Source organism: Bufo gargarizans, chromosome 7, assembly GCF_014858855.1.
Source record: "Bufo gargarizans isolate SCDJY-AF-19 chromosome 7, ASM1485885v1, whole genome shotgun sequence".
Taxonomy (NCBI): Eukaryota; Metazoa; Chordata; class Amphibia; order Anura; family Bufonidae; genus Bufo; species Bufo gargarizans.
Window position 1 is genome coordinate 174,180,728 of NC_058086.1, and position 72,089 is coordinate 174,252,816.

General features: G+C 44.8%; 1 protein-coding gene across 3 annotated transcripts; it reads left to right on the forward strand.

Moving 5' to 3' along the window:
• Positions 1–5,328: 5,328 nt before the first annotated feature.
• On the forward strand, positions 5,329–60,275 carry SOAT1 (sterol O-acyltransferase 1). 3 transcript variants are annotated; one of them, XM_044300716.1, is made up of 16 exons: positions 5,329–5,551; positions 23,792–23,933; positions 36,456–36,514; positions 38,053–38,201; positions 41,708–41,767; positions 43,398–43,505; positions 45,775–46,057; positions 46,155–46,233; positions 48,778–48,859; positions 49,485–49,530; positions 51,482–51,611; positions 52,522–52,619; positions 52,809–52,907; positions 53,756–53,891; positions 54,257–54,402; positions 55,746–60,275. In XM_044300716.1, the coding sequence occupies exons 2-16, from the start codon at positions 23,807–23,809 to the stop codon at positions 55,809–55,811; spliced, it is 1,668 nt and encodes a 555-aa protein (XP_044156651.1). In that variant the 5' UTR covers positions 5,329–5,551; positions 23,792–23,806; the 3' UTR covers positions 55,812–60,275. The 3 variants fall into 3 exon arrangements, with proteins under 3 accessions (XP_044156651.1, XP_044156649.1, XP_044156650.1); XM_044300714.1 differs by having other exon boundaries at positions 5,329–5,486; XM_044300715.1 differs by having other exon boundaries at positions 5,329–5,486; positions 48,781–48,859.
• The last annotated feature ends 11,814 nt before the right edge of the window (positions 60,276–72,089 follow it).

Sequence of the window (72,089 nt, forward strand, 5' to 3'; positions counted from 1 at the left end):
ATATATCTCATGAGTCTCAAAGAACTCTCAGTCTGTATCTCATCCCAGCCCTTGACATATTCCAAATCTTCGGTATGGATGTTTGGTCTCAAGGTGTTTCTCAGACCCCTATATACAATTTTTTGGGATAAATATGTTTCAAGACTGGCTATTTCCCACCAGGATCGGTAATACTGTTTGTATGTTCTGCTGAGGTTTTTGAAGCCCGTCAGTATGTCCGTACTGTTTAGGGGAATCGCCTGCTGCGAAAAAACCTGATTAGCTTCCAGATTAAATGTATCTTTACTTATGCCCTGTGCCAGAAAGCCTGCCATAGCACATATAATGTATATATGGAATATAATTTTCCACGTAGGGCTCACAAGTTGGGGGGTAACCCCTCTCGTATAAATGATTCTCGTGTGATTGGTCTAGACTCCTGCCCAGCAACAACAATTCTATGCTTTCTGTTGTTTCTGCTGTGTCATTGAGCTTACCTCACATCCATATAATGAATCTTTAAGACATATTATCTTTTCTGCTCCTGTGAACACAATATATAACAGTTATATGACATCCAAACATGAAGTCACTGTAAATAACTCTGCTTTTGTCTTTAACACACAAACATAGGAACTGTATTAAGGTTATTGGCAGGTCTAGCTGTATAAACACAGACCGGGGACAGGTTTTAGCTGGCCAGCTACGCTTGAGGTTTACAAACATTGTAATTGACTGACTGCCGGAGAAAGGATCTGAACTATGATGTTTACTTGTGGCATCTATTACGTATTGCACCTCTCATTACTAAAACAGACTATTACTAGTTATGTTTATGAGGTTTTTTTTTACGATCAGCGCAATAAAAAAGGATTCATCACAATCTTGTTTGGCCTCTTCTGACAGATTTACAAGTACACATGTCTGCACGCTTTTGTGGTGCAGTTCTTTATGCAAAAAGAAATGGAAAGGAAAGATTTTACACGATGATGAACAAGGCCTTCCATTCAGATGATAATACTGTAGTTTTTGTGTTCTACATACTCTATCCCTAGTGTTTCTACAGTTGTTCCTCAAGGTTTATCCATGTATACGTGGGATAGAAAAGAGACAAAAAGATAGAGAAACAGAAAAACAGATCATGCTACTGCAACACCATTTTCTTTCTTATTTTTTTTTAAAGTACCTTTGTATGATTTTTAATACTTTTTTACTTAAAGGGGTTTTTCAATACTTTTATACTGATGACCTATTGATTTACAACTTAGAGTTGCTATGGGCACCTGATGACCTATCATCTGGATAGGTCAACAGCATCTAATCAGTGGGGGTCCGACAGCCAGCTGTTTGAGAAGGTACAAGTGCTTTCTCTCAGCTCTCCAAGCACCGTACATTTTATAGCGGCTATGCTTGGTATCATGCTCAGCCCCTTTTCACTTTAATGGGGCTGAGCTGCGCCTAGGCCATAAGACTGATGAACGCTGCGAGAAGTCTGCGGCGCCGCTGTCTTCTCAAACAGCTGATCGGCGGAGGTCCCAGGTGTCGGACACCCACCGATCATAAACTGATGACCTATCCAAAATAAAAGTCTCGGAAAAAACTTGAGACTGGGAACATTTCCTTTTCATATGGTCAGGCAGGGTGCAAGGGGTAAAAAAATAATAATATAGACTCTCCTGTCCATGACATTCCAGCTCCAAGCTCTACTCTCCTGCGCTTCCAGGGACCTAAAACAACCCTTACGCTGGGTTCAGACCTGAGCGTTCTGAAACGAGCGCTCTGTATGCGCGATTGTACGGGCGTTTACAATCGCGCATACAGAGATAGGGGTGCACACATTGTCGCGCGTTCCCGAATATCTATGTGCGGGAACGCGCGACAAACGCCCAAAAAAAAGCTCAAGCACTTGTTTGAGCGTCGGGCGTTTTACAGCGCGATCGTACGTGCTGTAAAACGCCCAGGTGAGAACCATTCCCATAGGGAATCATTGGTTCTTGCCTGTTGTGCGTTTTACAGCGCGTAGGAACGCGCTGTAAAACGCTCAGGTGTGAACCCAGCGTAATGTGAATCTGGCTCGGGCGTTCAGACGCAGCGGATTGGTTGTGACAAATTTTAGAACAGTTCATGTAATCCCAATACAAGGGTGTATAACTGGGACACGGCGGTTCTGCGTTATAGTATAGTGCGGCTGGAAGGGCCCCGGCGGACTCTATTGAATTCAGTCTGTATTGTTAATGGCTGCGCGGTATTGAAGGTGCAAAATGAGAACAAAAGGATTAGGCACTGAAATTCAACACGGCCCATTCTTTTTTCCATTTATATCATCTGTCAGAGGAGAGCGAGGCGGTCTCCATACACATTAGGCTAGCTTCACATTGGCATTGTAAGTTGACGGATCTGGAGCACTACATTATAGTGAATGGTCCCTCGGCGGTGTCCAGCGTCTGCCAGGTGACTATGCTGAAACAGAATACAGGAATTTAAAACGGCAATGTGAATCTCGCATTAGATTGTCCGCCGGTCCTGCTGAAGACAGCAGCTGTGGCCGACGATACTCTAAGCCAGGGGTCAGCACCCTCCATTACTCCAGCTGTTGTGAAACTACAATACCCAGCATGCTCCATTCATTTCTATGCGAGTTCGGAGAATAGCAGACCAATAATGCATGCTGGGAGTTGTAGTTTCACAACAGCTGTAGTGCCGGTGGTCACCTACCCCTGCTCTAAGCTGCGATGGCTAACCTCCGGCACTCCAGCTGTTGTAAAACTACGACTGCCAAGATGTACACTTGCTTGGCTGTTCTCAAAACTTCATAGAAATGAATGGAGCATGCTGGGAGTCGTAATTTTACCACAGCTAGAATGCCGGAGGTTAGCCATCACGATGTGTATGGGGCCATTGTGTTCCCCCTGTGATGTCCAAATAAGGTGACCACATTTCCTAACTGCCATTCAGGGACACTTACTTTCACAAGTGCATTTTGTCAAACTTCTAGGTGAAATGGGGCCCTGGGGCGAAAAAGCCCCCCCCCCATGACACTTGATGACTTTTACAGAAGAAACTGTATATTGTGTGACACAGTGTAGCGGTATAATGTATATTGTGTGGCACAGTGTAGCGGTATACTGTATATTGTGTGGCACAGTGTAGAGGTATAATGTATATTGTGTGGCACAGTGTAGAGGTATACTGTATATTGTGTGGCACAGTGTAGCGGTATACTGTATATTGTGTGGCACAGTGTAGAGGTATACTGTATATTGTGTGGCACAGTGTAGAGGTATACTGTATATGGTGTGGCACAGTGTAGCGGTATACTGTATATTGTGTGGCACAGTGTAGAGGTATACTGTATATTGTGTGGCACAGTGTAGAGGTATACTGTATATTGTGTGGCACAGTGTAGAGGTATACTGTATATTGTGTGGCACAGTGTAGAGGTATACTGTATATTGTGGGGCACAGTGTAGAGGTATACTGTATATTGTGTAGCACAGTGTAGAGGTATACTGTATATTGTGTGGCACAGCGTAGAGGTATACTGTATATGGTGTGGCACAGTGTAGAGGTATACTGTATATTGTGTGGCACAGTGTAGAGGTATACTGTATATGGTGGGGCACAGTGTAGAGGTATACTGTATATTGTGTGGCACAGTGTAGAGGTATACTGTATATTGTGTGGCACAGTGTAGCGGTATACTGTATATTGTGTGGCACAGTGTAGAGGTATACTGTATATTGTGTGGCACAGTGTAGAGGTATACTGTATATTGTGTGGCACAGTGTAGAGGTATAATGTATATTGTGGGGCACAGTGTAGCGGTATACTGTACATTGTGGGGCACAGTGTAGAGGTATACTGTATATTGTGGGGCACAGTGTAGAGGTATACTGTATATTGTGTGGTACAGTGTAACGGTATACTGTATATTGTGTGGCACAGTGTAGAGGTATACTGTATATGGTGTGGCACAGTGTAGCGGTATACTGTATATTGTGGGGCACAGTGTAGAGGTATACTGTATATTGTGTGGCACAGTGTAGAGGTATACTGTATATTGTGTGGCACAGTGTAGAGGTATACTGTATATTGTGTGGCACAGTGTAGAGGTATACTATACATTGTGGGGCACAGTGTAGCGGTATACTGTACATTGTGGGGCACAGTGTAGAGGTATACTGTATATTGTGGGGCACAGTGTAGCGGTATACTGTACATTGTGGGGCACAGTGTAGGCTATATGTGTATAACATAAACATATTTCACATGAACACTTACAGTTACTTGGCTTGGCCCTTGGGGGTCTCGGACACCTCCACACTTTGGCCGGGGGCTCGGCAGAGCTGATGTGTTTTATCCTAATGAGAAAGATTTCATAATAAGGATTTGGAGAAGGGGCAGAGGGATAGCAGAGCAGGGAGAGGCCAGTGCTGCTACTAGGGGGTCATACCATGGGGGAGTAATAAAGCCCACCATAATGCCCCCCCAATAGTAATAATTCTCCTTATAATGTGACAGTGCAAAAAATACCCCCTTGTAATGCCCCCAGTTGAGCCAATGTCTCCATAGTGCCCCCATAATATGCCAGTATAAAATACCCCTATATAGTGCCCCCAGTAAATGCCCCCATAGTGCTCCTCTCCCCCTCCTAGTGCCCCCCATATTGTACCAGTATAAAATGCCCCATATATAGTGCCCCAGTAGATGCCCTCAGTGTCCCCCATAATTTGTAAGTAAAAAATACCCCTTCTCAGTGCCCCCGTAGATGACCCCATAGTACCCCTCTCCCCCCTTCCCCATAGTACCCACCATAACTTGTCCCAGTATAAAATGCCCCTATACAGAGCCCCCATATAAAATAACCGTTCTTTGCGGCCTCAGTAGATGGGAAAATGCTCCAATAGGGGACTTGGATGGGGCTGACTTCTGATAAGTTTCAATTAGAGGGTCAGAAGTAATAACGAGGGGCATTTGGATGAAAATGAGTTACAGTCCCTTTCAGAGATGCATATTGTGAGGTATGTTTGTACAATCACTACAGGGCTCCTGTCACGACATGACGTCATTAAAGGTGCTGAAACTTTATTTCTTTAGAAATCCTTTTTATTTTACTTCACTGCTCCTTGTTTCCATCGCGACCCCTCTGTTATATGATCACGTTTCTTGTCTCTATACTACTACAACCCCCAAACTCCCATACTAAGGTAGAGGGCAAATGAGGTGACTGCGCATGCGCACACGCTCGACACAGTAGACCGCACCTGCGCACTAGACCAACCTGCGCTGCATCTCACAACTCCCATTCCCCAGCTTTTACCATAGAGCGGGTACCCGGTGTGCAGAGCGCCGCTCTGACTCACCACTGCTGCTTTAATAGAGAGGAGCAGGAAGAGATGGATCACAAGTGAGCGGAGAGCTCGTCTCAACTGGTGGGAGCCGGCAGACCCGCAGAATCCTCCCTCCCCGCTTCTCTCTCTCTGGATAACGCAGCGTGAATGAGCCAGGTACCCCTCCGAGTAACGCGTGTGCGGTGCGTGTGTCCTGTGTGAGCAGCCGCCGGCTTGTGTTGGTGCGTTTTTATGAATGAATGAGTGGGCGCTGTGTGTACTGTGTTCTACTCCAGCAGCCATTGTTGTGGGCAGCACATGGCAGGGGCTTCAGTCTCCAGGATTTTAGTGACTGGTCTTTGAATAGGTTTACTTCAGCTCCTCCTCTGTGGATCTGACTGGGTCTGGGTTGGAGCTGATGGTTTTGTCGCCATGGACTGGTTTTTGGTTATACGAGCCGAGTACTCGCCACATCGGCGCCTCCAAAGAAATCCAGCCGTGAAGTTCGGGCTAGATCTCCAGTATTTTTTATTTTTTTTGTTTTGCCAGTGATAATCTGTGAGGGGAAACCAATGGCGGTCACGTAAGAGCTATAACTTCTTTTTAAAGGGGTTGTCTTGTGTCAGCAAATGGCATTCATCATGTAGAGATGTTGTCTCATCTCAGTCAATGGGGGTAGAACGCTAGGATATGCCCCCATTTTCTGGTAGGTGCGGGTTTTCCCCCTATCTCCTAAAAGGAGCCCTGAAAGTGGTGGAGGGGCGCACTGCGCGTGCACAGCCGCCCTCCATTAATTTCTATGGGATCGCCGAAAATAGGGACCATAGACGTGAATGGGAGCGGTGGCCGGTCATGCGCTGTGCGCTCCTATTCACTTCTATGGGGTGAGCGCTTGGTGGTGGCCGGACAGGAGTCCTCCAGCCACCACTCAGTTCTCGATATAGGTGCGGGACCCAGCAGTATCATCCTAGCGATATGCCCCCCCCCCCCCATTGTTTCAGATAAGACAACCCCTTTAAAGAGGACTTTTCATTGGGTTGAGTATTATAAACTCGTATGCCTACCAGATAGGTGAATGCCCCCACATGTAAATGGGTTTTATGTTATTATTTATTTTATTTTTTCCCGTGGGGATGCTGTGCCCCCTTGCTATTTTTGGGGCCGGTACAGAGCGGAGGAGACGCCCGCGTTTCTAAGGGGGGCATCATCTTCTCCCTGCCTGTGACGCCAATCACATAGGAGCGCCTCACAATCAGGGAGTAAAAACGGCTCGCCTTCTCCCCGGCTGTGACGCTCTCCGGTGTGATTGGACGGAATCGCAGGCAGGGAGAAGAAGATGCCCCCTTAGAAACGCTGGCGTCTCCTCCTCCCTGTACCGATGGTGGAAATTAACATAGCGAGAGGCACAGCGTCCCTACAGAGTGGCATTTTTTTGAAGAAAAAAAAAATATATTCATTTGCATGTGCGGGCGTTCACCTATCGGGTAGGCATACCAGTTTATAGTACTGAGACCAATGAAAGGTCCTCTTTAATACAAGGCACACAAGGTGGTCACACATGCTCAGTGACATCGTTCAACTGCCATCAGCCATATCTGTAAAAGGGAATCTGTCACCTAGTTTTAGCCTATAGAGATGCGGACATGCACGGATAGATCTCCGCTAGCATGTCCGCAATATACCTGTCCCATAGGGCTGTGTGGTTTTATTTCGCTTAAAAAAAAATATAAATTAAAGTTTTATTTATATGTAAGGTGCCCAAGGCATGGTTACTTATGGTTAAAGGGAACCTGTCACCGGTATTTTGTGTATAGAGCTGAGGACATGGGGGGCTAGATGGCCGCTAGCACAACTGAAATACCCAGTCCCCATAGCTCTGTGTGCTTTTATTGTGTAAAAAAAAAAAGATTTGATTCATATGCAAATTAACCTGAGATGAGTCCTGCCCCTGACTCATCTCAGGTTAATTTGCATATGTATCAAATTGGTTTTTTTTTACACAATAAAATCACACAGAGCTATGGGGACTGGGTATTGTGGATGTGCTAGCGGCCATCTAGCAACCCACGTCCTCGGCTCTATACACAGGTTCCCTTTTAAAAGCTGGGATAGTTTCGGAGAGAGAGCTGCAGCAGCAAGGGCATGCCCCTGAAATGAATCTAACAAAGCACTTGGAGCAATGAATGGAAAAATCTTTGGATCCATGTCAGGCACAGGGCTGGTTCTAGCTTTGTTAGAAAGAGACTGTCATGTACCAGATGATGTCAGATTTTATTTTTTATTGTTGCATTAATCATGGGATAACCCCTTTAATAAATATCCCCTTTGGGACGCAGTCACACAACCATATTTTGCATCAGTGCCTGATCCATGTCTCTTGCAGGTTGCACCCATTCGGTTTCATGGATTTGCAAAATTACGGACAGCACATGGACGTCCATTCCACGAATGGATGGAACATGTCCTATTCTTGTCTGTATTGCGGATAAGGATATTCATTCCTAGCCATGGGCCTGAGAAAAAAACGCGATGCACGCAGTACGTGTCCGTATTTTGTGGATCCATGGTTTGCGGATTATAGTAAGGATACGGTTGTGTGCGTGAGGCCTAGGACTGAGCAGTACATACAGGTTCCCGTGCCTTTGAGCCATGGGTGGTGGGTACCCAGACCCTAAGGGATCGTAACTTCCGACATATTACAAGTTTTCTGAATCGGTAGGTGCACTTTGAGAAAAGTCAGAACTGCTTAGTTCTTGGCTGTAACTTTTTATATTTAACGTGGACGACTTTAAGCACATTTGTGGTCACTTATAAAACTGGTGTACAGTAGGACTGGCTTAGGTGCCCATAGCAACCAATCAGATTCCACCTTTCATTTTTCACAGCTCGTTTGGAAAATGATCCTAATTTGGTTTTAAAATACTCCCTACTTATTAGTGTCCAGTCGCCTCGAGAGAAACCAACCAATTTGTCTCAGCAGCAGGGCTTCTTTACCTGTGGGGGGCTGTCCCTGCAGGTGATGAAGCACCCACCTCTTGCAAGATTGACAGGGCGGCCCTGCTACACTGATACTAGGACACGTAACATGTATCGCGCCCAGAATCGCCATGTAGCCGTACTGATGGCATATTCTGCTCTGAAGCCGAGCCTCTGCTCTTGCTCTGCCAATCGGAGCAGCGGCGCAGGCAGGAAACTGTCGGGGCAATATGTCTGATCCTGTGAATGGGAGCTTCTTCACTGCAGGGACAACCCCCCCCCAGTTGAAGCCCTGCTGATTAGACAAATTGATTCTCTCATCTCTACGCAATATAAGAGTGTTTTTAACCAATTCCTATCTAGCAGATAGCTTCCACATGGATTTTAGGGCAATTTTCACATATTACACGTGTTTACTGTGTGTGGGATAAGCAAGTTTATTGTGCTGTGGATTCCCCCCCCCCCCTTAGATATGATGTTACAGGGGTTGTCAAGTCTTACTGGCTTTCCCCTGTTGACACGAAGGGTTGATGTGCCGTCCGTGTAATAAATGGATTAGCTTGACCCCTCCAGAGGAACAGACTATCTTCCCCCTTTAAATTTATTTTTAAGTTAATGATGAGAATGGAAATGAAGGACGGCCGTGCGATCTGGATGAGTGGAACCTGTTCAGTAACAGCCCGATTCTATGGTCGATCCGCACTTGTTCTTCCAATTTATCGTCCCGGGTGCCCACCTCTACCCTCCCCTGTGCCGTTTTCTCTGGGACCAAATTGCAGATAAACGTACGGTAATCTCCCACTCGTCGTTGCTCAGGATGTGACTCATAAATGCCGTTACCCAGTTCCTGATTCGGGTGCCCCCCCCCCCCCCTCTCCGCCAGGCTGGAGGCTTCTGCCACATTGTTCCCGCTTCCTCCTTGGATCACATGTCTCCTGTGCAGACGGGGTTATTATACAGAGAGAATTTATTTTTGTGTTTTTATTTATTTTTATTATGGGAAAAACAACCTACAAAGATTCACATTACAGCAGGTGTCCACATTGGGAATCCTCTAATTGACTTGCTAAGATTACTGGCAGGGTTCTGGCTAATTGTGGTGGGTTGTCCCGGTCGGGGACTACCCCTCTGTCTAATATAAAATTCCCTTTTTATAGTTCATATAAAGTGCTTGTCTATCTCAGTGCAACCCGTCCTCTTCTCTACCGGGACAGCCTGCCCGCCGGACCCCTTTTGACTATAATGGTGTCAGGCAGAGATCCGGCCGCTACCCGGCAAATATGCCAGGAATAGGGCGAACAAAAGCTGCCAGAACAGCCGGCTGCAGATGTGATGGCAGCCTAAGCAAACGGGCAGTAACTATAGCCACCAAACCAAATTGGATGGGCTTCCATCTTTTAAAAAGGAGCAGTCCCCTCCCCTGACGTGTCATTCACACCACTGTTTTGCAGCCTGCAAATAGCGGATCTGCTAAACAGAAATATCGGCCGTGTGCGTTCGGAATTTAGCGGAACATAAACAGCCCTGCGATAGAAATGCCTATTGTCTATGATTGCAGACAAGAATAGGACATGCGTTATCTTTTTTTGCAGGGCTGCAGAACGGAACTTCAGCAGCGAACCGCACACAGTGTGCTGTCCACATCTTTTGCGGCCCCATTCCACAGAATTGTGGAATGAAGGCGGATCTGGAAATACGGTCGTGTGAATGAGACTTTAGTAACTACTTGCATTCCCCATGTAATATCTATTCTTATGATGTGCCGTTCCTCTATTATTCTTTCTTGAACTTTAGAAATCAGTTGCCAGCAGTCTGCCGTAAAGGTCCAGATGGGTGTAACCAGTCGAGGGTATGTCCCTGCACCATCTACCACTATCCAGTCAGTGCTGCCAGTATCACTGTTCAGGAACGCGCGCACCCAGCTGGCTAACACCCAATAGGACTTTACTGTGGACTGTTGGTAGTTTGTTCATAACTTCTAGCAGGAATTGCACAGCATTGTGTCACATGAACAGATGCCCCAGAATTGTAAGCACTTGGAAATGCATGAAGTTACTAGAACCGACGTGCCAGGAGAGGTGACAGATTCTTTTTGATATTGGTGCCTTACGGGGTTAAAATAGTGGTCAGTTAAACATGGCTGCTTTGTTCCAGAAACAGCGCCACCCTTAGGTTGGACTAGAATATTGCAGCTCTCCCATATTGAAATGAATGGAGCTGACCTTCAATGCTGCACGCAGCCTGCAGACCATTCCGCTGCTGTTTTTTGGAAGGGGTTTTCCGTTATTTTTTTTATTTTTTTTTATGACTGATCTATCCTCCGTAGTATAGCGGCTGTGCTTGGTATAACGGCTCGCCTCCATTCACTTCAGTGGGGCTGAGCTGCTCCTAGGCCATGTGACTGAAAGCGCCTTCTCAAACAGCTGGTCGGACCCCCGCCAATCTGATACTGATGACCTATCTGGTGGATAAGATGGAGGATAGGTTATTCATTAAAAAATCCTGGAAACCCCCTTTAACTGGCCCTTATTTTAACCATCCTATGACCTGAGGTGTAATAAATAAATAAAAAAAAAAAAAAAAATTTTTTTATATATATATATATATTAATTATTCCTAGTGCACCTTCTGTTAGCTCTGTGCTGCGGCTCACTCTTCTGTTCGGTACAGCGCTGCCGATTGGTCGTGTTGAGCTTTTTACCGCCGTTAATCACTGCCCAGTCACACCACTTTTTATCCGCTGGGTGTTTATGATTTTGTTGTAAACCTTGGGAAGCGATGAAGCGATAGCTCGTCCTCGAGATAAACCCGTTTTACTGGGCTGTCGATAATGTCCTCATCGGATCCTTGTCGTTGGCGCTGACAGTCGAGGTGACCACTCAGCAGCTTGCGGCCTATCTCTACTTTCCTATCACGTAGATATGGTATCCTGTGATTGTGATGTAACCTCCTCCTCCGTCCAGATAGTGATGTCAGCGCGGGATTGATCCAGAAGCATAAGGTGACAGTCTTCCTTATCTCTTACACATGCTGGTTATCAGCCGGGGATGGTGAGCTCTTACATTTCCTCCTTGTGCGACGCGCGCCCGCTGCTCCTAGTTACATGACACTAAAGGCACCTTCCTATACAGCCGGTTTCTGCTATTTTGCAGGTATTGTTTGATTTACTCCACGGGGGTCATTTGATGTTGTGACAAAAATGATGTCCTTATTTCCCCCCACATTTGCCAGAAGATCAAAGATGGCTAAATCCCCTGAATTAATAATAATAATACCTATATATATATATATATATATATATATATATATATATATATATATATATATATATAATTTTTTTTTTTTTTTTTTTTTTTTGGTGGGTTAACGGTCCATTCACATGTCCGCAAGTGTTTTGCAGTCAGCAGAACACGTACACTGGCCATGTGCATTCTGCATTTTGCGGACGTGGCTGTGGATAAGAATAGTAAAGAAATCCCAGCGGGTGTAAATCTTCAATTGATGTATCCTTTATTTCATCATAGCAGAAATGTAACAATGGACGCGTTTCGGTCTGTCCAGCCTTCGTCAGCTCAAATTAATACAATGTTTCACCATCTTAAATAGCAAAGGAATCAATCACCTGTGGTGACGTCAGACGCCCACAAATGTGGCCAGTACCCAAATCAATCCAGTTCTCTTATACAAAACTACTATAATCAAATAAAATAACAAATCATAAATGCTGATTCAAGTTGCAGCGACTCGTCTCTGATTTGCTGTCTGTAAGGGAACGCAAAATTGTTAAAGATTTGATTTAACGGCAACACAATTCACATCTGCATAATCTCCTATTCCCTATTTAATCCTCTGGGTTGTAATGTACCCGGAGTGTGGCTCCAATAGGCCTCTCTTCGTAATAATTGTTTCTTAATGTCACCCCCCCCCCCCACTCCTGTGTCGTTTCACTTGCTCCAGCACCTGGAATCTGAAGTGCTGACCGTTTTACTACACGTGGATAAGAATGGGACACGCTCTATATTTTTTGCAGGGCCGCTGGGCGGAACTACGGCGTGCTGTCCGCATCTTTTGCGGCCATGTTGAAATGAATGGGTCCACACCTGTTCAGCAAGATTGCGGAACACATACGGACGTGTGACTGGACCCTTAAAGGGACACTTTCATCAGAAAGGGGTTACATTTTTTTTAAATTTTAATAATGCTACTTTCACACTTGCGTTTTGGGCTGCTCCGTCATGGATCTGCACAGACTGATCCGTTCAGATAATACAACCGTCATGAACGGAACCGTTTGTATTATCTGTAACATGGCCAAGACGGGTCCGTCTTGAACACCATTGAAAGTCAATGGGAGACAGATCCGTTTTCTATTGTCATAGAAAACGGATCCGTCCCTATTGACTGACTTGCATTGTGTGCCAGGACGGATACGTTTGGCTCAGTTTTGTCTTGCAGACAGAAAAACGCTGCAGGCAGTCTCCAGAGCGGAATGGAGACTGATCGGAGGCAAACGGATGCATTCTGAGCGGATCCTTATCCATTCAGAATGCAAACTGATCCATTTTGGACCGCTTGTGAGAGCCCTGAACGGATCTCAGAAACGGAAAGCCAAAATGCCAGTATGAAAGTAACCTTAGGCCTCTTTCACACAGGCGAGTTTTCCCGCGCGGGTGCAATGCGTGAGGTGAATGCTTTGCACCCGCACTGAATCCGGGCCCATTCATTTCTATGGGGCTGTGCACATGAGCGGTGATTTTCACGCATCACTTCTGCGTTGCGTGAAAATCACAGCATGCTCTATTTAGTGCGTTTTTTTTCACGCAACGCAGGCCCCATAGAAGTGAATGGGGCTGCGTGAAAATCGCAAGCATCCGCAAGTAAGTGCGGATGCGGTGCGACTTTTCACGTACGGTTGCTAGGGAAGGGGACCCGATCTTTATTATTTTCCCTTATAACGTGGTTATAAGGGAAAATAATAGTATTCTGAATACAGAATGCATAGTACAATAGCGCTGGAGGGGTTAAAAAAAAATAACGTGACTCGCCTTAATCCACTTGCTCGTGCAGCCGGCATCTCTTCTGTCTTCTTTTGTGAGGAATTGGACCTTTGTAACTGATCCATGGTGATGGATCATGTGACGGACCATGTGATGAATGTAGTGACGTCATCAAAGGTCCTTTTCCCTCACAGAACAAGACAGAAGAGAAGCCGGGCTGTGCGAACAGTGGATTAAGATGAGTTAAGTTATTATTATAATTTTTGTTTAAACCCCTCCAGTGCTATTGTACTATGCATTCTGTATTCAGAATGCAATTATTTTCCCTTATAACCATGTTATAAGGGAAAATAATTACATCTACACAACCTTGAACCCAAACCTGAACTTCTGTGAAGAAGTTCGGGGCTGGGTACCACATTCCGTTTTTTATCACGCGCGCGCAAAACACATTGCACCTGTGCGATAAAAACGGAACGCAATCGCAGTCCAAACTGACTACAATTGGGTACCTACCCGCACGGGTTTCCCGCAACGCATCCGGACACGCTCGTGTGAAAGAGGCCTTAGACTTGATAGGGGAGATCTAGCATCTCCCTTGCACCAGAAAAGTAGCTTTTAAAAAGTCACAAGTTGTGTATTTGACTTTTTAGAAAAAATTTGCAAAATGGAACAAAGTTATGTTAATTTTTAGGCTACTTTCACACTGGCGTTTTGGCTTTCCGTTTCTGAGATCCGTTCAGGGCTCTCACAAGCGGTCCAAAACGGATCAGTTTTTCCCTAAAGCATGCTGAATGAAAAAAGATCCGCTCAGAATGCCTCAGTTTGCCTCCGTTCCGTCTCCATTCCGCTCTTGAGTCAGACACCAAAACGCTGCCTGACGAAGCAGAGCCAAACGGATCCATTCTGACACACAATGTAAGTCAATGAGGACGGATCCGTTTTCTATGACACAATGTGGCACAATAGAAAACGGATCCGTCCTCATTGACTTTCAATTGTGTTCATGACGGATCCGTCATGGCTATGTTAAAGATAATACAAACGGATCTGTTCTGAACGGATCTGTCATGGCTATAGAAGACCTAATACAACCGGATCCGTTCATGCAGTTGTAATATTTTTAAAGGAAGTGTTTTTTGCAGATCTATGACGGATCCGCAAAAAACGCTGGTGTGAAAGTAGCCATAACGGTTTTCTGGTGCAAGTGGAGCCAGAAATCTATGGCAGTACACAGACTGCACAGAGGGTGCGCCTAATTTATGACAAAGCGAGGTCAGGGGACATCAAGATCAGCGTAGAAAGCACAATTTCCCCCCCATAATTCTTAGAAATATCCGTCTACAATTTTTGGCTGTTTTTGATTTTCGCGTTACTGTAGAGATAAAGCTCCCGTAGAGAGAAGGAATCCATTCTTGGTTATCTGCTAGTAAAATATTAGGTTAGTAAAATTTGAAATTACAGTATGACGGCTATAGTGTTCTCATTAGGCCTCATGCACACAGTTTTTGCGGCTCGGGTGCGGACCCATTTACTACAATGGGGCCGCAAAAGATGTGGACAGCACTCAGTGTGCTGTCCGCATCCGTTGCACCGTTCGGAGGCCTTCAAAAAAAATATAGCATGTCCTATTCTTGTGCGTTTTGTGGACAAGAATAGGCATGTCTACAATGGGCCGCCCTTACGTTCCGCAAACTGTGGAAGGAACACGGATGGTTTGTAATTTTTATTATTTTTTTTTTGGGCGGACCGCAAAAAAAAACCGCACGGTCGTGTGCATGTAGCCTTATAGGCCTAGATAAGTATCCACAGAAGAGCATTGATCATATCGGCCTAATGTGTGATGCTCTAAATGAGTCACTTTTTCCCCTTCTCTCTGTGGTCAGAGTGCATGATCTGACTGAGAAAGTTAGAGACTTTCTGCTGTGTTAAAAGTCCAAGCAAAGAAGGAAGTTAAAGGGACAAGAAGCGGAATGCACAAGAGCGGCTTCAAAAAAGTATATCCTGAAAAACAGACACTTTGTTTATTTTTATTTTTTTGCAAAAGTAAAAAAATAAAAAATATTCACATATAGGCTGTTAATATGTGATTTAAAAAAATAGATAAAATAATGGGTTTCCCTTTAAGCAGCTGTCCCTCATGTGCAGAGGTCATGGGAGAGGAGGTTCAGATATGTTGGATTTTGACATCTGTTAGGTGGCTGAGATTGACCTCCATTGTAATAATGTTTATGGCTGGGTCGGAAAAGATACCGGATTATCAGATCTGGATAATAGGACAGTTGTATCGGGGAGTCCTTAAAGGGGTTCTCCGGGCATTTAGTCTAATTAGCGAGCGGTACTAACCTGTAGAGGGAAGACCTTTTACATAATACTTACTCTTCCTCAATGCCGCTGTCTCTGCTGCACTGGCGCACGCTGCGGGCTCTTCTTCCCGGTTCCTGACCGGATGTGGCCGCTTCTTTTCCTGTTCCCTGTATCCATCCCACATCCCTCATGGAATAGCCAGCAGCGGGGACGGCTGCATAGGAGGGCAAGTCCTATGTAAAAGGGGCTTCCTCCACAGGTTAGCAGCATACGATCATCCCCAGAGTACCTCATTATTCAGACTGTGAGGACTAGGCTACATGCACACAAATGTATGTATTTTGCGGTTTTCAAAATGCGGATCTGCAAAAAATACGGATGACGTCCGTGTTGTATGTTTTTTATTTATTTTTTTATTTTTATTTGCGGATCCATTGTAACAGTGCCTATCCAAAACGGAGAAGAATAGGATATGTTTTATATATTGGGGGTCTATGGAACGGACAAACGGATGCAGACATTTTTTGCAGACCCATTGAAATGAATGCAACCGCATCCTATCCGCCAAAAAATTGAACATTCACATGACTGTATTAATTTTTTTGGAATGCGTGCAGACCTATTCATTTCAATGGGGCTGCAAAAGATGCGGACAGTACACGGTGTGCTGTTCCGTTCCGCGGCCCCGCAAAAAAGATGGAGCATGTCCTATTCTTGGCCGCAATTGCGGACGAGAATGGGCATTTTCTATGGTAGCGCCGGCCATGTATGGTCCGCAAATTGCGGAAAGCATGTGGTCGGTATCCGTGTCATTACGGTCGTGTGAATGTAGCCTTAAGTAGAGATAACCAGCTACAAAATGATCATGTAGTTGAGATCCAGCATGGCGGTCCCTGCCATCTGTTGGGAGTCCCATAAACAGGATAGTCGGACGGCCCTGCTCAGGTGGGTTGAGCAGATCTTTATCTAAGGCAGGGCTCGACAAATCCCAGGTCGCCATGGCGATCAGGAATTTGGTCCTGGTGCTTGGGTATTTGTCAGCCTGTTTTCAAAGGTGCCCGGGCGACGGGTGCAGAGTGCCAGAGGGGGGCACTGTCTGTCCGGAGGCAGCAGGAGTGGCGATGAGCGCCTCCATTGTGGAAGTGCCCATCTCCCTATTCATCTGTATCTCCATCCTCAGGACAGCGATACAGATGAATGGTGTGGAGGAGCAGGGGAGAGGAGTCTCCCTTGCCCGTTCCTCTGATAGGCTACAGGCCTAGTGTCTGTAGCCTATCAGACGCCGTGCGGGACACAGGCCGGAAGAGGCCTGCATCGCATCACTGACAGCAGCATAAGGTAAGTATATGAGTTTATTGTTTTTATTATTTATAGTATACTGTGGCAAAAAGGGGGGTGGGGGTATATACTGGCACATTATGGGGGGGGGCACTATGGAGAAGAGTGGAAGGAGCACTATGGGGGCATCTACTGGGGGCTTCGCCTGGCTCCTAACTTTTTTAGCTGGCTCCTAGATTCCAAGGAAATTTGTGAAACCCTAAACTAAGGCCTCTTTCACATCTCTGTTCTGATATCCTGCAGGCTGATCCGGCACAGAGGATCTCACAGGATACCCTACTTCACCACCGGATCCCTTTTGACTGCAATTGGGTCTGGTGGCGATCTGGACGATTTCTGGTATAAATGCCGGGTTTTAGCCGAGCAAAAAAAAAAAGTTGCATGCAATTTTTTCCATTTCATCCACCATGACGGCCCACATTGAGATTGACCCTTGACCTCTGTAGGGGCAGGAACACATAGAGAGTTTAAGAACCCCCCACCCCTCCACCTCCTCAGTGCTTTCCTGCCCCTACAGGGGCCAACACGTGGAGAGTTCCTCCTTCATGGAGGATGAAATAACCGTATCTTTCTTACAGGTTCTCCAGCTGGCCTCCCGCGGCAGGGGCCAAGGCTGGCCAGCTAGGAGCATCGAGGACCCTCGTCTTGGCTTATGCCGAGGCCTGTGGTCCTCCCCATACCTTCGGACTTCCTTCCCTCCTTGTGGATGCAGTCGAAGGTGCCGGCTTCTCAGCACGCGCGGCGCTCGGCGTCCTTTCCTTCCGGAGGACCGAGCTCCGGCGTCCGGCAGGGGGAGCAGGTGCGACGCATGGAGCGTCTCTATGGGCGGGCCGGGCGACGCACGCCTCTTAGTAGGCTAGTGCGGCGCAGGCCTTCGCCGTCATGCAGGGCGCAGCTTGATGACGTCAGACGCCGGGAAATTTAAAAAGAAGACCGCGGTTCCTCTCGGCACCTCACCTGTCACACCGCGATGTCTGAGACACCTGCTCCCCGCCAGGAAGGTCCCGATCCTTCTGCCTCCAGCACAGTGAGTCCCCTTCGGGGGGGTATATATTTCAGTTTCTTGTAAACCTGATTTACTGATGCTGGGTTATCTGGTTGCTTCCTTCTGCAGGGCAGCAAGGAATTAAAATCTAAAACAAAGCCCTTAAAATGCTGTGCTTGTTCCAAGCATCTCCCCGAAAATTATAAAAAGCGACTATGCAAACCTTGCACTTCGGAGATTTGGAAAGAGGAGCAACCAGATATACTCTCGGAGATGAAGTCCTTTATTTCTGACGAGATTAAGTCCTCTTTAGCCTCCTTATCTACTCCTGCCAGCGACCCCATCCCTTCTAAGAAGCGCAAAATATCCGTTATTTCTTCCTCTGAGGGTGAAGAGGTTGAAGTGGCCTCTGCCTCGTCCAGACAATTTCCTAATGAGGAACCCTTGTCGGACGGAGAGATTCTGGAGGAGGATAAAAGATACTTCTTTTCCGCTAAAGAAATGGAAGAGCTGCTCCGAGCAGTCAGGTCCACTATGGGTATTGAAGATATTCCTAAACCCCGTACGGTTCAGGATGAGATGTTTGGGGGCCTTAGAGCTAGGTCTCCCATTGTGTTCCCCATCAATGAAAATATAAAGGAAATGATATTAGAGGAATGGTCAGATCCAGAGAAGAGACTTGGCGTTCCTAAAGAATTCAGGAATAGGCTCTGCTTTGACCCGTCTGAAAGTAAAATATATAACCAGACGCCTAAGGTCGATTTACAAGTATCCAAGGTAGCAAAAAAGACCGCCCTACCCTTTGAGGATTCCTCTCAACTAAGTGATCCTATGGATAGAAAGGCAGATGGCCTTCTTAAAAAATCCTGGGAAGCGGCGATGTTTGGGGTAAAAACTAACATCTCCGCTACATCCGTTGCCAGAGCAATGTATATATGGCTTGGAGAACTAGACGAACATCTGAAGAACAAGACTCCAAGAGAAGAGATCAGGGAATCTCTCCCCCTTCTCCGCTCCGCCACGGCATTTTTAGCCGATGCGTCGGCAGAGTCAATCAGATTTTCCGCCAAGGATGCTGCCCTTTCTAATGCTGCCCGTCGGGCTTTATGGATGAAAGCCTGGTCCGGAGACAAGGCATCCAAGGCCAAGCTTTGTTCTATCCCCTTTTCAGGGGAATTTGTCTTCGGCCCCACTCTGGATAAAATCCTAGAGGGCGCAGCAGACAAGAAGAAGGGTTTTCCAGAGGACAAAGAACCAAAAAAGAAGCCCTTTCGGCAGTATCAGCCCCAGCAGAGATCCTACAGGGGGAAAGGGAAGTCTGGCCGATGGAGTTATCCAAAAGGGGGGAGAGGAAGAGGCTTTATCCTCAATCCCCAGAATAGGCAACCTAAGCAGCAATGACGCCAGGGTAGGGGGGCGACTGATGGGTTTTCTATCCTCCTGGAGTCTGGTAACTTCAAATCCCTGGGTGCTAAATATAATCTCCCAGGGCTACAGGATAGAGTTCACATCAGTCCCCCCAAAAAGATACTGCATTACATCTCAGAGCAGATCAGATCTCCCGAAAATCTGGCAGGGAGTCCAAGACCTCTTAGAGCTAGGGGTAATACGAAAGGTTCCTATCCCAGAGGAAAGAAGAGGATTCTATTCCAGTCTTTTTTTAGTAAAAAAACCAGATCAGTCCTTTCGCACGATAATAAACTTAAAACCCCTAAACAGGTCTATCTTATACAGGAGGTTCAGGATGGAGACCATCCCATCCACAATCCCTCTGATTCCAAAAGGGGCATTCATGTCGTCAATCGATCTGAAGGACGCTTACTACCACGTCCCCATCCATCATCTTTCCCAAAAGTATTTAAGGTTCGCTCTAAGAGGACCAGACAGGTCTATACATCATTTCCAATATGTCGCCCTCCCTTTTGGTATCTCCTCGGCCCCCAGGGTCTTCACAAAGATCGTAGTAGAGATGGTGGCCTGCCTTCGTCAAGAAGGAATCACAATTATACCTTATCTCGACGACTTTCTAATCCTGGGCAAGACAAAATCCGAAAACCTTTCGGCGACCCAAAGATTCTCGGAACTCTTAAGGAGCCTCGGATGGATTATAAATATAAAAAAATCCACCCTAACCCCGTCCACGAGAATAAAGTTCCTGGGCGTGGAATTAGATTCGTCTCGACTGATGACCTTCCTCCCTCAGGACAAAGCTACGGCCCTGATAGAGAAAGTCAGAACATTCCAGAAGGCTCGCAACTGCTCCATCAGAAAGGCCATGAGTCTCCTAGGAAGCCTAACTGCCTGCATCCCCTCGGTGGCTTGGTGCCAAAGCCACACAAGAATAATCCAAAATTGGATCCTAACTATCTGGGACGGAAAACAGTTAAGCCTGGACAGGGTCTTTCGGATCCCTCAGTCTGTAAAAACAGATTTGGACTGGTGGAAAGTAAAAAGAAAGCTGCTAGGGGGCCTTCAGTGGCGGAATCATCCCGTCATGCAGGTAATTACGGACGCAAGCCTCGGAGGCTGGGGAGCAAAGATAGGAGATCATCTTCTACAGGGTACCTGGCCTGCCGAAATAAGAGACAGATCTTCCAACTTCCGAGAGCTTTACGCAGTCCTGGAAGCTTTATTAAAAGGAGAGTGCCTTCTAAAAGGACAACATCTAAGAGTAATGTCAGACAACACTACAACGGTGGCCTATCTGCGTCACCAGGGGGGAACAAGATCACGGCCTCTTGGCGAGATAGCAAAAAGAATTTTCTCCTGGGCAGAAGTAAACACTTTATCTCTGTCCGCCATCCACCTAAGGGGCTGCGAAAACACAGTAGCAGACTTTCTGAGCAGAGAGACAGTAGACCCAGGAGAATGGTCTCTGAACAGGAAGATCTTCCAAAAGATCTCAGAAAGGTGGGGCTGTCCAGAGGTAGACCTATTCGCCACCAGGAAAAATGCGCAGGTAGACTGTTTCTGCTCCCTAAACCCAGGAGACAATCCATGGGCAATAGATGCTCTATCAATACATTGGAATTGGAGACTAGCCTACGCCTTTCCCCCAATACCACTGTTACCTCGGATTGTCCAGAAGCTTCTGGAGGAACCGACTACTCTCATCCTGATAGCCCCTTTGTGGCCAAAGAGAAGTTGGTTCTCCACTCTAAGACAGTTATCGCTGGAGGATCCGTGGGAGATTCCCTTCCAGAGGGACATTCTGGTCCAGGGCCCTCTTCTTCACCCAGACCCAGGCATGTTCAGGCTGTCAGCCTGGATCCTGAGAGCGAGACTCTAAGAAGCAGAGGACTTTCGGAAAAGGTGATATGTACTCTGAGGGCAAGTAGGAAAAAGGTGACCTCCTCCATCTACCTCAAGATCTGGAAGAAATACTGTTCCTGGTTAGGAGTTGAGCGCCCAGACACCACCTCTCCTCCCATCAACAGAATTTTGGACTTTCTACAGTGCGGCCTTGAGTTAGGCCTTAGACCTAGTACTTTGAAGGTCCAAATTTCTGCCCTAAGCTCCTTTTTATGACTGTAGCCTGGCCAACCACAGATGGATCAGGAGGTTCTTCAGGGCGGTTGCTAGGTTGAGACCCTCCCTGAGATCCAGAATTCCGACCTGGGATCTTAACACCGTACTAGAGGGCTTAACAAAACCTCCATTTGTACCTGCATCGGAGATCTCGTTAAAACACCTTTCCTTTAAGACTGCCTTTCTGATCGCCATCACCTCAGCCAGACGCATCGGGGAGATCCAGGCTTTATCATGTAGAGAGCCCTACCTCCAAATTAACAAGGATCACATCCGTTTAACTCTCGACCCAGGCTTTCTCCCCAAAGTAGTCTCTCCTTTCCATCTAGAGCAGGAGATCTTCCTACCCTCTATCCCTAGGTCCGATCAGGCAGGGTCTAGTGATAGGTTACATCTCCTGGACGTCAGGGACATAGTTATCCGTTACCTGGATTCTACCAGAGATTTTAGGGTGGATGACAATCTCCTTATTCAGTTTTCAGGGAAGAATAAAGGAAAGAAGTTAGCCAGGTCTTCCATAGCTAGATGGATCAAATCCACTATTGAATGTTGCTACAAGATCCAGAACAAACCCTGTCCTGGTAATGTTAAAGCCCATTCTACTAGGGCCACATCCTCCTCTTGGGCCGAGAAAGGAGGGGTCTCGCTGGACCAGATTTGTAAAGCCGCAACCTGGTCTAGTGCTAATACTTTCGTAAGACACTATCGTCTTAATCTTCCGGACGCAAATGAAGCTCTTTTCGGCCGGAAGGTTCTACAGGCGATATCCCCACCCATTTAGTTATCTGATATGTCTCAATGTGGGCCGTCATGGTGGATGAAATGGAAAAACCGCAATTAGACTTACCGGTAATTCCGTTTCCTTGAATCCACCATGACGGCCCATACTATTCCCCGTCCCTAAAAAAAAAAAAAAAAAAAAAAAATATATATAAAATATAAAAAAAAAAAAAAAAAAAGAGATTTTGGGATTTATGTTGCATATTCATGCAGGAGTTTAAGGGTATGGATCAATATCCTTTTACTTTTGTTCCACCTTTTCGGGTAATTGTAAAGCACTGAGGAGGTGGAGGGGTGGGGGGTTCTTAAACTCTCTATGTGTTCCTGCCCCTACAGAGGTCAAGGGTCAATCTCAATGTGGGCCGTCATGGTGGATTCAAGGAAACGGAATTACCGGTAAGTCTAATTGCGGTTTTTTTGATTATTTTTTTTGCCTGGCCAACAGCGGCATTAGCGCTGGATCTAGGAAACGGAGATGTGAATGCAGCCTAACACGGGTCCGCTACCAGGTCCTAGAAATATATGTGAACTTGGAAACAAAAGCTAAGAAAAAGTATGTAATGTAAATTTTTTTTATTTTTAATATTTGTTATATTTTCTGTCTATACATACTAAGGCTACTTTCACACTAGCGTTCGGGCGGATCCGTTCAGAACGGATCCGCCCATAATAATGCAGACGGAGGCTCCGTTCAGTACGGATCCGTCTGCATTATTTTAGCAAAAAAAAGCTAAGTGTGGAAATAGCCTGGGACGGATCCGTCCAGACTTCCAATGTAAAGTCAATGGGGGACGGATCCGCTTGAAGATTGAGCCACATTGTGGCATCTTCAAACGGATCCGTCCCCATTGACTTACATTGTAAGTCTGGACGGATCCGCACGCCTCCGCACGGCCAGGCGGACACCCGAACGCTGCAAGCAGCGTTCAGCTGTCCGCCTGTCCGTGCGGAGGCGAGCGGAGCGGAGGCTGAACGCCACCAGACTGATGCAGTCTGAGCGGATCCGCCTCCATTCAGACTGCATCAGGGGTGGACGGCTGCGTTCGGGTCCGCTCGTGAGCTCCTTCAAACGGAGCTCACGAACGGAATACCGAACGCTAGTGTGAAAGCAGCCTTAGGTGCTTTCTATAGGCTTTTCAGTGTATGATTTCTTTGAAGGACCCATTGACCGAGTAACTTTTGTTAATCCTGGTGCTGTCTATCCTCTCAGGTTTCTCTCTAACATGAGACGTAATCTCCTCTATTATGGAGGTTTTCCAATGTAAAAATAATCTGTTTACGGTCTGCTCGGCAGTGCATGGGCGGCCGGCTGCCAGCGTCCTGTATTTAACTCTGTGTTTGCTTAGTCTGACACGTAATAGCGCCCTGTACGGAGGATGTGACAAAACAGTCTCCTACTGCACCTATGTCTATGTAACCTGCCTTGTTCCCACTCCGCATGCAGGCATTGTGTTGGTGATCTGTTTTTTTTTTTTTTTTTTTTTTTTTTTTAGAACTTTTTTATATTTGCTTTACATTTTTATTTATATTTTCATCTTTTGCATTTTATTTTATTTTTTTTTCTCCCCCAGGTCAGTGATTTGACAATGTCTGAGGAAGACTGCCGCGTTTTGCGGAGTCGTCGCTTAGTCTCCAAGCCTCTGGTGACCACGGAAAGAGATGAGGGTTTAAGAAGATCAGACGGGGACAGGTCATTGAGAACCACGAGTAATGGTAATGAGAGCCGATGGAGCCTTATGTACAGTGTGGCTGGGACTGTTTGCACCTTGTTTTGTTCTCTTGGCTTCGGTGTTAATCTCCCGGCGTGTATGCTGACGTATGGAGTTTATGCCATTCTGTTACATGCTGTCACATTGTGAGAAGAAAAAATTGTTTTTTTCTCACAATACTAAAACTTACAGACTCTCATGTACTGTACATGCGCAACGCTTGAAACTTGTTACAAACACATGCCTGTTTGTAAGTGGATGTCCGAATAAAGCTTCATGTCCAGCCTTTAAGTGATAGCCTATCCTGAGGATAGGCTATCACTAGATGAATGGCGGCGGCCGGCACCCCACACCGCGGCTGCTCTGTGTATCTCTGTTACTGGCGGACAGTATTGTCAAAATTTGTGTTGTACGGCACTGGTCACCACCACGCTGCTGCCATTGAAGTCAATGCAGTGATGAATGCTGTCCACTACATTGTTGGTAATACAGTGTAGTTGTGGTGACGGCGCTACACAGAACATCTGCACGGTGGGGAAGCGGAGTGCCGGACCCCCACCGATCAGCTAGTGATGAGCTTTCCTGAGGATTGCTCATCACTTGAACTCCAGGATAGGCCATTATTAAAGCATAAGATAGGGCAGTTGTGAATGCCTTGTGTATACCTGTTTTATTCAATGTGTCACTTGTGGGTTGGCAGTCATCTTGATTCCCTTTCCCCTCAGATATGGGTTTCCTTATGAATTCTACATTTCCCACCATGTCTGACTTTGCAAAGACAGAGGAGGCAGAGTCTCAGCACACTGCACTGCTCTGTGTAGGGGCAGCCATAACAGATAAGTGACACAGAACTGCTGCCCCCTCACACTGCAGGGTCTCCATGTTATCCTATGTGATACAGCTTGAGCATGTCTGCCCTTTCATCCCTCCCTTTGACATGCAGGAGGCAGGGAGACCAGTGTGAAGCTCCATCCCATAAAACTACACTGGAGAGTCAGCACACACACAGATAGTACAGGCAGTGTGAGTCAGGAGGTTTATATAACTGCAGCCGATCACTGTGCACACTTAGCTGCTATATATCTGCACTCCTAGCCCTTTTAGATAGAGGAGACATTATATCTTCAACAGAATACACGGATATACAGAGGAACATGGAAGGAGGAGAGGGGCTAAGAGTTGCCTGGAGGGATATTATTTGTGATGTCATCCTGTAGTTCAGTTATTACACCCAGCGATCTCCTCCACTGTATAGGGATGACCGATGGGTAATGCCATCGCTCATCCCCCCCATACAGAATAGTTATTTGCCGGCAGCAGAGCGTGATTACACAGTATGATCTGCCACAAGCAAGCAATGATTATTTATTTTTATTTTTTGAACCTTCTTAATGATTGCCTGATTGAGCTCGTTCATCATGTAATTACAATCAGATAATCGCTAATGAGCGTCCCTACGAATGCTTGTTAGTGCCGATCTCCCCGAATATATCGCTAGGTCTAATACAGCCTTCAGCGTTTCAGGCAGAGGCTCTGTCAGCAAAGGAACATTGTATAAAAGGCTGAAAGAAGACATCAGTCTATCCAGTTCAGCCTGGGATTAGCCTTTAAGGAATTGCCTTAAAGGGGTTTTCCAAGACTTTTTAATACTGATGACCACCTAGTCTCTGTATCTGATCGTTGGACCTCCGCTGATCAGCTGTTCAAGAAGGCATTGGCACTCCCAGTAGCGCCACCACAGTCTCCAGCTTTTCCTAGGCCGGCAACGTCACGTTCATCTGTCACGTGGCCTGTGTGCAGCTCAGCCGTATAGAAGTGAATGGGACTGAGTGCAATACCAAGCACAGCCGCTATACAATGTACGGGGAAGACTGTGGCGCTCGCAGGCGTGCCGGTGCCTTCTCAAACACCTGATTAGCGGGGTCCCAGGTGTCGGACCCCCAATTATCAGTATTTAACATTTTTTATTTAAAAGCGTTAAAGGGGTTATCAAGACCAAAAAAAAAAAAAATGCCCCTCACACTGAATCTACTTACCTGGCTCCCCGCTCCCTCTGCCGATCCTGGGGGGGGTTTGGGGAAGCGGCCAATGGCAGGCGGGTGACGCTAGGGAGGCTCGTCTCTGTCCGCCGTTGGCTGCTCCCCACACCTCGACACCTTACCTGGCTCCTGCCATCTGAAGATTCAGTGTGAGGGGCCTGGGCATATCGGAGCATTTTTATTATTATTAAAATATATATATTTTTTTATTATTAAGTCTGATAACCTATTTAACAGTCAACAGTAGAACATTGTCCCCCAATGTCCTGTATCTCCACCCCTGATTTGAGACCATGATTACATTCACCATGTAGCATGATGCTGACTAATGGAAGCATCCACTTCATCAGGAGGAGAAGGTTACTGCCGGTTGGATGTGTTCTGTTTTGGCCAGTCCGTTACTTATTAACTCCGCCATTCAGTCCTCCGGTACATTGCAAAATCTGAAGTCTTATCTTGTCCTATCTCTGTCTCAGGAAATAATCATTGTGTTTTCCAAAGTGATTGCTAAATATGTCCTTATTATGAAACTGAGCAGCTTGTGCAAGGATGGACCTAAAGCTTTCCGGAAGGCACGGGAGGCGGCCATTCCCTGAGCACTCTTCGGCTTGGTTTCGCTCCGCTCTTCGTGCTGAGTACAGATCCATAGAAAGTATGTGGGATCCACACTCTGCAAGTTGGAAAAGCAGAGCTGATGCAAGGCTAAGGTGCAGAGCACTCGGAATCTGACACCTTCTGTGGTTTCGGTAAAAGTTTAGGTCCCCTAAAAATATTGAAGTCCTCCTGTTGGCCAGTAACGTTATTATTTGCTCCTCTCACATTGAGGGACGGTCACATGATCAGGTTTCCTGAAGCGAAAACCAAATGTGAATTCAAAACAGAAGAGAAGTTGTATCAGTCCTTTATACTTTCTCTCCATTTATGCTCCACCCCAGATTTTGGCTTCCAAAATTGCATGCAGAAACCGGACCGTGTGGCCATTCCCTTAGGCCCCTTGCAGACGAGCTTGTGTCACGCTGTGAGTGCACAGCGCAGCTCCCAACACTGACGGGATCACATAGCATTATATTGATTTATGATGCTATGTAACCCTTACAGTTCTGGAATGTATTAGATGACACTGACATAATGCCGCCAGTGTTATCCAGTACACTCCAGAACTGTAAGGGTTACATGGCATCATAAATCAATATAATGCTATGTGATCCCGTCAGTGCTGGGAGGTCAGGCCGGGTGCTGCCCTGCGGACTCTGTGTGACACGCGCTCGTCTGCAAGGGGCAAAGTAGTTCGAAATTCTGGATCTCAAACCATCTCTCTTCCATCTCCATGTACCTTTTTAACTCTAAAGCTGCCATACAGCAAAAATTGACATCTGTGCTCTGAGCATCATGCCCCCGTGTTCCACACTTGCTGGATCTCTTCACACTAACGTACAGTATTTTTATTTTTTTTATATTTATTTTGCAGACCCATTTGATTCATTTCAATGGTTCAACAAAAAAAATGAAGTTGCTCTGTGTGCATCCCGTTTCCGTATTTCCGTTCCACAAAACAATAGAACATGTCCCATTATTGTCCACATTATGGACAAGGATAGGACTGTTCTGTTAGGGGCCAGCTGTTCCATTACCCAAAATACACACGGATATCATCCGTATTTAAAAAAATTTGCGGACCGCAAAATACATACGGTCATGCGCATGATCCCTAAGGCTAAGACTGTCAACAGGGTCCCGGAAGGACTGAAATGTTGGCCAAAAACTTGTGCGTTTCTTCATCATCTACACTACATTTTCTAATTCGATGGGGGTTGTCCATTCCTTTTACAAGTGATAGCCTAGCCTCAGGATAGACCATTGCTGTCTGATCGGCAGGGGTCCAACACCCGCACTTTCTCTGATCAGCTGCTCTGCAGTAGCTAGTTTCTGCAGCGCTGAAGCCATTGAAGTCACTGGAAGCTGCATTGCAGTAACCAGCTCTGTCTACTGCACATTGGACAGAACTGTGTAGTTTCGGCACCAAAACTACTGCGGAACGGCTGTTTGACCCCTGCCAACTGGAGAGTGATGGCCCATGTTGAGGATAGGCCATCAGTTGAAAAGTCCCTCTAACAGAACAGGTCTGTAGTGTAATGGTAACTCTTCTGTCTGACTGACACACAGAAGGTCTGTTGTGCGAATTCTGACCTGATAAATAATTTCCTCAGTAAAAGTATGTGCCCCCCCCCCCCCCCCCCCCCCCCCCCAAATATCCAACACGGCTTTATTAGTATACACTGCATTGAAATGAAGACACATGAGGCTGCCGCCCTCTGTGATCCGTGATGTTCCAGCTGGGAGGGGAGGGAGCGGCAGAGACCTGATGCAACACACCTCATTAGTCTTGGTTTGGGATGTAAAACACAAGGACCGCGTCACAGATTGCAATTATGCTGCAGGTGTCAACAGGTTGACTGCTGGTATTTCTTTTTGTGTGTGTGTGTAACCAGGTGTTCTGTATTTAACCCTGGAGACTGGGATAATTAAGGGTTAAAATCTTTACTCTGTGCTAAATATTGGTAGAACAGGTCTTTCATTTCCACTGAGCAACCTGCCTAATCATACAAAGAACAGGATGGCTAGGAAAACGTTATTGAACCCCCCCCCCCCCCTCAGGGTCCTAGACCACTATGGATTTGACCATGAACCGATTCCCCAATGTAGACCTCCCTCTGCTAGCCTAGACCATCATTGATAACCCCCTTCACTGCCCTAGACCAAGGCAGATGTTTTCTACCCTAGATGGCCAAAGGATTCACCATGAACCAGTCCAGACCACCAGGTAATGTTTTTAACCACTGTACAACTCTAGCTTTAAATTTAAAGGGGCTGACAAAAAAAAAACATGGTTGCATTCTTCCAAAAAACAGTGCGCCACCTGTCCATGGCTTGTCTGAAATTGACAAATGGGGACAGAGGCCCTTCAGGGCCTGTTCCTCAGGGCCCCATTTTCACAAAACCCCTGTTCTCCATCCATCACTCCTGTATGACGAATCTGGAAAAGCCCATTTCACGAGTATAGATAAAGATTTGCTGTAAAGTAACGTCCTTGCAGTTACCAATCGCGTCAGCCATGGACATGTAATAAGAGAGTGGTTATCCTCCTGCTTATCTCCCAGTAACATGTGCTCCTAGTCGCCCATGATATCAGATCAGCAGTTGCTCCTTATCGCCAGTGGGGGAAAAAACGGAGAGAAAATTCCAACCTGTCAGACCTTGCAGGATGACGGGCCGAACTGGATGGACAAATGTCTTTTTTCGGCCTTATGTACTATGTTACCTTAGAGGACCTGTCGCCTCTCCCGAAGTGTCTTGGCAAATAATTGCATTTGCTATGTTTTTAACAATTCTGGAGCATCTTTTACCCTTTTTGGTGTTCCATTCCTCTGCTATTCCTCCTAGAAATGCATTCCTAAATTGAAACATGGGTGTTCGCTGTTGGGCGTGTTTCCTACCCACTCTGACACTGTCATATAGATCCAGTTACAGCAGGGACATGCCCCTTTCACAAGGGAAATGGTAACGCCCAGCTGTCAACTTATTCAGGAGGAATAACAAAGGGACGGCACAATGCAGAAGTAAGGCTACTTTCACACTTGCGTTCAGAGCGGATCCGTCTGGTGTCTGTACAGACGGATCCGCTCCTATAATGCAGACGATGGGATCCGTTCAGAACGGATCCGCCTGCATTATAGTTTAGAAAAAATTCTTTAAAGTGTGAAAGTAGCTTCAGACGGATCCGTCCAGACTTTACATTGAAAGTCAATGGGGGACGGACCCTTTTGAAATTGCACCATATTGTGTCAACATCAAACGGATCCGTCCCCATTGACTTCCATTGTAAGTCTGGACGGATCCGTTTGCCTCCGCACAGCCAGGCGGACATCCGAACGCGGCTTGCAGCGTTCGGGTGTCCGCCTGCTGAGCGGAGGACAGACGGTGCCAGACTGAGGCATTCTGAGCGGATCCGCATCCACTCCGAATGCATTAGGGCCGCTTGTGAGAGCCTAAAAACGGAATTCGCAAGCGGAGCCCCGAACGCTAGTGTGAAAGTAGCCTAAAAGGTGCCCCAGAATTATTACATGGGGATCCAAGTAGTTACTAAAGCAGAGGTGACCTCTCCTCTAAAGATGTAAAGATGACTTGTACCTCTCCTGACCTGTCTGTTTTACCAGCTACGTGCATCCCCCCCCCCCCCCCCAATATAATAACTGTTCTATTCTTATGAATCTATGATGTGCCATTCCTCTGTTATTCCTTCTAGATGTTATCAATGAATTGCTAGTTTATGGCAATGAAGATCCTGATTGGTTGCGACCACCTGCATAGTCTGACACTATGCAATCAGTGCTGCCAGTGTCAGACTATGCAGGGACACACTGCCAACTGGTAATACCCAGCTGGACCTTTATTGCAGACTGCTAGAAATTCATTCATAACTTCTAGAAGGAGTAAATAAAAAAACGGTACAACAGAGAGTGATAAGAGTAGATGTTCTAGAAATGTTATTACATGGGGTCAGGAGAGGGGACATGTCCTCTTTGACTGATGCTGGATTATCCACCTAAAATAAGTCTCCGATCCTCGAAGCGAGCGAGGCGCTTTGTCAGGGATAACCTATGTTGGGGAGAGCTTTGCATCAGAACTGGTTCCGTCAGACTCCACTAAGTATAGCTTTGTGTTACTGAGAACAGTTTTTAATGAATGGCTCCTTGTTTTTTCCTGGTCTTCAGTCCAACCCCTAATATCTGCCGCCTCTGTTTCCAGCGAGGCTGGCTGCCATGTGACTCCATTGCTTCCCGTACAGTGAGTCGTTCTCTCGAGTGTTTCATCAGGATGACGTCACTGTGACTTTCTGCTGAATAATGTCTCTGGCTGAACTCTAGTAAACTCCCGAAACGTGGAGGGATGCGGAGTAGTAGGAGGTTGGGATGCCTATCCCTGGATCTGTCCTCTCTGCTCCGGCTCCTCCAGGGTTCTAGATCACACAGATTACAATCCAGTACAAAGTGGTTCAGAGTTGTTGTTTTTGTAAAGCTAACAATGGTTCCCTTATCTTTAGCCTTAGTACTTGACCTTAAAGGGAGTCTGTCAGCAGTTTTGGCCATGCAGAACTGGGTAGGGGACACAGAGAGCAGGACAAACATACCGTTTGTCGAGCTTTTAGGGAAGATGGGTGTTAAGGCCACGGGTACGAGTGAACGTACATAAGATCCGCACGAATGTCTGTGCCTTTCTGCTGCATAGCTGCGCCAAAATCCACACTGTCTGGCAGCGGTTTGGGGTTTGGATTTGATGCGGTTTTGCTGAAGATTGCAAGTCTGAAATCTGCAGCTAAAACCACACACATTATCGACATGCTGCAGATTTGCAAATACCCACGGCAGGTCAATTTGCGCACAGGAAAAATCTGACAATTGTGTAATCTGCGCTACACTGGGGGAATCTGGGCTGGAAAAACACACATTCCGCAAGGTGTGCATGGGGCCCGATTGTGCTAGATTCTGCTCCTGCAAGTGCCCTGGATGAGCAGCTTCACTAGGAAGCGCTTTCTGCATTGAGCTTCACACCCCCCCCCCCCCCCCCCCCCCCCCCCACCCTTTGCTCTGTCTATCAGCTGCACGGGACATCTAGTTGGATGCCACAGCTGTCACTCATAGAAAAGGGGAGGGGCTGTGCATTGTCGGAGCAGACAGCAGTTCATGCAGGAGCGGAGTCTGGCAGAATAAAAATTCTGATTCACTAAAAGCACTGTCCTGCTCTCCCCAGCCCCTATGTAGAGCAGTCAGCAGTTTTGCATGGTCAAACTGCGGACAGACTTCCCTGTAATTATGTTCTATTTACTTTTTTAAATGCTTCTTGCTGTGGAGCAGTCGTATCGGTTGCATAAAGTTCCAGAAATTTGTGCTACTTTCTCTTAATATCATTAACCAGTTCCTGCCTGAGTGCAGAAGTTCGAGTGTCAGTAATGATCCTACCGATCAATTTTAATTTACTCATTTCAGAAATTTTATATAGCGCCATTTTACTGTAGGGATTGATTGTAGTCCCTCCCAGTGCTATGGATGCCCAAGGACATTAATATTTCTCAGGCCTGGCTCCTAGAAACAATCCAAGGAGCTTCTGTTTAAAAGGATGTTTGTTTTTTTTGTTTGAAGGACCCGACGAGACACGTAGTCTACTACACAATCACATACGTGGGGTTCAGAAATCCAGGGCACACGTCTCACGTCTCTTGCAATTTTTAATAAGTGAATTTCATTCAATGGCTTGATGTAGAACACTAGTTCACAGATTTGACATGCTACTTCCAGCATGTATAAATTTATTCCGAGTATCATAAGATGCTTTTCAATCTTAGGACATGAGAAAATCTCAGAATTATTTGGTGCAGGAGTAAGTGGGGATTGGGTGGGTGGTGCAGCTGTGCGGTCTTCTAGCTGATACTGCAGCGCCGTCCACCCAATCCCCACTTGCTCGTGCACCACGTACGACTTGAGAATGACCAAAATGTTGTCCTGTGATATCCAGAATAAAGTGACGTGCTGGAAGTATCATGTGGATCAGTCAATGTAGTATTCTATGTGAAGTGATTGAATGACGTCCATTTATTAAAGAAGTGTGTCCTGGATTTCTGTACCCTATGTGCGTGGTTGAAGAATCCTTCTGCTGGCACCTTCCCCCTTCACTTGGTGTGCGGTCTCGCCCATCGTGAAATGAAGAATTCATCCCTTTAATTGGAGAAGCCGCCCCAAGATTGGGTTCTGGTAGTCACGCCAGAGAAAGATCCTATTTTCTGTCTTTGAGCATCCGTGCAAATGTAGTACACCGGACCTTACACAGGTGAACTGGGATTAATGGCTGCAGCTCCCATCAACACTAGGACACTGGTTGACCTGTTAAATGTGCACTTAAAAAAATGTTGTTTTAATATATGCAAATGAGCCTCTAGGAGCAATGGGGGCGTTGCTGTTACACCTAGAGGCTCTGCTCTCTCTGCAACTGATGTGACCTCTGCATTCTGATTGGCAGTGCCAGGTGTTATGTTTTCAGTGTCAAAGTGCAGAGAGAGCAGAGCCTCTAGGTGTAACGGCAACGCCCCTATTGCCCCTAGAGGCTCATTTGCATATAATAAAACATAATTTTTCTCAGCAATGCGGGCACATATGAACATGGGACCAACACAGATGCCTAAGGGCTCCTTTACACTTGCGGCAGGACGGATTCGGCAGGCTGGTCTCCCTGTCGGATCCGTCCTTCCGCTGTTTCGCCGGACCGCCGCTCCATCCCCATTGACTATAATGGGGACGGGGGCTGAGCTCTGGCGCAGCACGGCGAAAGCCGCCCGACTAAAGTCCTGCATGTCTGACTTTTTAGTCCGGCGGCTTTCGCCGTGCTGCGCCGGAGCTCAGCCCCCGTCCCCATTATAGTCAATGGAGACGAAGCGCCGGTCCGACGAAACAGCGGAAGGATGGATCCGACAAGGAGACCAGCCTGCCGAATCCGTCCTGCCGCAAGTGTGAAGGAGCCCTTAAGCTGCCAAGTGCAACATGTAACAGGTCAGACAGTGTCATAGATACAGCTGATCTTTAATTGTGAACCCATTAGGTCCCACAATTTAAATCCAAAAATCAGTTTTTTCTTTGTGCATGGAAAGAAAACTAGTGTCCGGAGAAAACATGGGAAGAACATACAATCTCCAAGCAGATGTTACCCTTGGTCAGAATCGAACCCAGTGCTGCTGGGTATCAGTGCTGGGCAATGGCCGCCGCCCTGTGCATGTTGGTTTCTACATGGTTCAGTGGATGAAACGCTTCAGTAACCTGTTAGCTGGCGCATCTTGCTGGCTTAGCACATTCACATTTTACACATGACATGACATCATCTTCAGATTATTTTTCTTGGAAAAACAGAATACAAGCAATCGGGCCCCTATCCCAACCCCCATTAAACCGAAAGGGTGTTAAGTAATATTATAATGTCCATGAGTTCCACAGTCCAAGTTTTTTTTAATGGTGCCTCTCTTCTGGTATATGAATCTCTCAATTGTATCAAATTATGGACCTTATCTTCAAGTACCTGCTCCTTGGGGGGGGTTGGAAGCAATTCAACAGTATGCAATAAGTTTCCAAGTCTTTTTATCCTCATATTTGCCTCCATTGCAGCATTGTTTGGGGCTTATTCTGAGGTGTCTTGGCGTTTACCATCTTGTATTCTTTTCCCTGCTTGTTGGTGTGCTGACCTCTCGGCCCCCCCCCCCCCCCCCCTTGGGTCCTGTCCTGTTCCACCTTTAGAGGTCTGGGATGTATTGGATAACACTGATGGCATTATGCCAGTGTTATCCAATACATTCCAGAACTGTAAGGGTTACGTAGCATCATAAATCAATATAATGCTGTGTGACTCCCGGCAGCAATTGGAGGGCAGACCGGATAGTGCGATGTGGACTCGCTGCAGGAGGAACGCTCGTCTGCAAGGGACCTTGGGATCCATTCACACATCCTTATGTGTTTTGTGGATCCGCACATCGCCGGCACTCTCATAGAAAAATGCGAAACGGATGCGGACCCATTCTGCGGACGTGTGATTGGACCCTTAGAAACCATAGCCATTAATCGACCTGCCCTTTCTCCGCCATTCATCCTCTTGTTCATAGATGGGTTTACAATATTACCTGGCTTCAGCCCTCTCTATATCTAGTAGGAGGCCTTTTTAGTTTGGTCCTAGTCTCGTTTCTCCGCCAGCACATTAAACCAGTATGGGTTAAATTTCCACACCATGCATCCCTACAAAACAGGAGGAAGGAAGTTGGCCGTGACAAGCACAGGGGCTTGGTCTGATAGTCTACGGGGAAGATATTGTATGTCCCATCGCAGTGTTGCCCAGTATTAAGTCTATCCTGGATAGTGACACATAAGTACTAGAGTAGCAGGAGTATTGTTTTATCTGCAGGTTCCTTAACCTCCAATAATCCAGCAGGAGGGCTCCTGCAATAATCTCCCAAATGGGGTAATTTCCCATGGTGTTGGTTGGATATTCGGTCAGAATCTATTTTTTATATGCCCCCCTCGTGATGTGAGAAAATCCAGGGTTAAGCTGTGACCGTCAATGGAAAGCTGAAAATGTAAGTGCTTGTCTTGTGTACCAGAAGCTTCACAACGTAACCTCGCTGAGAAGACCGTACATGCTGTACCAACACCAAGGACATCTTGTCCTCTCACCGTTGTGAAGGATGGATGGCCACTGAGGGACCTTTTTTTGATTTATGGATTGGTTTTGTATACGGTGATTATAATGTTACGGAGGCGAATAATTGCCAGGAACAATTTCCCTGCTGAATTGTGAAGCATACAGGGCACCGTACCCTGGAAGATGTCACCCTTCACATCACAAGTATTTAAGCTCTTGGCATTATCAAAGGGGTTCTTCACCCCCTCCCCAGAGCCTTTTGGGTAGACCTCCCCTCCCTGAACCGGCGAAGGGAATCATTCTTGCCTTACCCTCTCTGATGGGTTCCGGCTCCTTCACCACCACGGCACCTCTGCAGAGTTTCGGTCTCCTCACAGTTAACATCTGGTTTGACGTGGGTCACTTGGCCACGTAGGTAACGTGTCTCCCCATACATTGTCATGACACGTTACCTCTGCGACCAGTCTTTGGTGCAGTAGCCACTTTATACCGGATGTTAACGCAGGAAGATCGGAAATCTGCAGCAGTGGTGGGTGAGTGAAGGAGCCAGAACCCAGCGTATTTATTTATTTATTTTGGTTTTTTTTTCTCTTCCCCCTCTGCAGTGTAGAAAACAGTATTGGGGTCCATTCACACGTCTGTGAATGTGTCGGCACCGTTCCACAATTCTGCGGAATGGGGGCTGACCTATTCATTCTCTATGGGGCAGGAATGGATGTGGACAGCACAAAGTGTGCTATCCGCATTGCCGGAGCCGGCCCCGGATCCTCCAGTCCACGGCTCCGGAAACAAAAATAGAACAGAACATGTCCTATAAAATCAATATTTAAAATCCCAGAAAATGCCTTTAAGGGTTAATGAGCCCCGAGGAGGCATGTGTTGAGCAATGAGAAGAAAGGGAAAAAAAATAAACTGCAATAAAGATACAATCTGATAATAACTAACCTGCTTGTTGACGGTTTCTGATAAATAATAGAAAATACAAAGTCTAACGCTGAGCCGGGAAATGAGCTGAAAACACAAAATTACAAAATGTTCTGCAGTAGGACATTGCGTTTACTATGTCTATAGAGATGAAGCACTTCTTTTAATGAATTTCTAGTAAGTTAAATATAATTGTCCTGCGACACTGGAACAATCGTCTCAATGTGACCTGGTACCATAAACAATCTGTGAAGCCTTCGATGACTTGTCCTCGTTGTCCTCGTCCTCTATGTTCTGTACGTGGTGACCTGACTTTTGTGCTTTCTTGCTGACAGGTTTTATGGACTTGGAGCATGTGATCAACAGAAAAATGGAATTGAAGAGGAAAGCTGAGGTAATCTACTGTCCCGAGGCTGCTTGACCTACGTGTTCATTGACCCGAGCATAGCAGAGCTCAGCTTGTTTACCTGCTATTGTTCTGTACAGTGACAAGGAAGGTTTAAAACGTTTATCCCATGATTAATGGAAAAGATGAAACTGAGCATGTGCGGCCTTCTCAGTGAGCCAGGCAAAGAAATATAAAAAAGAACAAGCAGCAGGTGGCGCTATACTGATACATTTTATTGAATAACTCAGTGGCTATACAAAATGTTTAATTGCATGCAATTATAAAAGTATTCAGGTCCAGGTGCTGGTTTAGAAACTGAAAGTTTTGTGGGACAACCCCTTGAAAGGGCATCTGTCAACAGACTTGTACCTGTGAAACTGGCTGACCTCTTGTATTACTTGGCAGGTGAAGGCATCTGTGTTGATCCCATGTTCATATGTGTCAGCATTGCTGAGAAAAGTGAAGTTTTGATGATGCTTTAGGAGCAACTGGGTCGTTGTCGTTGCACCTAGAGGATCTGCTCTCTCCATCTGCTACGGCCTCAGCAATTTGATTGCCGGGGCGAGGCAGTCATGATCACATTTACACTGCCTTACTGTCAGTCAAAGCTCTTGTTCGCAGCATGCATTGCCGCTGCCTTGCTCACCTGTTCCTCTATTCCAGGGTTCTGGTGGTTTAGTCCTAGCATAATCCTTTTTCTGCCCAGTGGGCCCGACTGCCAGAGTAAGGCTGCTCCATCAACTCCGCAGGCAGTAGCTTTCTTCCTGATGAGCTGCATCCCCCTTCCAGTAGGGTGCACTCACTCTGTCTCTAGCTCTTAAAGAGCTTTGGCACACCTCCCTAAGGTATTTAAGACGCCTTCCCTTGTGGAAGGGTGCATGAGCAATAGGTTCTAGTTTCCTGCAAAGGTGTGTTATTTGTCTTGTTTGCTCAACCACTTTTCGGCTTCTGATCGACCCTCTGCTGCCTGACCTGATCTCTGCTTATTCTCCGTTCTAACCCTGAACTACCTACCTTGACCTCGGATGATGGTTTTTGTCTAACCCCTTGGTGCTCTGCAATGGTCTGCCTTGACCCCTAAGGGTCATCATTGTACTAAACAGAGACTTCTCAAAGATATAGCAGCCTAGTGGCTCCCCTGCAGCGAAGTCTACATCCATGTATAGGGTTTAGAGTGAAGACTGGTAGGGGCACTTAGGTAACGCCTTTAGGAGTAGCCCCAAGCCAGAGATTTATCAAAACTGTCTTAGTTGCCTATAGCAACCAATCATATTCCACCTTACATTTTTTAGAGCTCCTTTGGAAAATAATAAGAGAAGTCTTGATTGGTTGCCACTGCCAACTAAGTTTTTAGTAAAATCTCCCCCAAAATGTCTTGTAGAGATCTACTGTAGGTGAATTTTACGGGTAGGCAGAATGCAAGTTGGTTACTGGTCCCATGGCCTGTAGAATTATCTCTGGAAGGTCGTATTACTTGGTATCTAGATTATCCGCCATTTTATTCTCTATCCTTCAAATTCTGTTTAAATTCTCGTTGCCTCCAGGTTTTGAAGAATGAGCTGATGAAGGAAGTAGACATTCACTTTAATGAGTTTGTGAACAACTTTATAGAAGAATCCACTGCTCTAGAAGCCTCTTCTGCGTCCATCAACTGTTACCCTGGAAATGGTGAAAAAGACGTCCACAAAGCGAGGTAATGTTGGTGTAGTTACAGTGTTCGCAGGATGGTTCAATGGGACCTGTAGATGACCGGGCCTGAAGCAGCCATTCTTTTTTTTTTTTTTTTTTTTTTTTTTTTTTTTTTTTTTTTTAAATAAAGATAAATAGCGCAAGTATGGTACATACAAGACATTATGTCAACCCACGCAGGGGTTAGTAATAAAATGTAACGTGAATACATTTACCCAAGTACAAAAATGTGTCGGGGGTCATAGATAGATTACAAATAATATCTGAGGTTGCAAACTGATTACAGCTGCACAATACAGACCTAACGCATACGTACTTTAGAGGCATTGTGAAAAAGAAAACCGTGCGAACTCGCTATTGATAAGTTGGAAGTCAGGGAGCATCGTTGGTTGCCGAGTACATATGTGTTGTATGCAGGGTAAGCGGGGATGCGCACCAGTCTCCCCACACTTTATGAAACTTTTGCAGACAACCTCTGTGTTTATAGACCATGTTTTCCATGGAGACAGCATGATTTACCAGGGAAGTCCACTGCCCCCTTGAGGGGAATCTATCCCCCATCCACCTCAGGGCTATCGCCTTCCTGGCCATAAACAACGTCTCAGCAAGGAAGATTCTTTGATAATGCGACCAGGACTCCTCGTCTATAACCCCTAGTATACACAGCTTGGGGCATAGCGGCAATGTCACGGGAACCATGGTGGAGAGGACCTCCAATACTGAGGACCAGAACTGACGAATGATCTTGCAGTCCCAAATCATGTGACACCTAGTGTTTCCCTGCCCATTTTGATATATATGTATGGTTTTGTGTGAATAGGACAACTATGGCAACTGTTTTGTTGGGCGTTTTTTGTTTATATAGGGGCGATCAAAATTGGAGAACAATTTATGAACACTTGATTTTTTTTTTTTTCAGAAATAATGTAATCTACAATGTAATCTACATTGATCATCATTTAAAGGATTTTGTTGTAAGGGGTAGACCATGCCATTAGAACAGTGTTTTCCAAAATACACTGTGGGGGCAGAGCTGATGCACTTGGGCTGATCGCACAGTGGGGAACAAAGGGTGTTGGGGACTGATGGCAGGGGGTAAGGAAATTTTTATTTATTTTTTCTTATTAGATTACTCGATTAATCGTAAAAAATAATCGATAGAATACTCGATTACTAAAATAATCGTTTACTGCAGCCCTAGTCCAGGCCCTTGCTTTGAATTACTTCAGCACATCTGCGGCCACAGGACATCACTAGTCTCTCACACTGCTCTGGTGGGATTTTGCTACACTCATCCAGTCTCCAACAGTTCTGTGACTGTTGTGGGTTTCTTGACCATAACTTTGTCACCAAGGATTTTCCAGAGGTTTTCTATTGAGTTTAGATCAGGACTCTGGGCGGCCATTTCATTGTTTCAGTGTTTCAAAGAACTGCTTTACCCGTTTTGCTGTGTGACAGGGGGCATTGTCCTGCATGAAAATTGCTGCGCTGATTGAGTGATGAACACAAGGAACCATGTGTTGTTGAAGAAGGTTCTGATCCACACTTTCATTCACTCTGCCATGTAGCTGTATGAGAAGTCCAACTCCTGCTGCAGAAAACATTCCCCAAACCATGACACTTCCTCCTCCACCTTTCACTGACTTCTTTACACTCTTTGGGATCAGTCTTTCCCCAGTTTGTCGACGAACCTAATGTTTCCCATCAGACCCAAATAAACTAAACTTGCTTTCATCACTCAAATAAACTCTGGAGCACTTCTCCTCTGTCCACACAGCATGCTCCTCAGCAAAGGTGAGTCTAGCCTTCTGATTCTTTCTGCTAATGAGAGGTTTGGTCACTGCAGAGTGGGCTTTCAGTCCAAATGCTCTTAAACGTTGAGACCCTATATGACGAGACAGATCCTTACCCTGTTCAGTGCTGAACTGGTGAGCAATTCCAGCTGCAGTGTTGAAACGATTACCCATGGAGATTCTCAGCGTTATCCTGTCCTCTCTTGCATTTGTCTTTCGAGGGCGACCAGCCTTCTTGGGGGACTTGAATGAGTTTGTGATGTTATAAAGATGCAACATTTTAGAAATCACAGACTTGGAACAACCAACGTCTCTTGCTATGGCTGATAGGGTCACCCCTTTGGCCTTCATCTGGACAACCTGCTCCCGGAGGGTTTCAGTCACTTTGGAACAGCACACCATTTTGGCAAAGTCAGTGAAAACTGGAAAGTTAGGCTGCCAGTTAAATAGGGTTTGTCAGATCATTAAGGAAATTGGCTCCAGTTGCCAGATTAACAGCATTAACTTGTATCTGAAAGTGTCCGACTCCTAATTTTGATCGTGTTTTTTTTTTTTTTCTTCTTCCAATGATCTAATTTAGATTTAAATTCTGTGCTTTAAGATTTCATAAATTGTAATTATTCTAGAGGACCTTTTATAGGTTCTGGACTTTGTTACCTAAGTAGCAGGATATGTAGAGCGGCGTCCAGGGATCTCCCTGCACTTACTATTATATCTGGGCGCCGCTCCGTTCGCCCGCTGTGGCCCCCGTTACTGTCTCCCGCTCTATATACTAATTACTACTATAGGAACACCAGGGAGGAGACATCAGCTTCTCTCCCTGGGCGTTCCTTCTCCCTGGCTGTAGCGCTGTCCAATCACTGCGCAGAACGTCACAGCCTGGGAGAAGGAACGCCCAGGGAGAGAAGCTGATGTCTCCTCCCTGGTTAACAAAGTCCGGACCCATGAAAGGTCTTCCTTTTTAAAATACTTCTATTTTACTCATGTTAGGATATATTCTAGGACTACACTATGACCTTGACATTTCGGAAATTTGTGTGTTCTCTAATTTTGATATTATTATCAATAAAGAACCTCTGGGGGGCAATGACAGTCCCTTTTTTTGCCATGCCGTGCCCCAGACACCTGACTCTTATGTGACTGTCTGGTCCAACAGAGGATGCAGCATAGCCGCTTCTTCCATTCATTTCATAGTGCTCATTGAGTCCTTGGCTGTCACTGATAGCGGGGCCCCGACCTCCTCCTGCTGAATTGCAGGAACTTTTAATCCTGTGCCATACATGTATGGCGCTCCAGCTTAACATGTGTGCTGCTTGATCATTATGAGGTTAATACGTAGGGCCTTACTAGGACATACACCATTGTCTGTATTTAATTAGATGTTAAAGGAGTCCTTTCTCCATGCTTTAAAAAAATAAAAATAAAATCCGTACGACTCCTGCCCTGTTGTTCAGGGCAGTTTGGTCAGTACTTTCCCCTCCGTCGGGCCGCCGATTCTGCTATCTCTGCTGCGCCCGCACTGGCTGCGGGCTCTTCTGCTCAGTTCCAGATCAGATGTGTTCCGGAGTCTTCCTGTTCAGCTGCATATACTGTATAGATTGAACATTTTGGAATTTGCTGAAGCCCATTGATATGCCATTGATGTGTATAAATGTCTTCCCTGTACAGTGATGTTCTTCCAAATGATCTCTGACCTCCATTTTTATTTTTTTCACAGAACATCAAAACCAGCAACTCCTCATGGGAAGATCTTTGTATCCAGACGTTCTTTACTAGAGTAAGTGAAGAACCTGTTTGGTTTGTCTCTTTATTGTACCCAGACTGTAGAAAATACAAGGAAACGGCCGTGGCCGCATGGACTGACACTTTCTGCTAATGGAGAATATTCCAAAACAAGTTGGGCTACTTTCACACCTGCGTTCGATGCGGATCCGTCTTGTTTATGCACAGACGGATCCGCACCGATAATGCAAACGCTTGTATCCGTTCAGAACGGATCCGTTTGCATTATTCTTTAAAAAAAAGTCTAAGTCAAAACGGATCCGTCCTGACTTACATTGAAAGTCAAAGGGGGACGGATCTGTTTTTAATTGCACCATATTGTGTCAGTAAAAACTGATCCGTCCCCATTGACTTACATTGTAAGTCAGGACGGATCTGTTTTGGCTCCATATCGTCAGGCGGACATCAAAACGCTGCAAGCTGCGTTTTGGTGTCCGCCTCCAGAGCGGACTACAGGCGCAACGGAGCCAAACTGATGCATTCTGAACGGATCCTTATCCATTCAGAATGCATTGGGGCTGAACTGATCTGTTTTGGGCTGATTGTGAGAGCCCTGAAACGGATCTCGCAAACGGACCCAGCAACGCCAGTGTGAAAGTAGCCTTAGACTAGCATCTCCAAACCACATGAAACGCCTATTACATGCCATTACTGTAAACGTGGAGCCCTAGCCTTTTCCCTTGGTGTTCAATCCTAGTATTGACACGTGCAAAGTCTCAACACCACCCACATGTTCAAAGATTATTTTCTCAATTTTTAGAACCATTATTAGGTGACCACTAAGGCCTCTTGCTAGGCCAGTGACATCATGTTCATCAGTCACATGCCCTAGGCACCGCTCAGTATATGGGGCTGAGCTACAATACCAAGCACAGCCGCTATACAATGTTATGGCATTGAGGAAGCTGCGGTGGTCACCAGAGCACCCGTGGCATCTTCAGACAGGGGTCAAACCTGCACCATTCTGATGTTGATGACCTGTCCTGAGGCTAGGTCACCAATATTGTGTTCCTGAAAACCCCCTTTAAGGCCACCTGCACATGGTGCATATTTATATGCAGAAAATTAACATGAAAACTGCATGAAAAACAATATAAAATCTGCACATAAATAAAAACCATTTCATTGAAGACTATGAGGAAACCACGTTGCAGAACCTTCAGCTCCCCTTTATGGCCAGCTTTGGAGCCTCCAGCACAGGAGAGACTTCAAATCTCCTCTTTCCCTTCGCCAGGGTCCCACATGGCCATTGTCTGCAGTAACCTTTCATTATGTTGTGTATGACTACATTTTAGCTATACATATGTTCTCCTATTATCGAGCACGGTTTTGTAGTGTATTTTTGAGACTAACCTGACCAGGATCAAACTGGGGTTCCTTGGGCTCACCAGAGGAAATTATTCTTGGGGCTCAACCCCCATGTCATCAATAACGTCTAATAGGTTATTGTCTCTAAATTCAGGATCCAAATGTTTTCCCACTCCTGGACCTTTGGGGCCTACTATAGTATCGGAGCCTGGGCCCACTGGAGGATCCTCTGGTGGGCCAGTCCAACGCTAACTAGGGCTTCTTACTTTATGTGCCTTCTGCTATCACAATTTAATGAGCTTTTTGTTTTATTCTAGTGAACTCTTTGAAGTCAATCACTTTCGCACCATCTACCACATGTTTATTGCTCTCCTCATCCTCTTCATCCTTAGCACGGTAGTTGTGGATTGCATTGACCAGGGCAGGTAAGTTGTTGTGGGTGGGTACTTAATCCCAATGGGTAATTTTAAATTTCTGTGTATTTTTACTGTTTGACCGGACACCTAAAGCACCGTTGCTCCTGCTTTCCGGTGTTACAATTATTTCAAGTATATCATATCGTTTTTCTCTTCTCATATTTGACGGTTGGATTATCTCTGCTGTCTGTCCATTGGAAATCTATTACCCTCATCAAGACCTCTCCCCGTACTGCCATCATAAGGGTATGGCGGCATGTGTCACAGAAAAGTCTTACCACTTGCTGCCGCGTGACTGTTTTAGAACGGTGCTCGTCAAAGGAGAGTCCCAAGTCACTTACATTAAAGTCTTGCATGATTGCAACACCAAATCCAGCAGTGTTGCATTTTATGTGCTCATCACTGCGACACCATTGACATAGACTATATAAAATGTCACTATGTAGCTGTACCCTAATGTACTTGTGTTGGGTGGGGGGGGGGGGGGTAACTGTCAGCTAACAGCTAAGGTTTTTGGTCACCCTCTCTCCTAGAATTACAGTTGATCGGCTGACCTGTCCACAATATAATCCCTATAGGAATTAAAGGGGTTGTTTGGCCTTGGAGCAAACAACCCCTGGGGTCCTCCCCTACTTCAGAAACATAAATCTCCCCTGCCCACAGTTCCACTGCTGCTTTGTTCCTGGCCACCAATAGTCCCCGCATGACCAGGTTTCGTGACTGTTGATTGAATCTGTACTGGGACCAATTTTGTTTAATATCTTCATAAGTGATATTGCAAAAGGCCTCGATGGTAAGGTTTGTCTTTTTGCTGATGACACAAAGATATGTAACAGGGTTGATGTTCCTGGAGGGAAACGCCAAATGGAAAAGGATTTAGGAAAACTAGAAGAATGGTCAGAACTCTGGCAACTGAAATTTAATGTGGATAAGTGCAAGATAATGCACCTGGGGCGTAAAAACCCAAGGGCAGAATATAGAATATTTGACACAGTCCTGACCTCAGTATCTGAGGAAAGGGATTTAGGAGTAATTATTTCAGAAGACTTAAAGGTGGGAAGACAATGTAATAGAGCAGCACGAAATGCCAGCAGAATGCTTGGATGTATAGGGAGAGGTATAAGCAGTAGAAAGAGTGAAGTGCTTATGCCGCTGTACAGAACACTGGTGAGACCTCACTTGGAGTATTGTGCTCAGTACTGGAGGCCATATCTCCAGAAGGATATAGATACTCTAGAGACAGTTCAGAGAAGAGCTACTAAACTAGTACATGGATTGCAGGATAAAACTTACCAGGAAAGGTTAAAAGACCTTAATATGTATAGCTTGGAAGAAAGACGAGACAGAGGGGATATGATAGAAACTTTTAAATACATAAAGGGAATCAACTCGGTAACGGAGGAGAGAATATTTAAAAGAAGAAAAACTACCACAAGAGGACACAGTTTTAAATTAGAGGGGCAAAGGTTTAAAAGTAATATAAGGAAGTATTACTTTACTGAGAGAGTAGTAGATGCATGGAATAGCCTTCCTGCAGAAGTGGTAGCTGCAAATACAGTGAAGGAGTTTAAGCATGCATGGGATAGGCATAAGGCTATCCTTCATATAAGATAGGGCCAGGGGCTATTCATAGTATTCAGATATATTGGGCAGACTAGATGGGCCAAATGGTTCTTATCTGCCGACACATTCTATGTTTCTAATGTACCATTCAAGCCCCTCTGACCGCTGAGACCTGTGATTGGCCGCAAGGGACACGGGTTCTTGCTATTTCCTGGTCCTGCGGAAGCCGGGAATGGAGCAACAGTGGGACTGTACACAGGTGAATGTACAGGGTAACAGGGGAGGACCTCAGGGATTTGCCAGACAACACCTTTAGTGGTAAATGGCCACTGGTAGCGGTCGGCAGAATGGTTGCTTTACTGGCCGCTTTCTGATGTCTTTGGGCAAGAGGTTTTCTATAGTGATCTGCATTTTGTTTTGCATATTTGGGCATGAACGCTCTTTGCTGGGCTTGAAGGACACTAGACCAAGGCCAGTTTATGAAAGTCAGCCTTGTCTATTAATAAAATGATGTTCCTTGACTCTTGATTTCATAACAGACTTATCTGGGCTTTGGTAAATTTCTGCTGTGGGCCCTTGCTTAAAAAAAAAAAATCATTATTACCAGAAAACCCCTTTTAAAGACTTTCTATGTCGTCCAGTGTAATGTTCTGTGTTTTTTTTTTTTTTTTTTGCTGCTGTTCTTTGCTCATGGTTTCCATGCTCTTTCTTGTAGGCTTGTTTTGGAGTTTGACCTTCTGTCCTATGCCTTTGGCAAGTTCCCCGTTGTGTTCTCCACCTGGATTTGCATGTTCCTGAGCACACTGATCATCCCCTATGTCCTCTTCTCGATGTGGGCCCAGGGATACAAGACGTCCTCACACCGCACCATACGATCTGTCTTCTATGGGTCACTTTACCTGACATTTCAGATGCTCGGCCTCGGTTTCTGTCCAGCATACATAGTGGTGCAACACAATTTACCCCCTGCTTCCAGGTTCATTGTCATCCTAGAGCAGGTAACCTATAGTTTGTGCTTCGGGAATTTTTATTTTTTTATTTTTTTGCATTTGTATTAAACGGAAGTGACTTGTTGTAATGTTATTTAATTTCCAGGTTCGAATGATCATGAAGGTGCATTCATTCGTAAGAGAAAATATCCCTCGGGTCTTGTCTTTTGCTAAGGAAAAGTCAAGTGAGTGTAAAGCCATGGACTGAAAATAATCATTTTTCTGTCAGTTGTTTTGTGATTTATTAAAAAAAATTATATAATTTTTTATTTTTGTGCAGTATGGATTTTGCGATACCAGTTACTGTGTATATATAATAATTTTTTATATTGTGGCAGTTTTGCACAATAAAAAATGTTTCTGGTTGCATTCTGAGAGCCATACTTTTTTTTTTTTTTTTTTTTTTTTTTTTTTTTTTTCTTCCCTCTAGCTTTGTCTAGGGCTTGTCTGATTTTGATACATATAATTTATTCAGGTTTTTTTTCATAGAATTTTTGGGGAATGGAATACATAGTGAACCATAAAAAAAAAAATCTGAGAAAAACAAAACAAATGCCAGACGGTGGCTGAATTTTGCCAATGTGTGATAAAGGGGTTCCCTGGGCATCTTGTCTAATTACCCTATGGTGCTAACCTGTGAAGGGAAGCTCTTTCATATAGTACTTACTGTCCCTCACTCGACTGATACCGCCGTCTTTGCCGCAGTGACGTGCGCTGAGGGCTCTTCTGCCCAGATCCCAACCAGATATGGCCACTTCTTTTCCTGGTTGGCTGCATTATAGTCAGTGTAGGCAAACAGGATAAGAAGCTTTTAGGACTCTGATGTGAAGACCCTGCAGCTGAGACAGCGCTATTGGGGGAGGGTAAGCGCTATGTAAAAGAGCTTCCCTCCGCAGGTTAGCACTATAGGTTAGGCTACGTTCACACTTCCGGCTGAGATCTGTTTCCGGCTTTGTGGAATTCAACAGATGATCGCCAGGTCTTTATTGACTATAATGGGATATGGCGGTGATCCAGCCGCTTTCTGGCATAAGTGCTTTGGCTGGACAATTACCACTGCATGCAGCAGTTTTTGTCCGGCCGACATTTATGCCGGATCATCTGTGAAGATGTGAACATAGCTTTAAGTAGACAAAATGCCTGCAGACCCCTTAAAGGGTTGTCCAAGAGTTTAAAGTGTCACTGAGCTTTTCAAAAACTCGATGTGTTGTAGAGACGGCACTTCCCACAATCAAGAAGAGAGAAGCATTCGCGTATCGCGCTCTCCTCGCTGCAGGAAACGGACTCGATAGAAGTCTAGGGCCCTGTCTTACTTCCGTCTCCTGCATAGAAGGCCACAGTGTGTGAATGCTTCTCCCCCCTCATTCCAACGATCTGTGGGGGTCTCGGCACCTCCACTGATCAAAAGCTTTCATATGTCACTATGACCTATCAAAGGTTTTAGGAAACTTTCAGTGGCACGTTAAATTAAATTGGCTGTAGGAAATGTCCGACCCAAAAAAAAACCTGTCCTGCCCTCAATATCATTTTTATGCACTTTCCATTGAATAGTCATCTGTTCTGCTTAGGATTGTGCTGGTTTCTCTCCTTTTATATTAGTTACAATAAAATTTAGAGTCCTAAGGGTGCTTTCACACTTGCGTTTTTCTTTTCTGGCATTGGGTTCCGTCCTAGGGGCTCTATACCGGAAAATAACTGATCAGTTTTATCCTAATGCATTCTGAATGAAGAGCAGTCCGTTCAGGATGCATCAGTTCAGTCCCTCTTACGTTTTTTGGCCGGAGAAAATACCGCAGCATGCTGCAGTTTTCTCTCAAAATCCTGAACACTTGCCAGAATGCCATTTGAAATGTATTAATCCCGGATTCGGCCCCAAGTGTTCCGGCAAAACTGATCCGTTCTTCCGGTTCGCGCATGCTCAAACCTTTTTCAATCCTGTGAAAAAATTAAATACCAGATCCGTTTTTTTTCTGGATGACACTGGAGATACTGATCCGGTATTTCAATGAATTTGTCATCCGGATCCGTCTGACAAATGCCATCCGCTTGCAGCGGAGCTGCCTGCTGGAATCCTCTGCCACAAGTGTGAAGGCACCCTAACACAATCATGGTCACAGCTGCATATCCATCCATCAAGCGAACAATTCACATACTAATATACCGTCTCTCTTGGACTTGCCTAAGGCCTTGTTCACACTTCAGTGTTTGGTCAGTGATTTCCATCAGTGATTTGTGAGCCAAAACCAGAAGTGGAGCCTCCACAGACATGAGGTAGAAGGGAAAACTCTGCTCCTGTTCTGTGTTTAGAGTTGCACCTGGTTTTGGCTCACAAATCACTGATGGAAATCACTGACTAAACACTGAAGTGTGAACGAGGCCTAAGCCTACAATATTCAGGGCAGAGTAGGAACCAGCTGGTTCATGCACTGCCCTGAATATTGTAGGCTTGGGTAAGTCCAAGAGAGGTGGTATATTTAGTGTTAGGGACCCATCTGCGGAAGCCACCTTGATGCCTGGTAGACGGGCCCGACACGTTTGAACAAAAATTTGTGCAAGAGCTTCTGTGTTTTTTAATTTTATTTTATTTCTACTAGGTATAATACCACTTTAATTTTAGAATGATCCCCATTTCTCAGCTCTATTGTTTGCATGTGAAATGTTGTGCAGCCATGCTTTTATTGGTTCTCATTTATATTAGTTAAAATTAATTCTGTTTTTCTGTCATTTAGCAGTTGCTCCAGTGCCAACAGTTTCTCAATACTTGTATTTCCTGTTTGCCCCTACCCTGATATACCAAGACAACTATCCAAGGTAAATGAGTTTTTCACCTTTGTACTGTTTGACAGCAAATGGCTGACCTTTGTCTACAACTTCCGTTTTCACACGTCTGTAGGAATTTAGCAAAAAAAAAAAATATTTGTGTAAAGCTGGTTGTTCCGCCTCTTACTACTCGACGATCTCCATGTAACAGATATTTTACTTAGGCCTCTTTCACACAAGCCCGTTTTCCGTCTGGATGTGATGCGTGTAACAAACTCGTGGCATCAGGGAAGAATCCAGACCCATTCCTTTTAATGGGTCTGTGAGCGTTGTCTTTCACGCATCATCTCTGCATTCAGGGAAAATCGCAGCATCTTCTATATTGTGCTTTTTTCACACCGCTTTGGCTCCATAGAAGTGAAATAGGGCTTGTGTGAAAAGCGGAAGGCGTCCAGATGCAAATGCGTATTTTACCGATGGTTGCTAGGAGATGTAAAGTGTTGTTCTTCATCCACAATCCGTAGCGCTCGTGTGAAAGACTATATAGATTCCTATAGATCTGGAGGAAATTGAATGTGCTGGAGACGTCGCATTTGCCTAGGAAAAAAATGTTTTATGCATTTCGGTTTTTTAATGTGTGTGTGTTTTTTTTTTTTTTTGTTTTTTTTTCTTGCAGGAATCCATCTATAAAGTGGGGATATGTTGCCACTAAATTTGCTCAGGTAAAGTATTGCATCTAGGGATGAGCGAGTCGATTTGCATAAAACTCAGTTCCAGTACTGCAGGAGCTCCATACAGTATTAGAATGTACTGGCTCAGATGAGCCGAAGTTATTGCTTCGCGAAGTCTCGCAAGACTTTGGGTAATTTCATAAATTTTTACTGTAAAAAAAACCATTTCCCCAACTCTGGTTCGATTCCAAGGTACCACTTGGAACCAAACCAGAGTTCGGGAAATGTTTTTTTTACAGTACAAATTAACTTGTGAAGCTATTGCCCGAAGTCTCACGAGACTTTGCGAAGCAATAACTTCGGCTCATCTGAGCCAGTACATTCTAATACTGTATGGAGCTCCTGCTATAGCATAGGGGATGTGTCTGTCCAAGGGGTCTAACTGCAGTGGGGAACACTGGCCCCGATTCTGGTGAACATAGGGTACCCCAGTGGTTGGACCTCTGCCGATCAGACTCTTATCCCGGACCTACAGGATAGGGGAAAAGTTATTTTCATGGAATATCTCCTAAAGGGGTTGTCAGAGTTCTGAAAAAAAATATATAAAAAGCACTATAAATCTAATGGTCAGCAACATATAGCTAAGCAAGTTTTAGGCCAAAAAATGTCTTCATTTCCCTGGTTCTCTTCTGGCCCTTTGTTTACCTGCAATAACAACAATCTCTGTGGTTTCCTTGTGAATATTTGTCCCCCCCCCCCCCTCCTGCTCTGCAAAGTGAATAAGTCTGCCCTGAGTCACATGTCTGACTGCCGGAATACTCGGCAGCGTGTTGTATGTGTAGTCTGTCAGCTCCTGTGCCCAGCATTTGTCTCCTCACTGCCTGCATTTGCACAGCAAAGCCTCCAGCCCTCTCTGCTGCTGAAGGGGTTAAAGTTTCTTGAGAGGGCAGACAGCAGCAGCTCAGCCAGTGTAGGGGTGTGTGGCCAGCACAGTGACATCTCTTGCACAGACACAGACCTGCTCCTCCGGCTTGTGCACGAAACATCAGAGCATGGAGAGAAGCTGACATCACAGGTCATGTGACCCTTAGTGATAGCTGAGAAAGGAGCCACTGCAGATGCAGTAAGTGCATGGTAAAGCCTCTACATTTGATTAGTTAGAAATATACAAAGGACCAAAAAATAACTCGGACAACCCCTTTAACTATGTTTTCTCTTTTGCATAGGGAATCTTCATTGTACCAGCCATGCCTGGACTATAAGGCTTCCTTCACACATGTTGTGTTTAGCTGTTTGCTTTTTCATGAGCATTAAAAAAAAAAGCCATGAAAATATATATATATATATATATACATGCATGCATTTTGTTTATTCTATACTTCTTTTTTTTTTTTTTTTTTTTTTTTTTTTTTTAATGGTGTCTATAGACTGCTCTCCTGCATAACTTGTTCTTGTATGCAAGGCCCACTTTGTAGTATATGTCCCTGATACACATTTGGGTTTCATGAAGGGTACTGATCCTCCTTGCGAAGATCCAGTGAGGAGTCCTGAGGGCAATGCTCCCTTGGGAAAATGGTTCTACTCCGCAGAGAGGAAAACTGTTTCACTAGGGTTTGTTGTTAACGTTACAGGATAGTCTCCTGTAGGTGGCACTAGCGAATCGGTTTTCCTCCTAGAGGAGAGTAATTTGATTGCCGCAAAACACAAACACCGGCAATGTGATAGAACATGCCTTTTCTTGTCCACAATTGCGGACAAGGGTAGGACATGTTCTATTTATTATAATTTTTTTATTTATTTTTTACGGAACAGAAGTGCGGATCCATTTCCGGATCCGCACTTCCGTTGCGCAAATGCGGATGCTGTCAGCACATTCCGGCCCCATTGAAAATGAATGGATCCGCACCTGTTCCGCAAAATTGCGAGCCCATTTTGCAGACTTGTGAATGGACCCTAAAGGAGACTGTTATGTCATCCACTTATCTGTGGTTTTATGTTGCAGGTACTTGGCTGCCTCTTCTATGCCTACTATGTCTTTGTCCGACTCTGCATTCCACTTTTTCGCAACATCAGCCAAGAACCATTCAGCCTCCGAGTCCTGGTCCTGTGCATCTTTAACTCCATCCTTCCAGGTACTTGGGGAATGTGTCATCTGAAAATGACCTATTGTTTAAATCACTTTTTTATGTTTAACATCTTTTTTTTTTTTTTTTTTTTTTTTTTTTTTTTTTTTTTTTTGGGATGCTGTTATTTTACATTTTCCATGTTAATATCTATATTTAAACGAAAAAAACATAAATTCCTGCAAGTTTTCTCACTGGCCACTAAGCCTAATAATAGGCGCCACTTCTTAATCTGTCCGATCACTTTACTGCAGTAAAGGCTGGGTTCACATCTGCGCTATGAACTGTGGCAGTCCTGGCGGAGGAACAGACTGCTGAGTTTTACCGTATTAGTCATGGCTCGATACCAACGTGCACCGCCGGATCCCCATTCACTGTAATGGGATCCGGCGGTAATCCGGCCACTTTCCAGTTTCTATGCGGACTTTCGGCGGGACAAAAAAAAAATGTTGCATGTAGCATTTTTTTGTCAGGTTGAAAGCCAGAACAGTGCTGGAGTTCACAATGCAGATGTAAACCCGGCCTAATCCCGCCTGTAATAATTTCACCTCTGTGTATATTATCAGACAGGATCCACCATTCACAAAAGATGATTCTCAAAGCTTATCTCTTCTTTCCTTGTACAACGACCTCTGCACAGGGCACAGACCATGCCTAGAAAACGCTCCCATAGAAGTCAATGATGTCTCTTCCTGACCATTGTGTCTATGGGGCTGCCATAAAGCAATTTTCTTAATGCTTTCTGCATGCTGTTAAGAACAGCTCAGTCGAGATGGCCGCCCCCCATAATCATGTTCAGGAAACAGAATAAAAAAAAATCTACAATCAGAAAATGAAAACAGATTAGAAAAAAATGTTTTAACTGGCAGATAAAAATTTTCCCCATGCACATTGTTATCGCGTTTTCTTTCTTTGACAGGTGTACTGATCCTCTTCCTGGCCTTCTTCGCCTTTCTGCATTGCTGGCTCAACGCCTTTGCTGAGATGCTCCGTTTTGCTGACCGAATGTTCTACCAGGTGAGGAGATGGATTTGATGACGTTTACTTTGCCCCTTCTTCTGACGTCCTGCAGATTTTAACATAATTAGGAGGACTTTTGTTAGTTTGTTATATTTGCTGAGTCCTGTTTTTAATATCGTTTTTTGATTTCACAAATGCTTAATTTAACTGGAACCGTTCTTAATGCGCGATCTGTCGTCTTTTCAGGATTGGTGGAATTCAACTTCATTTGCAAACTATTACCGTACCTGGAATGTGGTTGTACATGACTGGCTCTACTACTATGCCTATCGGGACTTCCTCTGGGTAAGATGCTGAACCTTCTCTTCAGTACTAGGAAATACTGACGTCCCCATCATTATGGATTGTTAAAGTGGTTTTCCCCACAGTCAGAATATTGATGGCTTATCCTTTAAGAGGGAGTGTTAAGATCTGATTGGTTGGGGTCTGACTCCCGACACCCCTGCAGACTTGCTGTTTGAAGAGTCTGCAGCTTCTTCCTGCACCAGCGACGTCACATCCATTTGTCTGAGCTGTAACACCAAGCTCAGCCGCTGTACAATGTACGGTGCTGTGAGGAGGCCACAGCATTCACTGGAGCAGTGGAACCTCTTCAAACAACTGATTAGTGGAGTACCAGGACCACGGAATGGACTTGCGGATGCAAACAGTACACGGTTGTGCTGTCTACATCGTTTGTGGCCCCATTGTGATATATGGGTCCGCATACAAAAAACTCAGCTCGGATGTGGACCAAAACTACGGCAGTGTGCAATGAACCCTTTTTACTCCTGGAAGCCCCTTTTAAGGCTATATTCTCATTTGCTTATGAAGCTCAGTTAGGAGCCTCCATTGCAGATTCTGTAGGGAAAAATAGTGGTAAATGTAGAGCAATTTTCCCAACCAAGAGGTGGATCTCAGTGGGGTCTTTCATGTAGTGCATCTTGCTCTGCGTGTTGCTTTCTGTCTGTAACAATGCAGATGTGAATAGATCCTAACATTGTTGAATACCACGAATCCAGGAGTTCTTCCTTCTTTTTTTTTTTTTTTTTTTTATTCTGTATGTTTTGGTTTAGCTTATTTGATATCATTGTCTACTTAACCATTTACCCATGTTCAGTCGTTTTAATTATTTTTATTCTTTCCTTTTAAAGTTCTTTGGCAGGAGGTTTAAAGCGGCTGCCATGTTGTCTGTCTTTATGGTCTCTGCTGTGGTCCATGAATATGCCCTGGGCATCTGCTTTGGATTCTTTTACCCAGTTATGTTCATTCTGTTTGCGGGCTTTGGCAGTAAGTATTACTCTTCTCCAGAAAGATATGTCTCCTACACCACAGACTGCCATATCATCTGAGCAGATGATGGAAGCTTGACTGATAACAAGAGTAAACTCCACATTGCAGCATTTCTGCAACAGAACTAATATACTACCAATTACAAACCTGCAAAGTGCCATTAGGGTTTTCAGCATCCATGCGTATTGTATGTGATGAAAAATCTGTAGTGACTGAACTCTTCCACCAAGTTTTTTAACTTGGATTATCCATGGTACAGATGCTAATCACAAGCTATTACTCGATGCTTATTTCCACATCTGTTCCTATCACAGATATTTTTCTTACTTTTAATGTGTTAAATGTATTTTTTTTGATTGCAGTGATCTTTAATTTTATTCTCCACGACCGTCGCAGAGGCCCCATTTGGAATGTGATCATGTGGACGTCTCTGTTTTTGGGTCAGGGTGTGATGCTGTGCCTTTACTCTCAGGAGTGGTACGCCCATCGTTACTGTTCACTCAGCAATGTAAGTTACAATCCACGGAAAGCTAAATTGGGGCCATAAATAGATATCTATTAAAGGGTAACAAAAATGGATGAAAGCAGCCCAGCAGAAAAAAAGTAAATGCTGTGCCTGCGGCTATGGAGACAATCCAGTATCCAAAAGTTGCATAAAGAAGAAAATTCCACGGCACTCCCGGGGGTTGTGATTAAAAATTGTGTTCTTTATTCACCAGCGTGACGTTTCAGTCCTCTCACTGGGACTTGTGAGAATGCTCCATCATCACATTAGGGATTGATGGGGAGTATCACATGGATTTATATTATGTTTTATTAAATCATGTTTTATGATTTTTCGGACAATTATGTATTATCAATTATCTAGTTTAATTAATAAATTTTTATATATATATATAATATATATTATTGTACCCAGCACCACTGTTATGTATCACTGCTTGTTGAGAAAAGTCCCAGTGAGAGGACTGAAATGTCGCGCTGGTGAATAGAGAACATAATTTTTTATTTATTTTTTATCACAACCCCGGAAGTGCTGTGGAATTTTCTTCTTTATCTATTTAAAGGGCTTATCTGTGAAATTATATTGATGATCTATCCTTGGGATAGGTCATCAATATCAGATCTGTGGGGGTCCGACACCCAGGACCCCTGCCGACCAGCTGTTAGAAGAGGCCGGGTGCTCAGTGAGCACCTAGGCCAATGATGTTACTGTACATCGGTCAAGTGGCCTAGTTGCTTCTCAGCCCCATTGAGGTCAAGCTGAGCTGCAGTACCAAGCACAGCCCCTATATCATGTACAGCGCTGTAGAGCTCGAGCTCCAGTGAGCGCAGCAGCTTTTCGAAACAGCTGATTTGCAGGAGTGCCAGAACTCTGACCCCCACCGATGCGATAATGACGACCTATTCTGGGATAGGTCATCATTCTTTTTCAGTATAACCCCTTTAAGGTTTTCAATAGATTTGATAATCACGGGTCGTAGTGTGAGTATAACCAAGGTGGTGTATTAGGCCACTTTCAGACGAACGAGTGTCACGCACCAGACTTGCAGCGCAGCCCCCGTCCTGAACTCCCACCACTGCCGGGGTCGCATAGCATTATATTTATCTATGATGCTATGTAACCCTTAGAGGTCTGGAATGTATTGGAAAACACTGATGGCATTATGTCATAAATCAATATAATGCTATGCGGCTTCCGGCAGTGGTGGGAGTTCAGGGCAGGTGCGGCGCTGCGAGTCCAGAGCGTGACACTCGCTTGTCTGAACGCAGCCCTAGGAGGACTAGGGTTTTACTTGGCCATAGATTTGCCATATGCTGATGCTGATGATGTTGATGTTTGTCTTACAGCCCACGTTTCTGGACTACTTGAAGCCACGCTCTTGGACCTGTCATGTTGAGGAGTTGAAACCATGAACTCGCAATCGCTGCGGAGCCCGCGTCCAGCCCTCCGGTGCTGAATCATCTGACTTTCTCACTTTGTTACTGAATGTATTTTCTTTGTACCAACGTGGAAATAGTCTGCAGTCCGTGACTACAGACTTTGGAAAAAGAATCAGTCTTCTTTTTGTATAGCCAGCCAACTCCTCCTAAACACTGATACCAGCGATGGATACACATCCAGGACCATTATTTCTCTATTGTGACTCTTTACTTGTGGAATACGGTTTACAGTGGGCGTTCTCTACATAATCCGATATCTGGAACATCCATTACTTTGACCTTAAACCGTCCTTTACAATATTAGGCAAAACTTTGCGGACTGATGTTCTAATGCCTTTTGCACAATGCATTATTGAATGTATTCCCATTTGAAGCCAGCGTGGCTTGGATAGGACTGTGAGCGGTCCCTAATGTACACCATGCCACATCTAAACAAATGCTGCATTACTAAGCAATAATGAGGTTTGCAACATCCTTGCACCAAAGATTTCCTGATCTCTCTACCCTTTCTAGTCCTTTCCCTCCTCCACATGTTTCTGTTCAAGTTGGAGACAATCTTATTTTCTTCAAATTTACGGTTTGTCGCTCTCTGTAGGGCTCCCAAAACTAGATTATGTTGTGGTCCGGAAATGTCTAAGGTGAAGTTATCTAGGGTGCTTTTCACAGGTCGGGGCCTAGTTGGGTAAAAGCTGGTGGGGCTTATGTGGCAGCAAACCATTGTGCCTTGGCTGGGGGTATTAAGATCCAGTGCTGGGGCAGCAATCAGAATACTTGGGGTAAGGCAAGATACAGTTCTGACATAGGACTGCAGCAACGGGTTGGGGTGTGTAGGTTTAGAGCTGGGTGATGACTTGTAATGCTTGTGTCATCCTGTATGTTGAGTTCCTTGCGTCCACAAGTAGCAGTTGATTGCATGACTTGTGCAAAGTCATTTCTACGTTTGCCGGCTTTCTCCATTGACTTTTATGTTGTGAAAAAAAGTTTGTTGGCTAATCGGAATCTGATGGCTGTTTGACACAACACAAGTAGGTGTCTATGTGTGGCCTGTAGGGGGTGCCAGAGCGAGGTCAGTCCTGTCCAATACCGTGCCATCATAACTGGTCTTCCGCCTATAAGACACGGGTTACGCTGCTGCTTTTTGTAGCACTCCGAAGAGGTATGTAGTCCTTTCCTTTGCATTTGTTAACAGCAATCGGTAGAACTACAAAACGTTGCGGCATAGTCCTAGCCTAAAGGTCTTCAATAGGGGGATATTTTCACACAGCAAATTTGTTGCAGAAATTTCTGTGGCTGTTCCATTATTTCTGCAACCAGTTTGCCATGAGTGAGTATACCTTAAAGGGGTTATCCTGTTTCAAATGTTGATAAACTGTCCTCAGGATAGGCCGGGGTCTGACTCGCGGCACTCCCGCTGCATTGCTCGTGTGAACACGGCTTCTTGTTGTTACATGTCCTCTGTCCCATTCACTTCAATGGGACGGAGTGTAACTACAGCAGCCCCTTCCCATTCAAGCAGCTGATCGGTGGGGGTGCCGGGAGTCAGACCCCTGCTGTTCTAATATTGATGACCTATCCTGAGGAAACGGGACAACCCCTTTAAGAGCCAGTACTCCTGTTCATCTTGCACTATGGAGGTGTCACTCAAGGCACAAGTTGTATGTCCCTTTTTTCGGTTCTCTCCTAGCCTCTCCATACAGTCTCGCTCTCTGATGCCAGCTGTGGATCCTTCATTCTGTATGCCTCTGCTCCTCACTCGTTCTTCCCTGAAGATGTGAACAATCTGTAGATATTCTAGTTGAGTGTAATGCATTTATTGGCTGTAAGTGAACTTGCGTTCTCAGTATTGCAGTTCTGCAGCATGGGCAAAGAAAAATGCATTGAATGGCCTTGAGAAGAGAAGGGACAGTTCTCATTCCCGATTGTATGTTATTTAATGTGTTCTTTTGCTGTTTGACAGCACAACAATTGCACAAGGTTAGACCAAAATGAAGGACTTGAGCCGTGAGGATGCTGTTTGGCCACAAGATGCAGTATGTGATGCTAACGTGTTTCTTTAGGACATAAGAAGCCTTCACACTACTGATGGTACACCATGGATCGTCTCCCCTGTAATGTGGCACCATCTGAAGACCAGCCCTGAACATGGATTTCTAGGAGACATTTATTTTGATGCACACTGCTGCTTTTTGTTGTGGTGTCCATGTGACGTGAAGGTCTTCTTCAGTGTGTGTCCTGCGGTGTCAAATCCTACAGCACTGACAATGCTATGACAACTTGGTGCCTTGTTCTTACGACTTGGTAATGGATGCGGGTTTTACAGTGTTAAACAATGAACAGTTAAAAGTGCAGAATATTAAAGAAAGGACGAGGCCTTGGTCACTGTGGCGGCCATTGTTGTGCTAGTGCCCACATCTCTACACTGCCACAAGTGAAATTGTGTTGTGTTGCCAGGGTTGGACTGGAGAACCAGAATCTGACGCAACAATTGTTCCAACCAGAATACAGCCCCACTTATTCTTAAAGGAGTTCTCCTTGCATAGAATATTCGTACTCGCCTGCTTCTCACTGCTCAGTCCTTCTTCCATGTTCTGGTCCCCAGTGGTGCATGGGCAATGTTGCATGTTCTTCTTCAGCCAATAACTGGCTTCATTGGTGATGTGGACACAAGTGGCGCATCACTGGATGTAAAGCGTCTGACGACCAGAACATGGACGTGCAGGAGGCACTGTGGAACACCAGAGCGGTTCTTCTTATAGAGACAGGCTGTGGGTATTAGAGAAAAAGTCTTGATTCCCGGAGAACTCCTTTTAAGGGCCTTTTACGAGTCCAATCAGATCTTCAATGCTAGAATAACCATACTGGCTGGCTGACCGCACGTTGCCCAATGTAAGAGGGTGTATGCTGCCAACAGTATGAAAACTGAATGAGGTTGAACAATCGTAAAAACAATCGCTTGTACCCCACTTTCAGTTTGCATTGGCCGGTGTGAAGGCCCTTTAAACGATGACTGATTGGCTTGCTGTATTGTCAGTCGCCACTGATTTAGGCATTGGCCAGTGTAAAGCCACCCAAGGGGTTCATCACAAATTATCCTATTGGATCTTTTAGTTATTTCCAATGTGTACAATGATAGCTGTCAATACGGCTACACGTGGACGTGGCTATGGCCCTGAAGTCCTGTGGTGGACCCAAAGGACCCCAGTCCGACACGTGCATTGCTTTCCTAGTGATGGCGTGGAATAAGGGTCTATTCACACGACCATAAGCCATCCGTGCCCGCATTGCGGTCTGCAAACGGTGGTTCCACAATGCACGGACATCGGCCGTGTGAATTCCGAAGACCTTTTGACTTGAATGAATCAGCAATCCTCAAGATATGGCGTGGAGCAGATCAGAAGCTCTTCCATGGGCTTTTTGGTCCATGCTAATCACTTAAATGGGTCCGCACCACAATATGGGATTCACATGGTTGGTGCCCACGCATTGTGGACTACAGTCCACAGCACGGGCAGCTTGTGTTTTATGTGAATGTACTCTTAGGTATTGATTTTGGAATGCACTATATGATGATGCGCTTTTTTTTTTTTTTTTTTTTTTTTTTTTATATAATTGAGAGGGGCGCATGGACCAACCAGACCTAGTCATCCAGCAGTCTACTTACCTCAGCGACATGGGTCCGTTTTGGCTTTGGCATACTCCTGTCATTTGCTGACCTGTCTGATCAGGATATCTTTGGCCGCTTTTCGAAATGCAAGAGAAAGTGTCCGTAAAGAAGACCCCAATCCACTGCCGCTGATGTATATGTCTTCTACAGGGATCAGGGAGGTATATCCTGGTATTTATCTCTATAGTGATCGTCCAGCATTGAGCGGAGAGATGCTGCTCTGTGGTTCTGGTATCTGAACTGATATATAAGATTGAACCTTGGCATCTTGATGCTTAGAAACATTACCAGTGAAGGTCGGGCGCCATCTGTAGTCCAAAATCTCACTCTAGCTGTGGTAAGTCTGCCATGGGATGGCACACCGCCACGCTACATTGCTTCTTTTCACATTTCTCTTTTCCGTCCTTAATATACACTGCAGCTCGTAAAAGGAAATTATGTATTTAAATGTATGATTTGTGTAAAATAGATAAATCACAAGCCATTTACTGTAAAAGATACTTTGGTTACAAGAAAATGTCAAGTTTGCACTCGCTTTTTGGTCGTGTTTAATCAAATGTTAATTTGTTAAGTTATTTTTATTTTTTACAATCTTAATTAAAAATAAAAAAATACAATAATACACTGACTGGGGATATTGGCACGCCCTCTGCTGGTCGGTAGCTGTAACTGCTGGAATTTAACAACTGTGACCAAATGAGATGATTTACTTTGCATATTGTAATGTGTTGAAAAGGGAAATTTGCAAATAAATGTGACTTCTTTTTTTTCTACATGTTATGTTATATTTTAGAATAGGACTGATGTCATGTAGATGGTAATATTCTTTCTGTCTTGTACCTGTACTCATTAGTGCAATCAGAATTAAGATGTGGTTTGTATGAAGCTTGGAAAAAAAAATTGTACAGTAATTTTTGAATCCGATACGGGATAACAATTTTCTGTATCCAGTATGTAACACTTGCGCAGCACATACTGTCTGTAATGACGCCAATGCACATGGCGATGCGTAACACTACCTACATAGTCTGCATTACTAATAACATGGTGTTAACAAGCAGTGCTAACAGGGTTTGTTTCCAGGGCCCCGTTCACATGGCGGATTTTGCAGAGACAAAATTTGCTGCATATTCTGTGGCAGAAATCATTTAGGTTATTATTTTTATTTTTTTTACTTTTGGATTCCTCGGACCACTCGCAGTTTGTGAAACACTAATACAAAGTACATGGGGTAAATTATAAATAATCACAGATCTGTGTGAAAAAGTTCATTTTACGGTACATATTATTTTTTATTTTTTTTATCCAATAGCATTGCAGGGCTGAACAATGGGGTCCATTGACCATGTAAATGTGGTCTTTAAAAACCACTTCACATCTGGACCATTTCCCCCTTCCTGCCCAGGCCATTTTTTTGCAAATCTGACCAGAGTCCCTTTATGTGGCAATAACTTTTAAATGCTTTTACTTATCCAGGCCACTCTGAGATTTTTTTTTTTCTTTCTCGTCACATATTGTACTTCATGACAGTGGTAAAATTGAGTAAAGAAAAATTCATAGTTATTACTTTACATTCCCCACATGTCTACTTCATGTTTGGATCATTTTGTGAATGTTATTTTTTGGGAACGTTAGAAGGCTTAGAAGTTTAGAAGAAAATCTTGAAATTTTTCTGAAAATTTTCCAAAACCCACTTTTTAAGGACCCGTTCGGTCTGAAGTCACTTTGTGAGGCTTACATAATAGAAACCACCCAAAAATGACCCATTTTAGAAACTACACCCCTTAAGATATTCAAAACTGATTTTACTAACTTTGTTAACCCTTTAGGGTTTTTCCACAAGATTTAATGGAAAATGCAGATAAAATTTCAGAATTCATTAATTTTTTTTATAAAATTTTCAATTTTAATTCATTTTTCCAAGTAACATAGCAAGGGTTAACAGCCAAACAAGACTCAATATTTATTGCCCTGATTCTGTAGTTTACAGAAACACCCCATATGTGGTCATAAACTGCTGTACGGGCACACGGCAGGGTGCAGAAGGAAAGGATCGCCATGTGGTTTTTGGAAGGCAGATATTTTTTTTTTTGACACCATTTCACATTTGAAGACCCCCTGATGCACTCCCAAAAAGTGACCCCATTTTGGATACTACAGGATAAGGTGGCAGTTTTGTTGGTACTATTTTAGGGTACCTATGGATTTTTGGTTGCTCTATATTACACTTTTTGTGAGACAAGGTAACAAAAAAATAGCTGTTTTGGTACGGTTTATTTTTTTGTTACTTAAAATGTTCATCTGACATGTTAGATTATGTGCTATTTTTATAGAGCAGGTTGTTACGGACGCGACAATACAATTTTTTTTTTAGGGGCTCATTATTTGCGGAATGAGGTGACTGTTTTATTGGTACCATTTTGTGGGACATACACCTTTTTGATCACTTGGTGTTGCACTTTTTGTGTTTAAGGTGACAAAAATGGCTTTATTTTTTATGGTGGTTATCGGACAGGGTGGATCATGTGATATAATTATAGAGCAGACTGTCACGGCAATATGAGATATGTCTCTTATTTTTTAATTTTTTTCCCTATATTAATTTTATTTTTTTATTTTCATTTTACACTGTGTCCCCCATAAGGTCATACAAGACCTCTGAGGGACATTTGACTTCATTTTTTATTTTAATTTTTTTTTTGCTATTGATTTCTCCTGTAACTGGGGCTGACATGGTAGACCCAGTTACAGAGGAAATACACCCCCAGACAGACTGTACAGCATAATACAACGCTGCACAGCCTCAGTGCAGGGCTGATCGAGGTATGTGAAAGACCCGACAGCTCCTGCCCTCTCCCGGCCCCGGTGAGCGCTGTGTATACCGCCATCTAGAAGGCAGGGACACCTGGGAACTGTCCCTGCCTGCTCTCTGGGTTGCCCTGCTGTCACTGACAGAGGGCAGCCTGCTCTGCAGCTCCACGATTAGCGTGCAGCTGCGATCTCTGAATGGATGTTCCAGAACCTCCATTCAGAGTTAAACATCTACCCATAGGACGTTTATATCCTATGGGCTGATGTGAGGTGGTTTAAAGAAAATACATTTACAAGTATGTTTTCAGAAGAGCTGAAGGTAATGTAGGTCTTACAGGGTTAACGGATAATAAACAAGATGCAAATGAAAGACAAGTGTTGTTAATACGCCTGCTTTTATTTTTACTCCAAAAAGGCGAGCTTATTAAATTTGCCCCATGTGATTGGTTTCATGTGTTTTAGGGCTCATGCACATGAAGGTGTGCCACCTGTTCCGTGTATTGTGGACTGTGAATTGTGGTGCCCAATGCACGGGAAGTGTCCTTGTGGCTGCCGTAGACGGAGGCAAAGCCTTTCAACAGAGGCACGGACAGAAAACCGTAGTGCTTCCGTATGGTTCAGTGTCTCTGTTCCACTTTGCACCTTCCAGATGGCGGAGCCATTCAAATGAATGGGTCCACATCTGTGATGCGGTGAACAAACAGCCAGTACCAGTATATTGCGGACCTGCTGTTTGCAATACGGGTACCGACCAACTATGGCCGTGTGCATGATCCCTTATATGGAGCCTTTATGTGTGACCCCCTATGCCATGAGTAAGGACAGCAGGAGACTCTCCGGATTATGTCAGCGTTCAGGGGTGATCACTTGGATTGAACCCATTTTTGGGAAGTTATTTTTAAACAAACTCAATAAAGACTTGAAGATTATAAGGATGAAGTGCTGTTTATATCTTTGGAAAGTATCTGTGACTGGCACACACACTATGGGCATGTCCTTCCGTACGGCCACTCTGGCTCCTTGTATGAAGTCCTCTACCAGGATAAAGCCGCCTGACTTACCCCAAAATGCAGTGGCTCTATTATCTTAGTGCTAATCCTATATGCTTTGATGATCATGTATTTAGAACTGTAGATTCTAGGATTATTGATGAGCTATGGGGCAGGAAGAGATGGAGATTAAACAGGTATTCCTTAATATTCAACAGAAACGGCGAGGGCTTTCTGTCCCAAATATGAAATAATATTTTTCTGCGTCAGTGGGATGAATTGTCGTTTTTGTGCGACTGGTCTAGGTGGGGCTATGCGCCATTCAAGTGAACGGACCCGCCCAGGCCAGTGATACTAGTTGTGACGTCACTGGGCCCATCAGATGCTGATGATCTATCCAGAGGACTGCAGAACCCCTTTAAGAATTTGTAAAGCTCTTGCAGGTTTTCACATAATTAGGAGGCTGGTTGTTCATTTATTATAAATACATTTTTTTGCAAATGGTGGTAAAATAAATAAATAAAATACATAGCTCATCCATTTTCTCACGGGAAGGCCATCGCGGTGCTGTGCTTGGTATGCTGTGAAGAGGCTGCAGCATTCACTGGAGCACCGGAACCGCTTCAAGAATAAAAATGTCCTATCTTCTGCAGCATGCCCACACGGACCTGGAAGCCCACAGGTCACATGCCTCTAGGGGACATGTCAATACTGAGGTGAGTCATTGGCTACCATGGGGCACGTGACCCTGTTCAAGTAGAAGTTGACAGAGTAAATGAAGATAGCCACAGAGCAAAAATTACACAGCACTATCGACCTTTTAGTGGAGAGAGCGCGTAACTACAGCACTATTCCCTAAAGGCTGGGTTCACACCTGAGCGTTTTACAGCGCGTTCCTACGTTCTGACGCCCCAAGAAGTACATGTCCGCATCGGTTACTCCGTTCTGCGGCCCTGCAACAAAAATAGAGCATGTCCTATTCTTGGCCACAATTGCAAAGAAGAATAGGCATTTTCTTTGATAGCTGCGGCATGTGCGGTCCGCAAATGGGACGGTATTTGTTTTTATGGATATGCAAAACACCATGGTCGTGTGAAAGTAGCCTTAGAAGACATCAGCTTAATTAAAGGCTGGGAGCAAATACTTACTGAATGCTCTTTAGGACTCTTGGGGTATCTTCTAGAACACGAAAATAAATTATTTAATCGCTTGGACAAACAGCTAGATAAGGAGATTAAAGAAATACTAATATTCAGCCAAAATCCTGAATTTAAGGATTTGGAATTTAGAGGGATTAAGGAGTTGTCCAGTGGTTAATATTGATGACCTATAATCAGGATAGGTCATCAATATCTAATCGGTAGATGTCCAACACCCGGACCCCCCTTCCCATCAGTTGTTAGAAGAGGAGGTGGTGCTTCATTACCCTGCGCTTCGACTTCAAGTACTTGATCCATTCAAGTGAATGGAGAGAGTGCTTGTAATTACAGTACTCCACCGGTCCACAGGCGACCAAGCATAACGTGAAGACCAGGGGAGGCCGCTTCCTCGTCTCACAGCTGATTGGTGGGGTGCCAGGCGTCGGACACCCACCAATCAGATATTGATGGCCTATCCTGAGCATATGGTCATAAACATCAATGGCTGGACAACCCCTTTAAAGTAAAAAAATTATCTAGACACCCTAAAGAGTCAAATTAAAGAGAAGAAACACTGTAAATATGTACAGGATAGATCTGACTTTGAGACCGATCTTGTGCGCATTTGGAAAACACAACAAGAGGGGAGCAACAGGAAATATGGAGAAACTGAGGTTTGGGAACTAGAAACATCAGAAAGAGATAGTTCAGTGCAAGGTAATGCGGAGGGATATAGAGGAAGGGTTGGCACAAAATGTAAAAATAAAAAGGAGAAATCAGGCTCCAAAAAGACAAACTCAAAGAAGACCAGAACTTTCCAACCATGTCCTTTAACCCATAACATCAAACCAATCCGATCCAAAACAGATCAGTGACAATAACAGGTAGGATATTTGGAAATTAAAACCAAGGTCAAAACCCCCTTACCTCCTCATCACGTTGAGCCTCATCTACCTCTTTATAGATACCCAACAAATCTCAAAACACATCTGCGTGAACTTGATCTCTTGGCAGTGTGGGTCCTCAATTAACTACATCATCAGGAACCCCAATGGAGAAAAGAACTACGATTGCACACCTTTTCAGGGACAATCAGGGGTCCAATTAAGAGACTGAAACAGATGGGGATACAGCAATAAGTAATATTGACTATGAATACTGCCATTACTGATACACAGATCACACTAATGTTGCACATGAGGCAAAAAAAACCCAATAAAATAAAGAAAAAGGTTTCATGGAAACTCTCGCAGGTCTGGAGTTGGAAGGGGCAACTTTCCAGGTTCATGTGGAACCAACATTTACCTCTCTTAAGCCTAAATTGAAAATTACTTCTTCTTTTTCCCAATTTAAAAAAATAGACACTTTTGTTTAATTGGGCATGCAGTTTCCCACTACCCGCGTGGGTACTGCAAAGGTATTGTGGTATGCTTTATATAACCTGTTTTATGCTGCAGTCTATCTTTTTGCATAATCCCTGCTTACAGATGTGTTAGATTGCATTACACTGAGCCTACCACTAGGGGGAGACAACACCTCCCATATATATAGACCAGCTCAGGCCTAGTTAGTCAGTCTAGAGCAGGCATGTCCAAACTGCGGCCCTCCAGCTGTTGCAAAACTACAACTCCCAGCATGCCCTAATAGCTGTAATCTATCCAGGCATGCTGGGAGTTGTAGTTTTGCAACAGCTGGAGGGCCGCAGTTTGGACATGTCTGGTCTAGAGTGTGTGCTCAGTCTTGAGATCTTCAGCCCTGAGCTGAAGTGGTCCACATACTCAGAAGTATATTAATTCAGAAAGCACTAAATAAACAGGCACCCAAAGGGTTACGGCCATCGCTATACGCGCCTTAGGACCTTTGGAGTCAAAAGTGAAGGATTTACCAGCCTCCAGCAGCCTCACTAACCTGCACTGGGATAACAGGGACCAGCTTAGAAGTCCTCTACCAGTAAGCATAAAACTAATATCATTAATAGCCTGAGAGACAGACATCACACCTGTGACCAGTGGACCTCTTGCAGCTTTACCTCTGTCCATCTTAAAGAGACTGTATTTCATATCTGGATGTAATAGAGACTGTTTAATACTTGGATGTAACCGTTACCAGGAGCAACGTTCAGTAAAAGTTATAAGCTGGATTGCACCATCCTTGTCTCAGTCTCCAATTCCTCAGTTGACACTACAGTAAATGGTTGTACCACCATAAAAGGTACTGGCGTCACGACTACAAGGGATCTTGCCATAGGCACATTAATACAGACCCTCAAGGGCACCTCGAATCACCATCTGGCTTGTGTCCATTACACCAGAGTGTGCCCCAGAGAATTCCTGTGCCGTTCTCCTCATCACTTGTGCAGGCCTGCCCAGGGACAACATAACCGTGAGTAACCAGAACTGTATTTACCTCGGCCCACCTAATGCTCACACCGTGACCTCACGTATAATTCCCCTGTCGGTCTGACATACTGCAGTCACACAGGACATTAAAAACTAAGACCTAAAAAAGAAGATTGGTTCAAATCTGGACCCTTTGGAATGGATAGCATTGAAAGAACTACTAATGAACAAAGAAATCGTGATGAAACCAAGTGACAAAGGTGGCAATATCGTGATCCGGGATCGTGTGGATTATACAGAGATGGTGGTGAGATTGTTGGAATATACAGACCTATAGGGTCCTGCCGCCTAATCCCACAGAAACAATAAAAAAAAAGTTAAAGCCACTGCTTATGACGGCTAAAACCGATAACTTAATGTCTAAAGATGTCAGTAACTTTATAATAAAAATCCAACAATCCCAACCTTTTACGCCATCCCAAAAGTCCATAAGAAAAGGACATCTATTCCTGGTAGACGCAGGGGTGGGATTCAAATGTTTAACACCAGGTTCCCTACTTAACGGCGGACACGTGGTGTCACGACATATGTTTACATATACATACACCATATATATGTGCAGCTCACATCCCATGTAAAGAGCAAACTCGGGAGATCGAAAGTCTCGCCAAGAACAATATTCTATTCAGAAGAATCTTTTTATATTTATGGCATTTTACCTTGGAGAGATCACTCAATATCCAACACTCAACCGTAAAAGGAATCAGGAGTCTTAACTCATTAGTAACAACGTTTTTGGATCGCAATCCAATACTGTTTTAATTCTGGACAAGACCAGAGCATATGTAAATGATCAGCCCCAAGAGAATCACACTGTGGACACTTAGAACGATCTCTTAATCCAAACTTATTAAGCCACAAGGGCGTAACATATAATCTATGCAAAATATTAAATTGTACCAATACGTGATCAAAATTGTGAGACGTTGATCTCAAATTCGCAAATATATTTCCTCATCCCTCCACTTGGATCCTTGGGCAAATCAACTGCCCAGGCCCTTTGCCCTGGTAATTGCATCTTAATAAATAGTGCCTTAAGTAATAATTTATAAAAATGTGAAATCTTAAGCTTCTGAATTCCCTATCAAATCATTTAAAAAAAAAGTGGAAGTATCAATATCCAAAAGTGATTTGTTCTTTAACTAGTAAGTGCCGAACATAACTGAAAATATCTAAACCACGACAAGCCGTCCATATTCTCCCTTTGTACTAACACCGATAACGGAAGTATCTCTCCATTCTTCATCATTTGTGCAACATAAAAAATATTATTGTTTTGCCAAAACTGGTCCACGGCTAATTTATCTAAGGCCTGAAGATTATGCCAAAGGGGCTTACACTGAAGAGATCCTTTTATTCCCGGCCATCTTCCAATAGTATCCCGAGCCTTAGATAATACTGTAGCTTTTTAGCTTCTCTATACTCCTGTTGCACATTAGTCAATTGCCCGGATGTCACGGCTGTGTCATGGTCTGGTGTAGTGGACCATGACACTTTTGCTGTGCATGCTTGTTGCTTGTGGCAACATGTTGTTTTGCATGTTTTTACACTTCCTCTTTAAGTTGTGTGTCCCTTCCCATCCTGGTGTGTTCGGGGTTAAGATTTGTTTTCCTTGGTGTGGAACTGGGTGTGGTCTCTAGGCTCTATTTATCCTTGTGTTTTGAGCCTGAGTGCTAGTTTTGTCTTCAGCCTTGGTGTGTGTGTTGGAGTGTTTGTGTTCCTGGATTCCATCTGTCCAGTCTGTGGGCCATCCTAGTTGAACACAAATGTCACCCCCTTGTTTCTATGTTTTATCCCCTACCCTTACCTGTTGTGTTTGGTGTGGGTTTATTTTAAGGGTGTGTGGTGATGTCTTGTTTGGTGTTATGCCTGGCATGTTTGGTGTTATGCCTAGCATGGTTGCTAGATATCCCCTTGTCTGTCTATGCCTCCGAAAGGGGGTCCCATTGGTTTCCCGGAGGGGTGAACCTAAAGCTTAGGCGCAGCCCTGCCTGGAGCCAGCTTGCATCCAGTGTTCGCAGGAGGTTCCAGGTTGTTTGGTTGTCGTTGTTCCATCTTTGCTGCGGCAGGTAAGTGTTTGTTGTTCTGGTGTGTTGTTGTTTTACCTCGTGCTTACCTGCCGTTCAGTTGCAGCTCTATCTATCTTTTCCCTTCTGTTACTAGGCCACTGGAGACTCCGGTTCGTCTGTGTCCTTGAGGAACCGGTTGTCTCCTATTCCTGACCCCTATGCATGGGACCGTTACGGTCAGCAGTATCTAGGTTCCAGTGTATGAACCGTCCCACCTTTAGGGGGCGCTCATATGGTCAGGAGATCAGGGTTAGGATTAGGACAACTGTAGGAGGTGACCGGCACCTTTTCCCTGTCTCCAGGCTTAGTATTAGCTCTCTTAATACGCTGGGGAGTTTCCCCCACTCCCCACCGTGACACCCGATTCCAACAGTGTGAATAAGTTGTTATAGGGAGATCTCCTCACCAAGGTGGTACACAGTACGCTTTTTTCCCATTAACGATAAAGCCATAATTGGCCAGCTATAAAATAGCCCTTGAAGTAGGGAAGATTCAATCCTCCCTGTTCCAATGGCTTATATAAATATTCCAGTTTAAGCCTTACCTGCTTCCTTCCCCACAAAAAATCATTGATAATTCTCTCGATAAGCTTAAAAATGTATCTTCTATCCATATAGGTGAATTCCTAAGAATATAATGGAGTTGGGGCAAAATCACTATCTTGACCAGGGAGAGTCTATCAGCTCTAGAGAAGGGAAGTCAGAGCCATATCCTAATTTTGGACCTCAGCTTAGTTAATAATGGAATCAAATTAAGCTGAAGATAAGCCTCAATTTTGGGAGACACAACCATACCCAAATATTGAAAAGAATCTGAAACAGTCAGCATACTCAGAGATCCCTCAGCAGAATGGTTTTTGACCAGTTGATATCTAAGTCTAGACCTTACCAAAAGAGTTAACTATTTGGATGAGTCTTGGAAGTGTTGTATTAGTATGCTCTATAAAAAATAAGACATCATCCGTATATGAAGAAATGCAGTCCTCAGCCCCCATTGGTCCAAACCCTTGTATCTTGAAGTCTTGCCTAACAGCCAGGGCTAGAGGCTCAATATAAATATCAAATAGCAAAAACACTAATACTTACCTCCATACAGGCAGCAATGCAGGCCTCTTCCAGCCTGTGTCCCGCGCAGTACATAGCCCAGCTCAGGCAGGCGTGATGAAGTCATTGCGCCGCCTGCGCCGGCCTGCATCCTATCAGAGGAGCAGGAAAAGGAGACACCTCCCTCTTGCCCTGCTGTAGCATTAATCTGTATCGCTGTCCGGAGGATGCGCTCATCTCCCCCTGCTCTGCTTCCGCCGCTGCCAAGCTCCGGATCGGGATTCAGCCGGCAACATGGTTCTCTGATTTGGCTGTAATTTTCACAACTGCATCTGGAGAACTAGAGGGACCCAGCTGAATCCCATGCCTGGGTAGACCAATTGTATCTGGAACTGAGTGCCTCACACAAGGCATGAGTATATATGATGACACAGTACTTAGACCCTATGGCCCTGATTCATCATACCTTCACTCCAGAATTCTGGAGTCAAAAAGTCGGAAAATAGGGCTTTTGTGACTTTTTTGCACTCGCTTGCGCAAAATTTAAGCGCTTGCTTAAAAATGTGTGTCTTTTTACTTACACTTGCGCAAAGTTTTTCGATTTTTTTTGCATTTTTACACCACTCCAGTTTTGTAATATGAGTGGGAAAGTGGGTGTGGTTAGCTATGTTAACTTGTTTAGGACATAGGGCGTACCGGTACGCCCTGATGTCCCGGGCCTTAAGGACACAGGACGTACCGATACGTCCTATGTATTTCCTATCACCGGCGGGCGGTGATCGGAACCCGGTGCCTGCTCAAATTAGGGGGGGCGATCGCTGCAAACCGCAGGTCAATTCAGACCTGTAGTTTGTGGTTTTTCAATGTTGCTGCAGCTGGCGGCGGTGCCATCGGGTCCCCGTGGGGCTATAGGGGGAACTCAATGGCATGGAAGGCAGCGCGATGCCTTTCTGAGACATCTGCGCTGCCTTCCGGTGATGAGCCTGTGAGATACAGCCCCCTGGATCTCACAGGCAGGAAGCTGTATGAGTAATACTAACTGTATTACTCATAAAGCCAATGCATTCCAATACAGAAGTATTGGAATGCATTGTAAAGGATTAGACCCTCAAAAGTTGAAGTCCCAAAGTGGGACAAAAAGAAAAGTGAAAAAAAAGTTTACAAAATAAAGCCCCCCCTCAAAATTAAAAGTTTCAAGTAAAAATAAACAAAAACATCATTTTCTCCCCCAAAAATTGGTAAATTGACATATTAGGTATCGCTGCGTCCGTATCGACTGGCTCTATAAACATATCACATGACCTAACCTGAACACCGTCACAAATAAAAAATAAAAACTGTGCTAAAAAAAAAAAAAAATTGGCACCTTACATCACAAAAAGTACAACAGCAAGCGATCGAAAAGGCGCATGGCCACCAAAATAGTACCAATTTAACCGTCAACTTATCCCGCAAAAGATGAGCCCCTACTTGAGACAATCGCCCCCCCCAAAAAAAAAAACTATGGCTCAGAATATGGAGACACTAAAACATAATTTTTTTTGTTTTAAAAAAGCTGTTATTCTGTAAAACTTACATAAATATAAAAAAAGTATACATATTAGGTATCGCCGCGTCCGTATCGACAGGCTATATGAAAATATCCCATGACCTAACCCCTCCGATAAACACCGTCGAAAATAAAAAATAAAAACTGTGTTAAATAAACCATTTTGTCACGTCACATCACAAAAAGTGTAATGGCAACCGATCAAAAAGTGATATGCACCCCAAAATAGTGCCAATCAAACCGCAAAAATCATACACTCCCTAAGATAATTGCCCAAAAACTGAAAAAAAATATGGTTCTCAGACTAAGGAAACAATAAAACATGATGTCACGGGTAGTCACGGGAATCAAGATAGAGCGGAGGTGCACCCCCTGAGCTGCCACCCAGTCCCCTGTCCCTGCCTACTTGCCTTACCCGCCCTAGGTGACGGAGCGCAACTGGGCGACAATCCCTAACCTACTAAGTGCAAGCAGAGAGAAAGAGACAGCAGGGAAGAGGACAGCCACTGAGAAGCTACAATAAATGGACAAGAGGTAGAACAAAAACGGAAGGCGAGGCGGGTCAACTAGCCGAGGTCAGTCCAGGAG

Excerpts from the sequence above, each read along its gene's own strand:
- SOAT1 (XM_044300714.1), top strand. Across the intron at positions 36,515-38,052 it reads AATTGAAGAGGAAAGCTGAG|GTTTTGAAGAATGAGCTGAT; the intron begins GTAATCTACTGT and ends CGTTGCCTCCAG. Across the intron at positions 54,403-55,745 it reads GTTACTGTTCACTCAGCAAT|CCCACGTTTCTGGACTACTT; the intron begins GTAAGTTACAAT and ends TTTGTCTTACAG.